Source organism: Pinus tabuliformis, chromosome 8, assembly GCF_031772625.1.
Source record: "Pinus tabuliformis cultivar Carrire ecotype Pingquan chromosome 8, CPIR1, whole genome shotgun sequence".
Lineage (NCBI taxonomy): Eukaryota > Viridiplantae > Streptophyta > Pinopsida > Pinales > Pinaceae > Pinus > Pinus tabuliformis.
In genome coordinates this window covers 1,714,884,855-1,714,956,943 of record NC_142294.1, presented here as the reverse complement: position 1 = coordinate 1,714,956,943, position 72,089 = coordinate 1,714,884,855, and the positions used below count along the sequence as shown (strand labels likewise).

At 35.9% G+C, this 72,089-nt stretch overlaps 2 pseudogenes; both read left to right on the top strand.

Annotated features, from left to right (window-relative positions):
- Window positions 1-21,652: 21,652 nt before the first annotated feature.
- Window positions 21,653-22,492, top strand: LOC149242887 (chaperone protein dnaJ 10 pseudogene; annotated as a pseudogene).
- Window positions 22,493-40,178: 17,686 nt separating this feature from the next.
- LOC149242886 (chaperone protein dnaJ 10 pseudogene) lies at window positions 40,179-41,348 on the top strand (annotated as a pseudogene).
- The last annotated feature ends 30,741 nt before the right edge of the window (window positions 41,349-72,089 follow it).

Here is a 72,089-nt window from a genome sequence, read left to right as displayed (position 1 = left end):
ATTAGTACATTTGCACATGAAAATCAAGGGAATGAATTTCGCATTAATAAATGCAATGAACCAACCGGTGATGGGACTACCACGTTCCACCCGACCATAAATTTTTTGAGCCAAGTTTCTCTTCAGCCAACCACCCTCCTGCCATATTCCAAGCATGAATGTGGGATCTCGTAGAACATGTCAATCAAAACTCATCCAGGGCTTCTAGAGGCCATCCACCTCAACCCATCAAACAATGATTCCACCTCATGGTCAGAAATCACCAAAACCATCATCAAATTGGTCTCCATCCGCCTTTCAAGGTTTTGAGAATGTTTGTCCAACCAAGGCTTTCAAAACTAGTAACTCAACCCACAACTTATACAAGGATTCCAAAGTGTTTTTCCAACCAAGGCTTCCAGGACTAGAAACTCAACCCAAGTAGTTACAGGGCTTCCAGAGCATTTGTTCAACCAAGGCTTCTAGGACTAGTAACTCAACCCAAGCTATTACAAGGATTCTAGAGCATTTGTTCAACCAGGGCTTCTAGGACTAATAGCTCAACCCAAGCTAAGCAATCATGAGAACCAACCAAAACAAAGCAATGAAAGTAAACCCGCACTCACCATGGCTATCCAGGAAATGGCAAGGCTAGGAAATCCATTTTCAATCCTGGCCATCCTCCATGTCAATGACATATCATAACCAAGAAACCACATGCATGTGTCATGCATGCCAAAACTAGTGAAGAAATCATACATGCAACTCGGTACCTACAAGAAAATCTGATGTAGCTACTGATGTCTATGCCCTCTAGTGCTTTCCTCCTCTTACTTTTCCTTCTTGCACCAAGAATCCAAGTATGCCACACCCTTTAAGAGTGATCAAAGAAAATTCTAAGTATCAAAGAGTATGAGAGAGAGACAGAGAGAATAATGAGAGAGCTCCAAAACTGAACTAATCAAGCCTTCACCATTGATCCTCAGAAGCATTTTTATTAATGATGCCTCTATTTTCTTCATTTTCCATTATTTTCTTTCAATTTCCTCCTCACATGCAACCTATGACCTTTTACCTCCCTTTTCTCCTAAATGCCTCATGCATTTTCAAAGCCTTAGCCATTGTCTTTTCCAATTTACTTAACCATAAACAACCAAATGAACACCCACTAGGATGTTTTCCCCACCATTCAGCTTGGAATACGTGTCCCATCATCTGTGGTATTTATATATTTTTACATGGAATTTTCACGAGGGTTTTTACAAAATTACTTGCCCTAGCATTAAGTTGGATAGTTGTCCAATGACATTAATGGTAGGGGTGTCTCTTTGTCGCCTCCCTGGATGTTTGAAACACTTATATTTAATCAGTTTGTTGTAAATAGGTACATCCTTAATGGCTTGGAGAAGTGGAATTTTGGCACATCGATTTTCCAGTTCTCCCAGAAGCTCATTCTCTTCTAGGGTTGGTTAGACTGGATGAGTTAATCTTTGAGGAACTGGTGGTGGATTCACTCTAGGTATACTTTACTTTCTTTCCTCCTCACTCTCCCTCAGTGGAGATGGAGGTCGGATGTCCAGGAGTACTCTCCCAGACCTCAGGTTGATTTCATGAATTTCCACAACATAAGTAGGGTAGGATGTCTCTCCATTGTATACTTGTTGTTCCTGTCTATTGTTTGTCTCTAGATTTGGGTGGGCAGGCATATGAGGTTGCTTAGGTGGAGCAAGGTGTAAAAGTTGTGGTTGAGTAGGAGGTGGAGGCAATAAATCTAGAGCATTGTTGTATGGGGGCTTCCACCCCTTGGGTTGTGCATTCCGCTAAGGTTGTGGAGGAGTATATCGCTGAAATGACTGGGTGGTCATATAGGAATGGTACCGAGGTGCAAAAGGCCAAGGAGAAGGTGTAGACCACGATGGCTGAGTAGGGGGAGCCTAAGAGGGAATGGAAATTTTTTGGTTAGGGTTGTAATATGCATAGGATGACCCTTGCATGCACTATTGGTATGGTCGAGGCCCATGCGGTCTCCTTTGATTTATGTAGCAGAGTTGTTCAGTCACCCCTTCAGTTCCCTGATACACAGCTTTTAGTCCAGGTAGAGAAGGGCACTTGTCTATGGAGTGGTTTTCTTCACAGACTGAGCATATTTCTATAAGGTTTAATGGACATTCATTCCTAGGGTGCCTCCTTGTGCATCTGGGGAAAAAGATGGCTAATGCTCTCTCTACATCCTCTTTCTTTCTCTTGATGTGCATAGTGTCCATTTGTAGAGCAAGGGTTTGCAACATTTCAATCTTGAAATCTTCCAGCAAATTTTCAAGTTCACCTTTTATGGATGTGTTGGAAGAGGATGAGCTAGCCATTGGTTGACTACCCCTACCCTTTTTCCTAGCTTCCCTAGAATAGTTCTTAAATATAGTCTTGATATCTTGATGACTTAGCTGGTAGATGTCCCCTCCTACTAGTAGGTTTTCCATATCGAGAAGATCTTCCCTGACCCCCGTGAGTAGGACTAGCTTCAGCGACTTGGGATCAAGTGTGCACCTGGAGATTTTGTAGCTAAGCTGGAATCTTTCCTCATAATATTCTAAGGACTCCTCATGCCCTAAGGTCATTCTAAAAATTTCCTCTTTAGTGTCTTTGGACCTACAGTTTTCCCGATACTTTTTTTTTAAGTCTTGCCACATCTGAGCCCAGGTGGTGATGATATCCCTAGGTAAACCCATGAACCAACGCAGAGTTACATCCTTGAGAGTGGATGGGAATAATTTAAACTTCTAATCATCAGTAGTGTAATCATAAGTTCTGCATATGACAGCAAACTAAAACAAGAAATTATCTGGATCTTCTGAGGTCAGGCCATGGAAGTGAGGAAGAGCAGAGGGGCTTATGTTTTTCATCTCGGCATCCCCATTGGTTTCTCTAATGGGAAATCACCCTCAATTCTTTCTCTATCTCCTCTATCATTTCTATTTTCCACCATTAGGTCAATTGGAATTGGTTCTCCTTCTTCTTCTCCCCCTGTAGGCTCTTCAAATATCTTTGGTTTCTCTTCTAAGGGGTCCTCCAATTCACAACCATCGAAGAAGTGGGAAGCTTGGTTATTTGAAGTGGTGGGGGTATTTGGCATAAATTCTCCTAAGTTATCCATATTCCTACGAGGCATGAAAGTAGTGTTTTTGTTTTGTTTTGTTTTCAAGCTTTAAGACTAATTGCAGAATTGAAATAACAAACTGGATGGAATTAACTGCTGAATGAAATCTTACTTGCAAAATGGAAAGAAAAGCAAACAACTTACAATTTCTTTTGCAAAAAATAAAGCTAATTGTAGAACATAAGAGATAAGAAATGGAAGAAAGAAAGCAGAAATCACATCTACTCAAACACCTCCCCCGCAATGGTGCCAAAAAGTGATGAGCACCAGTATTGCAAAAAGAATGCTGCAACTCCTGAGGCTACCAACTTTACTTTATCAACCTGGAGTTCGTACAACCCTTTAGGTGACAGTGTTGTATACACAAGTAGATGCAATGGCTCCACCCTTTGTCACTACTTAGCTGGAGATAGACCATTATGGTTTCTAAAACCAACCTTCTATTGATTTAGAAGAACTTTGATTACCAATGAAGAAAGGGGAATTTTACCCTAATTGAGAGAATTGAAATATTGTCTACTGCAGTAATGAAAGACTAAAATAAATGCTTTAAACACACCACTCATCTAACTATTTGTTAATAGATCTTGCTTCAAAATAATTCTAAGCTAACATGTGTGTAATCCTAACTATCCTAGGCATGCAATCTAAGATAATCAAACACTTTATTGTTGTGCATATGAATGAACACAATAACTCTTTTTTCATTTTTGTCCGTTTTGTGAAAATGTGAATGCTAAATCTTCTTGGTGGTATGGTAGGTGGGCTAGAGATGGCTGTGAAGCGTCAGATGACTTAGGAGGCAAACAAGGGTATTCTCCTAACTTTCTAGATGCATTTTCCTCAAAATAGGCCACTACAGGTCGTCCTACAAGATGTCCTAATGCACCTACAGGATGTCATAATGCTCCTATAGGATCCCCTATATTCCTACAAGATCTTCCGAAAGCATAAGGAGGGGTTTGGAAGGTGGTATAAGGCTTAAGGAAGGTGAATGATGGAAGAAATAAGGCAAGGGAGTGGCTAGGACTTCCTCAGAGCTCAAACCAAAGTTTGTGAGATGGTTGGATTTGCTCAACAAACCTGGAAAGTTGTTCTTAGGAAATGATTGAATTGGTTGATGGACATAGTGGCTATTGGTGATCATGGATGAATGAGGCTAGGTTGGGACTGCTGACATGAGATCTTCCTTCACTATTGAAACTCCTAAAATACATACATCACTAGAATTTACCCATGAATCATGTCAAACAAGAACGATTTCCAATCAACATAAGAAAACATAATTCCATTATTTAGTTGCCTAGTTCATGCATGGAAATACTTGCAAAATACTGTGAAACACCATGAGATATAATACAAAGTTGAAGATATTAGAAAGAAAAACTAAAACATATGCTCGAAAACTGAAAATATGCTGGTCTAATTAGCAGAAACCCTAAATTCCATAAGAAATCAGAATTCTGCCTTTTTTGGGTTGAATAGGAGTTTTTACTCAAACCAGAGTCCTTGAAGGGAGGAGTGAGGCCAAATCCACCTACTATCAACCTTTTTGGTGTTCCTTTATCTCTCTAAAGCTACTGCTAAAGCTATGCACAATGGAAGAAAACTAATCAAATTCACCACTACTTGCAATGAAACAATGCCAAAATCAATTCAATAATTAATATATGAAATAACCTAAGCGTACAAGTACAATAAGAGAAACCTCTACTGCTAGGTTTGGTCCCTAACCCAAGAGCTTCAGCCCTTTGAGTCAACTCAATGTTGAATCAAGGAAATGCTCATTCTCATTATCATATCAAAAATTACATAACAGTGTTTAGCCACAATCATTTAACTCAACAATGCTTAGTGCTCTTACATAAAAAATCTAAATCCTAATGAGGCTCTAGGCCTTCTTATTTATACAACTGAAGTCTCCAACAACTTTCTTAAATCTAGAAAGGCTTGGCTCCCAAACTCAAGATGAATTGGTTCTTAATTGTCATTGGATCGGCTTCCCATGATCTCCATGACTCAACTGCTTGCAACTCTGAGCTAGTGTGATTTGATTGAGGGATATTCGAATGAGTGAGAATTTAATGAGGAAGATCCATCTCCTATAATCTCTCCTTCTTGTCTCATTCGATTTCCTGCACCTTAATTAGCCAAAATTCCCATGATTTGCTCCCAAAAACCTACAATCAATGCACATTGGACCACTAGACATAACATCTTACTTTTACTCATCTCGTTAAGAAAAATATAATTAAAACATGTAAGGGATTATGAGAAGAGTTTATTTTAGTAATCTTGGAGGTGTATTAAGGTCCATATAGTTACCCAATGATGAGGCTCATCAACAAGTTATTTTATCCTAAGGTTTTTCTTGCCTCAATGTGATTTTGTGAGGGCAAGTTATTTTATCCTAAGGTTTTTAGAACAAAGATCGAGGAAGTTATTTTATGCAAAGTACGAGAAATTTATGTTATGCAAATTAATACGGTTCTAGGAAATTATTTTATGCAAAGTTTTTGTAACGTATCTATCTTATTTTATGCAAAGTAATATGGTTTTATTGTCTACTGACATGATTGTTTACAGTCGTCACCACCTCTCTTCTTATCTATCCATTCCACCGCCCTCCTGAACTCTCTTTCCCCTCTTCATTCCATTGCAAACAGATTGTTCATCCACTCTTAATTCATTGCAGACAGATTGTTCATCCATTGTTCATTCCAGTGCATGTTAGCAAAATATTAAGATGTTTCAGGATGGAACACAGTTATTTCAATTCATCCACGACCATAGTTATTGTAGTTCATCCACTCTTCATTCCCGTGTATGTTAGCAAAAAATTAAGGTCCTCCAGGAAGGACCACAGTTATTGCAGAAGCTTCTCGAGACAAATTTTTGGGGTTTAAGTGGGGTTGTTCACCTGCAGGATGGAGAAATTATGGGTTCCACTTATGAGATAGCGATTCTGGTGGGTAAAATCTACCATGTTATTAGGTATTGGAGCAATGAAACTCATCTTTCCAGACAAAATCCCTCTTTTGCAGCATCACTATTTGACCAGAATAATATTATCTAAAAACTTGGCACTATCATTTGGCCCAGTGGATCAACATAAGTGCCTTATGGTTGGGTACAAATTTTTGGGGTTTAAGTGGGGTTGTTCACCTGCAGGATGGAGAAATTATGGGTTCCACTTATGAGATAGCGATTATGGTGGGTAAAAGCTACAATATTATTAGGTATTGGAGCATGTTATTGGGTATTGGAATAAGAAACTCAGCTTTCTAGACAACATCCCTCTTTTGCAGCATAACTCTCTGACCAAAATAATACTATCTACGAACTTGGAACTGTCATTTCGCCCGTGGGATCAACAAAAGTGCCTTGTTGTTGGGTACAACCGACGGCTAGTAAGAGGTTGAAAATTGCACTTCCCATACAACATGAGTTTAACCAATTTGTCACAATAGCATTTGACAGAGTTTAATCAATTTATCACAATAGCATTTGACAGTAGTAGTGGCCAAAACAAAGTCACTGGTTTTTGTAGAGACGTTTGAAGGTATGTCTATAATACTTTAAATATTAATGTTGTATATCTTCATATCAAGCCCTTCCTAAAAAATAAAAATAAATTATCTTACTCTAGATTGTTACATATTGCTACAAATTAATAGGAAATTAAGAAGGGCGAACTATGCATCAAAATTTGATGTTCTTAAGAGCCAAAAATATAGATACTCTTTTCAATTTACACTATAATATCATAATATAGGAAATTCATCAAATTCACTCACAAAACCACCTACCTCTTATGGAAAATCCACCTAATTAACAAGTTTAAACCATTTAAACAGCATGAGAAGTTCCATACACACCAATAGATCCTATCTCTCCGGTATAGAGAAAGCACATCATCGGGTCTTTGAAACCTTGATGCACCCAGGTACTATAATCAAACTCGGCCAATAAGATATACCAATTAAAGTCCTTCCCCTCCTTGCCAGGAAAAAGAAAAGATGGTGGATAACCAGAAGTCGTTTCCATTTACCCAGGTGCATTGAAGAATAAGCATGCACGAATAAGCATGTAGATCTAGGAACATGTTGATATAGTACAATCCCAAATGCTTCAATGTACGACTTCATCCTCGCAGAGAAAAAACACCTAGACAAAGATCAATTCAAGAGTGTCAAATCCGAGCGAGGAAAATAGGGTAGTGTGTTTCAGAGTCGTTGGAAATCAACCATCCTACAAAAATGAAACAAACTATGGTGAAGAAGAAGATAATAATGTATGGTATCTATAGAAAATGCACTCTCTTTTTGTTAATGAAAAAGAATTTTTTTTTCATTTTTGTTAATGAAAAAGAAATATTTGTATTCGTTTTGAAAAAGAATGCCCTCGGGGCTTTGGGTCAGCCTGGAAAAATCCAACAAAGGGCATGTCCCGGATATTGGAATCGCAAAGGAAAGGAGACTTACTCCAGTTCCTTGGAGGGTGGGATATAGAACATAGAATTTATTTTTAGTGAGACTTTTGATGTTGTTGTCCTCCTTTCTGATTACATCTAGAAAAATAAAATTTCCTTATTAATACTAAATCTATTAAACCCTGGAATTCCTAGCCTGGAAAGCAAGAGGCATGTGAAAATGAAATTACATTATATTCAAAATACAATTACTTACATTTTTTCGACAATATAATTTTACAAAACTTAACCTTGTCCATGGAAATTTAGATAGGATATTGTCATCGACCACCATGATAAATCTAATTAAACAAAGACAACACGAACCTTGCAGGATATTTCAATCAAATTAAAACAGGTTCTTTCATTATTGTATCTCTCACCCAAAGTTAGGGGTGTTTAACTATGTTTGAATATCAACCATCTTAGTCCAGCCTATAGCCTGCAGTCACACGTATTGAAACTTATACATACCTCCTAATCTGCGAGCTAAAATAGTTTCGATTGAGATCAGAAGAATCTCTGAACATTCTATATTTCATTGAATTATGGAAAATATTGAATTAAAATATATTTAATCACGGTTAGACAAACCTCCAGATATTGTATATTTAATTGAACTATTTAATTAAACCGAGCAAGGTTGAAATTAGAGGAACGAGGGCTTAATTAAATAATTACCCTCACGTATCTAGTCACCCCGTTGTTGGGCAAGATTTTCATGACACATATGATAATACTCATCTTTCATTAGAGGGTGAGCAGAGACGTATTATCGTCAGCTCCAAACGTTCAAAAGTTACCAGGATGAGAAAATTATCACCTATATCATGCAAAGGCAGCCAATAATGGCACCTGGGGGGATATCTATATCAGGGGACGCGTTCAATAATAAATAGCCACCATCTGCATATACAAGACATATAATAATTATATATCTATGAAACCCTAATTTATGCCTATGCCATTAGTGGATCCATAATTTGCATCCATTGCTATATGGACAGGTCAGCTTAACCACCCCTGTAATTGTTAAACCTTCCTCCAGATCTGAAATCTACAAATTTTGTCACAATGCATATAAACACGGGATTATACAAGGAAAACAGTAGATTTTATTACTAGATCAAAATATATAGAATTACCAACACCTTCTAGTAATCAAATTTGTTATAAACCAGATATAAACTGAATGAGTTCACCCAAACACAGGATTATACAAGGAAAACAATAGATTTTATTACTAGATCAAAATATATAGAATTACCAACACCTTCTAGTAATCAAATTTGTTATAAACCAGATATAAACTGAATGAGTTCACCCATTAGAGAGTGATCTAGCTCGTAATGCATGTAAAGGGTAAAGGGTTGCAATGTTACTGCCATGTTGCATGAAAATTAATATTTAACTAAACTAAATAGACTGGGAATAATTAATTAATAGCATTTTTTTAATGCACAGGGAATAATAAATTAATAACATTTTTTTAATGGTTACCATTTAGACATGCATCGTGGCAAATGTGCCCCCCTTTCATGTAAGATGTGTTATTCAACATCTTGCTTCAAATTGGTCTGTATCTATTTTGAATAAAACAATACAGTTTATGAAATCCATTACTAAGTTGTTGTTTGTATTTGTATTAACATTTGAGTTGATCTCTAATCCCCTACAAATACGGAACTCATTTTCAATTTTTGGAAACTTTCCTTCTATTTTGTTTTACATAGCTTTTGCAATTTCTTTTTTGGGACAGTCACTTCCCCTAAAATGAATGAAAATTTCACCTTGTTTCAAAATTTGTTGCCGAGATTGATCCCAGGGAGTATCCAAACTCGGCCAATTGCAAACATTGTCAGCTCTTTCATTGTATGAGAATAGATTATTAGGTAAAGTGCCTGAAACCTTGGGAAATTGGTTTGCACTACGTTTGGTTCTAGGCCATAACTTTCCTTATGGCATTATCCTTTCTTAGCTTGGTTTTATCCCTTCCAGTTTTGTTGCATGTCTTTTCCACCTACTTCAAACAGTGTTTGAGGTGATGTTCACTTGGACCATTGTTCTATTTAAACCCGTAGAACAATCTTCTGTGATTTCATAACTAGAAAATCTGAAGTCCCGCCACCTTAAGAAGGCCAAATGTGGAAAAGTTGCCCTCGAATCAATTGCTCCAAAAGGGAAATGAATTTCTCCAAAAGGAAAATGAAGAGCACTCTATTTCTTCCTCTGCTGAGATGGAACTCAGACCAATGAGGAATGTGATTAAGAAATTAATACATTCTTCCCATGAAGATGCAATATTTCATAATACCAGCTATACTCGGAGGATAGAGTATTATTTTGATTGCAAACACCAAATTCTAGTATTGTTTGATTAAATTGGTTTTGATTGCAGTGTTATTATAAAATGTTGGTATCCAAGCATACCAGCACAATTTGAGTACCTTTTGGCCCTTCTAACCTCTCATAAGCACATGGATTACCTTGGTCATATATCAAAATACTATGCTTCTCTACTTCTCTCTATCATTTTTCTATATATTCAAGAATTAGGGTTTTAATTCCCATATTTTTCATAACTACATCATTTTTTCAAATTAAAATATGTTCTTCAAATTCTGCATCTTATTACTGTTGAGCATTATAGACACATCTATGACACTCCTTGTTCAAGTTTTTCTTCTAAAGTATGATCTACTTAAGTTGGACATTACTTTTCTAAAAGCAAAGTGAACATGAAAGGACTAAGGCATTTAAAGTTAAATGTTTTAATATGCTAGATGGACTTGCAACCAAACAAATTCTGGTCAAAATACTTGAGAGAATGTATTATGTCTTAAGTCGCCAACCTACCAGGAATTTCAAATTTGAGTTTCAGTTAATAAAGATTTTGAATTTTAACTTTTCTAGAGTCCATATTACTGGAAATGAAGTCAACATTCATTGATTTGTTTGTGCCATGTCAAAATGCTCTTAAAAAAAAAATTCCAATTTCAGCGATGTGAAGGTTACACATAATCTCTGTCTCAAATGTTGGAAAGAGATGTATTTGTTACAAATGTGATGGTTCCCAAAATTGCATGTTGCACCCATCTCATCCAGCTGGATCAAAGGGATCAACGGTAACTGAGGTGGTTTCAACACTTAAAAATATTGTAAGGGCCTTGAATTGTCAAACCGCAAGGAATTTCATATTTTAATTTTAGTTATTGCAGACTTTATCTTTTATTTTTGTTGGAGTCCATGTTACTGGAAATGAACTGCACATTCATTAATGTGTTTGTGGGGCGATCCTTAAAAAAATGATGCAAATTTCATCAGTGTGGAGGCTACACACAAGTTCTATGTCAAAATGTTGGGAATATGTGTTCTTTTATAGTATAATCTTTCTGGAGTGTAATACCTTGTTCCAATAGAAAATTAAATTTTCTAGGTAATTCTACCACGTATGACTAGAGGCTAACATCATGAATTCAAGATTTCCTTCCACTTGTTTACTAGGTACACTAGAGGAGGTTGAAGTTGGGTGAGCCATGGCCAGGAAAACAATAGAATCAATAGGGGGTGAGGAACCATTCTGACTGGCTGCTACTATGGAGAAGGGCTCTAATATGAACTCTGGAAGGAGAATACCAGCCATGGTGGCTAGATTGGAGCGGAGAGGAGTCTGTGACAATAGATAGAGTAGAAGGGTAGCCTCCACCATTTGGTTCTGTCGTACAATTTCCATTTCATTAACCTGCAACACCTCCATATGGAATTTTTTACTCATTCGTTTCTAAATTTTGTGATCTTTATCCCTGGTGACTAGGTATGTGTTCCAGCCATTCTAAACTTCACCAGTTTTGTGATCTTTATCCCTGGTGACTAGGTATGTGTTCCGACCATTCTAAAATTCATGAATCTGTCCATCTGGGAATCTACATTTCTCAAGTTTGCAAGCTTCAAAGTGCAATAAGGTCAAATATTAGAAATGCCTTCAGCATTTCTTTGTTTTCAAGTATCTCACTACAAGAAAGAGAGCGATTTATTGATTGTTGAAGGTCTTCAATCAACTGATAATCACTCGCTGACCATGTTAAGATTGCAGTTTCATTTAGAACATTTTGTGTGGCTTGTTAAATAATTAATTTAGCTCCAAAAACTACTAGTATTCCTATTCATCTTTAAAATTATGAAACATTCCACTATTCTAGTATGCTAAACAATTGTTTTACACATATCCAAATATTCTAAGTAATGACTATTATGCTTATTTTTTCTTAGACCCAGACCCGACAGGGAATACTGCTACTTGCAGCCCTTGTTATGTTAGTCATCCTTAAATATCATAAATGAAAATTCTATGGTAAAGGCTCTTGTCTTCAAAAAGCAGTTCATGCGATTAAAATTAGTGTAAAGCAATGAAGGTATAATAATGTATGACGTACCTTGATATTCACTAAACTTACATATTTATATCTTCTCACCCAAGTTGTATGATGGTAGTTTAATAAGATTTAGAGAACACCGTAAAATTTTTAAAATTAGTTAATAAAATATTGTATGGTTTCAGCGGAGTTTGGTCTCAGTGGACGTTAACCATCATCATCATCATCATCATAAAAAATTAGCAAATAATTATAATTAATATATATAAATATTTTTGTAATGATATTGATATAAATTAGTGCATAAATTAAATATGGTTGGTAAATTTTTCTCAAGAGAAATTTATGATAAATAACATAATACATCAAACATAGACAAAATTAAAAATCAATATAAATCCATCTTAACCATGGTTCTAGAAACCACCCAAAGAGATCAAACCTCATAGGTGCAAACCTTCTTTTAAAAGAAAAATTTTATACCCCAAGGATTTCCCCCATAATGTGTTAAAATCAAGGAGAGACAGAATATGAGATAAAATCAAGAGGCTCTCCAGGTGAGTCACCTGGAGAATGCCGAAGCACTCAACACACTACATTCATTCAAAGTCTCGTACATATAAAATCATACATTAGTTGGGTGGTTTGAACCACTCCCTAAATAATAGGATCTTAGACCTAAATAGAGGATCTCAATCCTCACATACAACAACAAACAACCAAATACATTAATATAGAAAAGACTAGATTTCTCCATTAATTTCAACACTCCCCCTTAATGGAGAAATTCACCCAAAGTCATATTTTTCCTTCCTTGGCTTAACATAGGCCACTTGATGTGGTTTGTCTTGATCATTGGTGATAGATAATGCTTCACGAAGTGCAAGCTTACTTGAAGCATTACTTCTAGTATCAATCATTTGAGCATGAGAATCTTTCCACCCACACATGGTTTTATCTGATTCCATGTGCTCCATTCTCCTTATTATTAAGGATGTATAATATGATTTATTTTGTCCCCTGTAGATTACTTTGGAGCTTTGAGATGGAAAATCTTGAGATGATGATTGGCTTTGATAAGAATTGTTAGTTACATTGAAGGCACCTTTGTTTCCTTTCTATCTCTATTGTGTTCTTAGTTTTGTGTTTCCCTCGTCATCATCTAGATCTTGAACAATAGGTTCATGATTCAATTGTTTATGCCCTTCTTCATGAACCACTGGTAGCTCTTCAATTGCAGAAACCTCTTCAATTATAGAAACCTATTGAGTAGATTGTGACTCATGATACTTCTGTTCATTAATAAAACCATATTGTTTGTCAAAAAATTCTTTTGACTCAAAAATACTAGCCAAGACATAAATACCTCCAAATGGCCACATGAAAAAACATCATCGAAAAGATCCATGTCAAAGACGTCTAAAAATATAGAAATATTGATAACACCACTTATTTCACTCCAAATTCCTTTATGAGACTCCACACAAACCTCCTGATACGACAACAATTCTGCGCAAATAAAACTGCCTCACAACGCCAACGACTAACCTTCTGTAGTACAACTCCTCACCTCTTTTACAAAAAAATAGTTGACCCAGTTCACTCTGGTCCCACACAACTCCCATTGCTCCATTCTCACAAAAGCTCAACCTTCGGCCACGAATTCACATGGCACCACTTTGACAGTCAATCCATACGGCACCCCTTGCTCGTGCTTTTCTTTTTTGATTCTTTTCTAGAGATCCGAACTATGCACAAAAGCCACTTCACCAACACAGCCCACAGTAGGGGACCACAGTTCAACCAGGCACAGGCCACAGTTCACCACTACGGTGGGGGATGCCACCATGACGGAGGATGCCACTTGCAAAGAGAAATGCTCAACGAAAGTGTAGATAGACACTGCTGAAATGATCCACGCTGAGAAATGCTCATGTTGATCAACTTCTGAAACGATCCACACTGAATTTGCTACACCACGGGAAATCTCAGCTTCAAGCAATCAGGAGATCCACGATCTACCTCATCACTAATCCCTGATCTGGCACTCTCCTCGAGCGATCAACGTCTACCAAAAAAATTGCTGATCTACCAGGATTTGTTTTGTTGTGCTCGAGGAGGGAGGATGAGAAAAACAATCACCCACACATCGAATCAAGCTAAGATCTGAAAATTAAAAGAAAAAATAACTCGCAAGCGGGCACCAGTCCTGCGCTGGATTTGTGGATCTCGACCACCAAGCAACAATTATCAAGTCAATACACAATCGAGCACATACAAGTGCCTAACCAAGAGAAGAGGAACGTAACGTGCACAACACGGCACACAACACACATAACCGAGAAATCTTGACCTGGAGGCACCGGTCTCGACCTTCACTGCTCCACTTTCGACCCATGAAAAACTAACGACCTCAACCCATTCAATCTCGACCTCTGCTACTCCACTACGATGGGCAGACTCCCCTTCAGCAGAAATAGCCTGATACTCCACAGACTCACCACCAGGCTGATCCATGACTCCACCAAAAGACTCACCACGAAACATTGCCTCTGCAAACACACTAGCAAATCAAATGTTTCCACTTTGAATTCGCTCCCGTGCCACTTCAAAAATTACCTACCACGACACTTCAATGCACAGCAACAAAAAATCGACCCCTAATTCAAATAGGTGTACATAAACCACCGGGTGCCAAGTCACCACGATGTTGCTAGCCCTCCTTAGAATCTCAGGCAGCAGCTCATGCTTTCCGACAGCTCCAAAGATGAACAAATACACTAGTGCTTTCAATATTGAACAACTTTCCTCATTATCTACACTCTCCTCATTGAATCAAAACAGACCACGGCCTCATCTTCACAACTCCAGTAAATTGTCCTAAACATGCAAGTCGATCTAGCCTCAAAACCATGTTAAAATCAAGGAGAGATATAATATGAGATAAAATCAAGAGGCTCTCTAGGTGAGTCACTTGGAGAATGCCAAAGCATTCAACACACTACATTTATTCAAATTCTTGTACATATAAAAGCATATATTAGTTGTGTGGTTTGAACCACTTCCCAAATAATAGGATCGTAGACCTAAATAGAGGATCTCAATCCTCACATACAACAACAAACAACCAAATACATTAATATAGACAAGACTATATTTCCCCATTAATTTCAACATAATGTTATACCATCAATGAGCCATGGATGCGACCTTCAAAAAACAATAAACAAAACTATCTTTCCATCAAATTGATTATTATTCAAATTGATCAATATTTGTGATCTTTCCTTTGATATGAAACGAAAATCCATGCATGGCTGATAAGACTAGCTTGAATGCTCTCATCCTAAAAATGTCCCATTGCATCCTAGGACTAGCATAGATCCATCTTAAATACACATCTAATATGAGCCGAGATGGATCCAATTTATTCACGTGAAATTTCTTTTGAGACGATATTATTTAAATTTTTTGTATAGTTATTTAATTTTTTTAATTTTTAGATTTTTTTAAAGTTTTATTTTGGTTGACAAAGGAAAATTTCAACTTTGATGACTGACAGACATACTTATACATCATATTGGGTCGTAGAATGAGCCTCTAGGCTCAATAAAGTTTCCTAATTTAGGAATTGAGTTTGAGATGGTGATAAAGTGGTTATATGTATTGATTTAAGTATAAGAGTAGTTGATTAAGACTAAAAAATACACTTAGAGTGTGAAAAAATACACTTAGAGTCACTCCAAAAGCCTCATAAGAAAAATGTTCCTCTTAAAATTTTAATGATTATGAAGTAGGTGTTAAGGGGTTTAGAGTAACCTAGATTTCCTTTGGATCAACCCAAATCTACTCATCAAGAGCCCCTAAAAGTTTATGGGTTGCAAACCCAAATTTATAGGTTGCAAACCATAGCTTCTAAGGATACCTAAATCCCATGATAATACAACAAACTCTTTGTTTGAGAAACATAAAAAATTTATAATAAATATTGTTATAAAAAATTATTTTTATTTTTATTATAGCCTATAGTTGATAACAAAAAATTCTTTCTTCATGGTAAATGAAAATGCAAAAATAAAGGCTAGTAGAATTTCAAAAGACTTCCCGAAATTAGAATTTTGATAAAGCAATGAAGATAAAACAGTATGTCTCATGCTCTTGCTATACAATTATTATATACTAAGAAATTTATGTATTTATATCTAATCCATGATAAACTAATTTTTGCAAAATAAAATAATAAAATATTATTTAATTATATAAACATTTTATAATAATATTTCGAAGAAAAAAATTCCAAAAAAATAACATAGTTTTTTACCAATAAGAAAATAAAGAGCCAAATGTTAGAAAACTGGAAAGAAATGAAATGAATTAAATTAACCAGCACCTCATGAATCAGCAAACTGCACCTAGAGACTACACAAACTGGAGCATACACTCTCATATTCAATTAATCAAAGATGAGACAATAAATACATCTCAAAAGAATAGGGAGGTGAGAACAAACTCCTACAACCTAAGAACTAATCCTAAATTAATGAGTTACGTTACAAACATGTAACCATTTCTCCATTAATACAACATAATATTAATTATTTTCAACTCTCCCCATTAATGGAGAAAGGATTATCTTGAAGTCCTAACATCCCCCTAAACAATTCAAACTTCACTTTCCCAAGAGGCTTTGTAAAAATATTAGACATATTGTCACAAGTTTTACAATATTCAATAAAAAATTCTTTTGACTGGACTTTTTCTCTTACAAAATGAAACTGAGTATTTATGTGTTTCGTGTTCTTATGAAACACTTGATTGTTCACCAGCTTAATGAAACTCTAGTTGTCACAATTGGTGATGGTCGCTTCTTTCTGCTCTTCTCCTACATCATGGAGAAGCCTCCTCAATCAGATAGCTTGACATGCTGTTGTGCATACTGCTTGGTACTTGTCTTTAGCTGAAGATAAGACACAGTGCTATGCTTTTTGTTGCTCGATTCTATGACCCCAGATCCAATAGTGAATGCATAACCTGTGATATATCATCAATCACCCAAGTTACCTGCCCAATCAAAGTTTGAAAAACCTGCTAAAGTAACATTAGATGTATCCATGTATAAAATACCATAATCACAAGTACCATGAAGATACCTCGGTACACTTTTTGCTACAACCCAATGAATTTCAAGAGGTTTAGACATAGACTGGCTCAGCACACTAACAGAGTATGTTAACTCTGGTGTAGTTGTAGTCATATATATCAGACTACCAACTAGTTGCCTATACAAAGTAGCATCCACCTCCTTAGAGCCATCGTCTCTACACAATTTTGCGTTCTACTGCAAAGGTACTAATCTTGTCTTACACTGTTCCATTCTGAACTTTTTGAGCAGTCCTCTGACATACTTCCCTTGAGTAAGGAAAGTCTGCCCAGAGTCTCTCCACACTTTGAGACCTAAATAGTAATGTAAACTTCTGAGGTCTTTCATCTCAAAAAAATATAACATCTGCAATTTGATTTCTTTGATTAATGCGTTTACATTACCTATTATAATCATGTCATCCACATACAAGGAAATCAAAATTATATGCCCCTATTCATCATACATGGTATATAGATTTGGGTCATTCTTACTCCTATGAAAACCATGCTTTAAGAAAAATGAATCAATCTTCTCGTAGTAAGACCTGGGTGCCTGTTTTAAAACATAAAGGGCCTTTTTCAATCTACAAACTAAATTCTCATACCCTTGTTTAACAAATGCTTCAGGCTGCATTAAATAAACCTCTTCCTTTAATTCACCATTTAAAAATGAAGACTTAACATCTCACTGGTGTAGGTTCCACTGATGTTTTGTAGCTACAACAATTAATATTCTAATAGTATTCATTTTGGCTACAGGAGCAAAGGTTTCTTCATAGTCAATTCCCTCTTTTTGTGAATAACCCTTTGCTACCAATCTAGCCTTAAACTTTTCTATACTCCCATCTGCATTAAATTTAGGTTTGTAAAGCCACTTGCAACCTATGTGTATTTTTCCTTCACGCAATTCAACTAGTTCCCAAGTATTATTTCTGATAATAGATTAAAATTCTTCCTTCAATGGGGCCCTCCACTCATGAGCTTGACTAGCTTCTTTATAATTTGTGGATTCTATAACATCTAAAATGTTTGACATTATCATGGTCTTTCAATATGGCTGGTAGTTGAGTTTGCCTACCTGATCTTCTCGGTAATGGAATCACCTCAAATCTATCTGCTTCAGACCTTAGCGGGCTCGACTTGCTGTTGTTGTTGTTGTTGCTGTTGTTGCTACATGTCCTCACAACTTTCTTCCATCAACAATGGAATGTGTCACTCTTCAAGGTTGTTCTCCTTATTTCCTTCCTCAGCCTACTCATGAAATAACACATCTCGACTCACAAAAACTTTAAGATTCAAAGGATTAAACAACTTATGATCTTTAAACTCAGTGGAGTATCCTACAAAGATGCATTCGTGGCCTTAGGATCTAACTTCTTCCTATCATCCTTGGGAACATGGGCAAAGGCTTTTGATCCAAAAACCCTTAAATGATTCACTGCAGGCTTATATCCATAAAGTGCTTCAAAAGGAGTTTTAAAATTGAGACATTTAGTTGGACTTCTATTTTTCAAGTATACTGCAGTGTTAATGGCTTTAGCCCAAAAACAATTAGATATACCCTTACCTTGAAGCATACTTCTTGCGCACTCCACAAGGGTTATGTTCTTTCGTACAGCCATTCTACTGCAAAGTGTAAGGTACTGTGTACTATTGAATAATCCCATGATTCCTTCAAAATTTCATGAACTCTCCCAACTTGTATTCTCCCCCTTGATTAGAGCGGAGAATCTTAATAAATTTCCCTATCTTCTTTTCCACCATATTCTTGAGTTCTTTAAAGAATTGAAATGTCTGACTCTTCTTTCTAATAAAATATACCCAAGATAATCTAGTGCAATCATCAGTAAAGAGTAGAAAATAATATGCACCACCTAGCGACCTAGTCTGCATAGGTCCACATATATCTATATGCACAAGCTCCAGAATATCTATTTTCTTCTTATCAGCATTCAAAGGAAACTCTTCTCTATGCGTTTTCCCTAATGCACATCCATTACAATCTAAATGAACATTCTGAAAAGAAGATAATCCATCAACCATACCTTTTCTTTGTAGCAGCATGAGATCTTCTAGGTTCAGAAGACCAAATCTTTGATGCCAGATATTCTCAGCTGTCAGTCCTATTGAAGCCAAAACTTGGTGTGGCATGCTCTCGACATTCAACCTATACAGGGCTCCCACACGCACACCTGATGCAATTGGTTCCTTTTTGTTGTCCTTTATGACACAATATGATCTGAAGAATTCAACTTGCAGGTCTTGATTTTCCATCATTGAAATAGAAATCAAGTTCTTCTTGATCCCAAGTACATACATCACATTTTTAATATATCTGTTATTACCATGAGGTAACATCACCGGAATATCACCATACCCCTTGATTTGATAAACTCTGTCATCACCTAGATATATGTTAGCTCCACAAGCAGTTTCTTGAAAATTTTCGAACTAATGTCTATTACCTATCATATGTGAAGACGCGCCTGAATCTACGAACCATATTTCGGACTCATCCTCCTCAATAGCTGAAAGAGCATAATCAACTACAAATAATCGAAGATCATGATTGTGACCTTCATCGGCAAAATGCCCTGTGTGTTTTCTCTATTTATTTCTAGCCTCATCTGTTTGTCTCTTAAAACAAAACTTAGCAAAGTGACTGGTTTTCCCACAGTAAAAACATTTAATGTCATATTTATTACCATTTTTACTTGGAGACATACCTCTAAATGGTCTCTTCTGAAAAACGCCACCGCCTTTCTATCCCTGTGGTGGTTTCCCTTTGTATGGCTTCTTCTTCACCATCAGAGCAAGATCGACACTCTATGGTCTCAAGTTTTGTCGCCGCGCTCTTCTTCTTGTACCAAGATTCTCATTAGCTCAAATGCAGGGGTTTCCTTCCTTGAAGACAAGCCTATGATGAACATCTGGTATTCATCTGTTATCCCATTCAATGTAATTGTGACAAGAACGGAAGCAGACACCTTCTCCCCAATGTCTCCCAATCTATCCTTCTGGTCCTTGACTTGTGCAATGAATCCAACAACAGATTCATTCTCCTCCATCCTCATGGAAAACAACTTGCCTTTGAGCGACAAGATGTGATTGGTGTTCTGTGTCTAGTAGAGGTTCTTGAGTGTAGTCCAAATGTCATTAGACGATTTATAGTCTCTGATATGTGGGATAATATTGTCTTTAACAGACATCTTCAATAAGACTTTCGCCTTATTCTCCCTTTTATCCAAATCCTGCATTAGCGTTGTCATTCCGCCTACTGCCATGGTCAGCTTCTACTCGTCACCACTAACAATCAGCTTGATCCCTCAAGCAACATTTGCAGCTTGAACTTCCAATCGGTATAATTGGTCCCAACGAGTTGTTAGACTCGTTGAGATAAGTTTCTATAAAATTATTTATTTTCGACTGATCGGAATCCCAATCCCTCAATCTATAGTGGATTCTCATAAAGTGAACAATTACAAGCTACAAAAAAAAATCTCAAAACATATAAGAACCTTTGAATCGATCACAGATCTACCATCAAACTACTCGATCTGCTTCTGATCTGGTCAATCTACCAAGAATCTACCACAATCTTTGTGTCTGCAACTCAAATCTGCCACCACACTACCTAGTATCAAGATCAGAACCATAAAAAAACATGCCATCACTCTTTTAGACTGAAAAACAACGATGATTTAAAATCCCTCTAAGGAGAGGTCAATCATCGTGGGTTTGGCCCTGAGATCTGCTTCTGTCAAGCCAAAAGAGCAATGACCACTTTGTGCTTAGCTAGAGAAATGCTGAGACCTATGAGAAAATGAATTTCTCTTGTGAGTAAGGTATGTCAGTCCAACCACCTAGACTCCGAAAATGTGACCACTAAGGCTCTTATTTTGCCAATGGGGCACTGTAGAGCTCTAATGTAGCCAATAAGGTTCTGTAGGTAAATCAGGCTTACTAGATCTGAGCTCTGATACCATGTTAGAAAACTGGAAAGAAAAGAAATGAATTAAATTAACCAACCGTTCACAGGTGAGCAAGCTGGCAAGCTGCCTGCACACACTAGAACATAAGGAGGTGAAAACAAACTCGTACAACCTAAAAACTAATCCCAACTTAAAGAATTAGATTACAACCATGTAACTATTTCTCCATTAATACAACATAATATTAATTATTTTCAACTCCAAAATTATAGTAAATAGCAAAACTTTATATATATATATATATATATATATATATATATATATATATATATATATATATATATATAATAACCACTATAACGAACCTAAGCCAAGCCATTGAGTTAATAGTTCTAAATTATCTTAGAAAACCGATCGACCTTTCTATGTTTCAATTCCATCACCAAGAAAATAATATAAATAGATCATTGGGTTCGATATAAACTAAAGATTGCCCGAGTACACCCATTGCTAGTGTCCTGAACAAGCAGTATCTAGCGAAAGACATTGATTTCCCATCTGATTCTGCCAGAATTCTGGAATCTGCTGCAGACTTTTAGCAATGGCTAAGGAAACCAGCTACTATGACGTTCTAAGAGTTAACCCGACGGCCACTAAAACAGAGATCAAGAAAGCTTATTACATGATGGCCAGGCAAGTTCATCCTGTTAAAAAACCGAACAATCTTCGCGCCGCAAAAAAATTTCAGATATTGGGAGAAGCTTACCAAGTTCTCAGTGATCCAGCACAGCGGGCCTTATATGACGCGCATGGAAAAGCAGGGGTATCAACGGAAATAATAATAGAGGCAGCAGCAGCCTTTGGGATGCTATTTGGAAGCGAGTTATTTGAAGAGTATATAGGCCACGTTGCAATTGCTTCTATGGCTTCTTTCGAGGCGATCTTTACTGAAGCTGAGCACACAGAAAACACGAGATTACAAGAGGAAAGAGAAGAGAACCTTGCACAGATTTTGAAAGATCGTCTTTATCCATACATACAAGGTGACAAGGAAGGGTTTATAAAAGACGCTAAATCTGAGGTTCAATTGCTGCGCGGTGCGGCTAATGGAAACAATATGCTGCAGACAATTGGTTACATGTATGAAAGATAAGCGGCTAAGGAACTTGGAAAGAACGGAGGCTTATATTTGGGTTTGCCATTCATAGCCAAATGGTTGAGAAACATAGGGCATTTTCTAAAATCTGAAGTTACTGCTACAACAAGTACTTTTGCACTGCTGCAGTTATTAGAAGATATCAAAGAGCAGCGTAATACGAAGGAGAATTATTGTGAAGCAGATTTGGAAGCATTTTTAGAGTCCAACAAAGAATTGATTGTCCAATCACTTTGGAAAGTAAATGTGCCTGACATTGACGTGAATCTTTGTTCTTGCAATTAAATCAAGAAAACAAATTCTTGTGGCTAGTTCTTCACTTTAAAATTGTCCTAAATTTAGTATGCACTTTCATTTCATCAAAATTTTATCACATTGCTTGGGTTTGGTTTCGGAATTCAGGAGTAAAAATGTATTAACTATTTGTGCATAGTAAACAGGGCCAAGTTTGATTCCTGACATAATTAAATTGCATGCACACAGCCTAAAAGTACATAGAGCTTGCCAACAATAAAACAAAAAGTTGGCTTTAACCAGCGTAGTGTTATTTGTAGATTTTGTTACATTTTTTGTTTTATTGAAAGAAATTTAATTGAGTTTCTAGTATGAGGGGATGTGTAAGTTTGTCTTACTATTTCTCTTTAAAATAAAAAAATTATTTTTTAAATAGAAAAATAATGTCAATTATAATTAAAATATGATGATGATGATGATGATGGTTAACGTCCGCTGAGACCAAATAATGGTCTATCGGACCTAAAGAAACAAATTATCTATTTTGATTTAAGATTTTATTCCTATGCTCAAAAAGCTTGGAGAGAAGCCTCCCGAGCTCACTATAATTTTGACATTGTAAAAGGCTAGGAAGGTCAGTATTGTAACAAAGATTGTGAAACTGAGATCTAATGTGGTTATACGTGGGGCACTCTAAGAGGAAGTGGTTTTCATCCTCGATGTTCCTATTCTCACATATATGGCAGATCCTTTCCGTCCATGGCGTTTTAGGAACTGCCCAACGACCTGTTTCACTATGGAGCTCATGAGAATTCGTTCTAATCTTTGTATATTAATTTTCTTCTTTGAGCTAGTTAAAATAGAGAGATACTTTTGATCTTCTAGGGTGGGGTTGATGACCTTTTTATAATAACTTAATTTTCTTTTAGCCGTTAAGTCTTTCTCACACCACATTTTTTCTTTGAACTTAGAAGTAACAATATCTTTAATGTTATTTATGTTTTGCAATGCATCATTTTCGTTGATCTCCCAATAGTTTAACCAGGCCCTTGTGTCTTTATGCCACCCTCGATTGAGCCTTAGGTGGTTTTGGCTAGAATTTAAAGCTAGCTTAGGAAGTCTATGATCGTCTATGTTACTGATTTTGTGCTTGTACAACAGAAACCTAAGCATAGCTAGGCTCTCAATAGGGGAAAGACCTGCTTCTACAAGGAGAATAGGATAGGGTGTATTACTTTTAATTTTCAGGTTATAAGTTATAAAATGCTTCTGGATTTGCTCAATCTTTCTCCATGATTCTCTGGAGATGCTGCAACCCCAAACCTCACAGCCATATAAGATAACAGGAGTGACTAAAGTTTCAAAGAGGAACTTCTTTTTATCCCACATTACAAGGTTTTCTATTTTACAATTATTTTCAAGACCAAAGTAAGCTTTCCACCTCCCATTAATCATTTTCTCAATGCTATGGTTCTAGTTGAGCTTGTGATGAATATCAATTCCTAGGTACTTGTAAGAATACACTTCCTCCAAGTTATTATTGTCATACATAAAATTAGCGTAAGTGTCCTTCTTGGATTTGATAATCATAACTTTTGTTTTGTCAGTGTTAACAGTCATACCCATGGTAGAGCAGAAATCCTTAAGAAGCCTGAGTTGCTTATTAAGATCAGATGGGCACCTTGCCAAAAGAACAATATCGTCAGCATAAAGAAGAAGGATGACGACTATCCCAGCTAAGATCGTGCCATCACATCCTGCTTTCTCTAAATAGCCTTCGAGCTTATCGATGTAAATGCCAAATAGGGTAGGGGAGAGGGGGCAACCTTGTTTAACTCCGATGTTACACTTAATATCTTTCAACCACCCTTCATTGCTCTTTAGCTTGGCAATTACATTCTCGTATAACCTTATAGCGGCAGCTCTCAACTCGAGAGGAACCTTTAGCTCTTCTAATCTATTCCAAAGGTTGTATCTAGGAACCATATCGAAAGCCTTTCTAAAGTCCACAAAGCAACAAAATAAATTGGATTTATTATTACGACATTCCTCCGCAATGATCCTAAGCGTAACAAGGTGGTCTGTTGTTGAGTGATGCCTTCTAAAACCTACTTGGCCTTTAGCCCACTTACCTTCACTTTCAAGCCATATGCTTAACTTCTTTTCCAAAATACTACCATATAACTTGGCTAGGAGAGGGTTGATCATAATTGTTCGATAATTAGAGGGGTTATTTGTATCCCCACTTTTAAAAATAGGGATAATGAGGCTCTCGGTCCAAGGTTTAGGGAACCCTTGCTTGACTGCTTGATTGAAAATCTTGTGGATGTGGGGGATGACGACATGACTTCCAATTTTTAAGATTTCCGCTTGGTAACCTTCAATGTCCTTAGCTTTCCCATTAGCGAGGCGATTAACCCCAAACTTAATGTCTTCTAAAGAGAAAACTTCTTTCATTGTGAGAAGGGTTTCCAAATTATCCATGACATTTGGAGATTCATAAAGCTTTTTAAGATAGGAATTCCAATCGTGAAGAGCAATTTTATTATTATCCTTAGTCTTCCTAGTTAGAATCTGCCTCCAAAATTTCTTAGGAGCTACCTTAGAGAGGTGTAAGAGATTCTCCTATCTTTGACAAATGTACTGCCTCTTTTTCTTTTTAGTTAGGGCTTTGTATATTTTTATCTTGTCCATTTTAAGAGATTCATCAACAGCTTCCTTAATCGCTCTCCTTGCACTTTTACAATCTTTGTCATACCATGGATTGGTTTTGCTATTTCTTTTATTATTTGAAACTTCAATTGAGAACTTGTTAATAGAATATGAGAGGGTTGTAGTAAAATTATGATAGAGGTCTTCTATGTTGTCTATATTAGATAAAGGAAGCAAATTAGTTTTTAATTCATTTAGAAAGAGATCATTTTTATTTCTATATTAAGTTCTTTTGGCTATAAGTATTATTTTATATGGGAACTCTATGCATGACAAAATTGAGAGTTATAAGTAAAGGCCTATGATCAGAGTCAGGTTCGTGGTCGTTTAAGATGTCAAAATTTATTATTTCGTTGTATAATGGGAGATCGGAAATAACGTAGTCTACCACGCTGCTACCAAGTCCATGGATGCAGGTCATCTTGCTAGAATTGGGCCACTTCTTTAGACCGTTGCAAATTATGAGATCCTGAGCACTACAAAGCTTAACTAGCTCCGACCCAAACAAATTTTCCCCGAGATCTTCAAAGTTCCTTTTGTACTTGCTAGCCAGAGTAGGGTCTTCGTCTAACCAAAGAGGATTAGGGTTGGAATGATTGCTTAGAATAATAGCTTGGTTGTTTGAAGTTCGAGCATTAAAGTCACCTATTAAAAGGATATTACCGTCATTCCTTAGGCTAGAAATATCATTCTCTAAACCATTGTAAGGGTTAGTTTTATCTAGATTCTTCTTCTTATAGAAGTTAGAATTAATGGGGGGGAAATAACATATTGCTATGTAGGACTTTTTATTATTAATATCTTTGATCTCTATCCAACTATATTGGTTGTGAGGGTCGTTTTTATAAATCCTAACATGGGGGGAGATGTTCTTCTTAATGTAACAAGCTATTCCCCCAATGCCTCTACGGGAGGATCGCTTGTTCCAGGTAGACCATAGCATAAAGCCATCTATGTTAGGGACCTTAGATTCTTCGTGCTCCCAAGTTTCAACAAGCAAAATAATATCAACATCATTTGAAATCCAACTTAGCTTGGGGCCTTTGTTCCATGGGAAGCCCCGACAATTCCAAGAAAGGATCCAGAGCATGTTTAATTGCTATTGATTACTATCTTTTTGGTTTCTATCTCAAATAAAGGCTTTTCTATTTCTGATTATTGCCCATTTTCCTTCCTTTCTAGCTTCTTTTACCTTTTGAACCTCCTTTCTTAATTCTTCTTGGTCTTCTGGAATGAGATCTTCATTTATGAATATTCCCGTTCCTTTTAGACTTGAGGTTTTACTAAGTATGTCGTGCTTATGATCAGTGGAGCTCAACTTTATGCGGATTAGTCTTCCTTTATTCTCGGTTAATTTCCCCAACCTTGTTGCTTCTGTGAGACACAATGTTTCAATTTGTAATCTATTATGTAGTTTTGTCTGGGCTAAGGCTAAAGTATCCTCATCTACTTCCTCTTTTAAACCGAATATTATAAGGTTTAAGGCCCTTTTGTTACGTTCGTGGTCTAATTCTATTAATTTTTTCATTTCATCTTTAATTGGTTTGATATCTAACTTATCTACCACATTATTTAGGGTGAGGCGGCTATTAACTTTTTCTTCTAGTTCTTTAATCATGTCTTTCATTTTAAGACTCTCTAAAGTATCAACATCTCCTTGCTGGGATGGTTGGTTAGTATCTTGGTTATGTTTTTCTATAACCTGCAGTCTAGTCTCCATTGCCTCCATTTTATTCTCTAGTAGTTCTATTTTATTTTCTATTTGTTTTTGGATCGTGTCTTCAAGAGATGCAAATTTATTTTCTAGCATGGCTTCTAACTCTTTTTGTAGCTTGGCTTCTCTTTCTTCTCTACGTTTCTCTAAAGACTCTATATACTCATAAAGGCCTTGTAGAGTAACTGTGCTAGGTCTTCCCTTGGTAATCTTTGGTAGCTGTGGTGAAATATTCATACTTGAAATTGTATGAGAAAATATGTATTAGAAAAAGAAAAAGATAAAGAATGTGTGCACCTGATATCAGAAAACCTGACTGCAGATCGCCCGTCTGCCCTTGGTAATCTTTGGTAACTGACTGCAGATCGCCCGTGCCCACCACAACCCGCAGACTCTTTCACCGAGCCTCAGAACACTTTCACCGAAGAATATATAGAGTATGTTTTTAACTCTTTCACCGAGCCTCAGAACTCTTTCACCGAAGTATATATAGAGTACGTGTTTAACTTTTTCACTGAGCCTCAGAACACTTTCACCGAAGAATATATGCGAAGAATATATAGAGTAAGAATATATGCCAAGAATATATAGAGTATGTTTTTAACTCTTTGCAATATATATATATATATATATATATATATATATATATATATATATATATATTGCAAAGTAATTAGAAATAATAATAAAAAAAGTGTGAATTAATGTTTATATTTTATATTTTTCAAAAATATTTGAAGATCTATGTTAACTAATTTGTCTGGATGTCAACTCCATATATATCTATATTAAAAAAAAAAATGTTATGGTTAAAATTTTTATTTCGTTCTATATGTATTTTATTTGGGATTCAAAAATACAATTTAAAAAATGAAAAATAACACATTGTATTTTGCATAAAAAAAATTGGGAGTGCAGAAATTTAATCCCTTTAAGCTAATATTAGTTTTGTAATTAAGATGGATCTATGATGTTGTAATGTACAACTCTACTTTAAAAAAATAATTTCAGATAAATTGAATATTATTATGTTATAAATAATTATCTAAAATAAAGTATCAAATGCTTTCATAAATAATATTTATATTTATATACAATCATAACGTGAATTTATTATGAAATAAATAAAAGTGAATATATTTGAAAATCTAAAACTAATTTCTTGATAGGTTAGATATGTAATGAATAAATTTTTAATTATCTATTTATAATTACTTTTAAAAGATGATTTTATTTTATATTTTATTTTTAAAAACCAAGTAAAATAACAAAATCGGATATTAACCATATATATAATAATAATAATGAAAATTATTATTAAAAAATGTTTTTAAAAAATTATAAAATATTATTAAAAACAATGTTATTAAAAAATTAATACAAATAAAAATAAATATATTAAACAATATTTTTTATATAATAGAAGTTTAGGCATCATCAAGATTTTTTATATTAATTATGAAACTTTTTAAGAAGTGTAGTTGAAAATTTTCAATATAGAAATATACATATTATGTAATATTTTTTATATTAATTATGAAAGCTTTTAAAAGTTGCAGTTGAAAATTTTCCGTTGTGCAAATATGGTAGAATGGGAAGGGGAGATGTGCAATACACGGAGGCCTGAGGAAACCCCCCACTTGCAATTACGAATGAATCTGAAAATGGACATAGTCCTTGCTTACGAAAATGCCATATCCGCTGTCTGGAAGGATCACTCTCTCATTTTTCTGCCCGGGTCAAGGCAAGGACAAAAGTTCACTTTCACTGCAATATTAGCAACCATAATTAAAAGTAATAAATAATTATTATTGTTTTAAGTCCAAAAAATAGAAAATATAATTAAAAATAAATTAATAAAATTAAATAACATATTTTTAAGTTAAAAATAAGATAAAATTATAATATTAAATACTATGAATAATTAAATTAAAAGTAATAGTTATTAAAATAATTTTAGTAAAATTTAATATTAAAAGTATAAAATAAAAACACAAAAATTTTGAGTTTGAGTGTTTTTCCATCATAGTGTTTTAGTTTCTTAGATAATAGAAGCTTGTGGAAAAAATCTTCCACAATTTTATGAGTAATATTGTTGATATTCTTAGGCACCATGGAACCATTTCAAAGGACTTTGTGATCGAAAGGAAGAACTGGAAAAATAAAAATAATTTTTTATTAATTTGTTTTTCTCACATGCACCATTATGGAACCGTGGTTCTTGGTTCTTCAGCCTCATATCTCTCACAATGACCCAGCCATGATTATTTAAAGCAGAATTATGATATTTCTAATTAGATTTTATTCAAATTAGCTCACAGTCTCTATGCAATACATCTCAGAGTAATTAATATTTCCAATGCTCTTCCTTAATTATGATCGTATGACTTAAACTTTGTTCTAACATAACTTAAACATGAATCAACAATGTTTGGTCTAAGTTCCAGCTAAGTTCACAGTAAAAAAAACTACTATTTTTCATTTTCTTTTTTATTTCTTCAAAATTATTTCTTTTTTATTTCTTCAAAATTATATACCCTCGAAATTGTTTTATTTTGAGTTGAATTTTCTTGTTTTAGACTCCATATTTCTTGACTTGTTGTTTTTGTAATTTTTCATTGACTTTTCTTGTATTTATTTTAAGTCTATCTTCTACAGCTTCCTCTTCACTCATGGATTGTTTCCATTTATGCACTCTATCATCAACCTTATAACGAAAATTCAATTTGTCATTATCATACACTTGATCATTCAATTGCTTCCATAATATTAGTTCATAGTAGAATTTAATTTCTTCATAAGATCAAAATTAAGATTTTTTTCATTATTTTCTTCTTTTTTCTCCACAAAGTTTCATGTCTTTCTCTTCATTTTCATGATCAGGTATTGTTTTTTTTACCTATAATCTACACTCAAGATCATCATTAGACTTACATGTAAAATCATAATCACGGTGTTTTTTCTTGTTCACCATTTCATTTACTTGTTTTATTCCAGTTGTTGTTTTAAGACTCTCAACAATTTTTTCAGTTGGCTTCTCAATCCATTCTTCAATGAGCTTCAAATCCACATAAAACTTTTAAACAACATTGTTTTCAACTTACGCTCCCATGCTATTTTAAACACCTACATATTCAAAAGCAATGTTAAAAATATCTTCATTATCCTATGTAGTGAGAGCTTCCTTCTCTTCCTTCTCTTCCTCTGCCTTGTATTCAAATACATTAAGACTATCTTCCACTATTATGTGGTCAATGGATATTCTCATTGAAAACTCTTGAATCATGTTATCATCTTCTTGCTCATCATCTACTGTTAGATCACGCATTGCTTCATGAGAAATTCCAACTGCTTCATAACTTGCTTCTATAGTGTCAGCTTCAACTTTGAATCCTTCATCAAACATGGCACTTTACATATTGCCACAATTAGTTCCTATTTAAAAAAATAAACCACAAGAACCATCAATGTAATGTTCATCAACCCTATGGTGGGATATCTGAGCATGTATGTGCTCATTAACAATTTCAACTTCACCAAATTCATCAGTTACAACTGGATTAACCACCAATTCACATGTCACTTTGTAGTAATCACCCGCATGTGTCTCATCAAAGTGGAATTCACCATCATCTTCACCATCCATGTTACCATGGATTTCTTGAGCATATATATGCTCTTTCTCTGTTTCATACATAGAGGCTCCAACTTCTCTCTCTACAATCTTTGTTGTGTCTTCTTCTTCTTCCACCTGTGGAGCTACACAGTGGGATCTATCAATGTCTTCACTCTCTTCTGCTACTATTGCAGACTTCTTAGCATGTGACATAATTTTTGTTGCATGTCACTTTCCTTTGTACAAAATTCTACTTCTAGGATCTTCCATGCTTCCTAGGAAGATGTATCTTTCGTTACCTTTCACAAAAATTTCTCCTCCAATGCATGTTTTATAAAATCCAATACTAAAGCATCACATACTACATATGATATAGGGTGTTAGATTGGTACTCAATCAACTCTTTACCTTGAAGAAAATTTTTCATTTTGACAACCCAAAAATCAAAATTTTTACCAGTAAACATAGGAGGTGGTTGCGTATCCATGATAAGCCAATCCCCCTCGATCTCTCATTCATCTTCTCATAGACTTCTTATTGCCTTGGCTATGGCCTAAACCCCTCTAAACATGGCAATGATCTCTGCCTCTTCCTTTTTATTTTTTTTCTTAATCTGTTTTAGTCTTGTTTTGCAACCCATGCTTATTGTCCTTCTTTTGCTTTATAGTTACTTCCCTTATTCCATAAGGCTTCTTTCTAGATCGCCACAGGAAAAAATACATTTTTCAATATATATCTCGCCCCTATAAGACACAATCTTCACTAGATTCACATGCACCGAAGAAATTTTCCGAACCTAAAACATTATCATACTTAACAAATTAGAAAAAAATTGTGTAAACCCTCTCACTTTTTCAAGACCCTAAACTCTATGGCTAATAAAAACCTTTTTTAATAATATTTCTTCACCTTACGAATATCTCCCAAAATTGTATTCAAACACGTTTTCTAAATCACCAAAAAAACACTTTTTTAATCTCACAAACTCTAATATCTATCAACCTTCTAAGAAAAGCTTTTGTAAGCTCTTTAAAAAACCTTTTTATAAAACTCCTTAGAACGTTGTAAAACCTTTGAAAAACCTTTCTTATAAGTATTGAAAAACAAAACCTTTAAACTTGGCGCATGCAACCATGTTTTTTAAGCTTTGACAAAACTCTCTTGGAAATCATACCGAACCAATAAACTTTCCTTTTAAAATGTTTTACTTTGACCTTTTTAAAAAAATGTTTTCGACTTGGTTGATGGGGTTGCAATGTAAAAAAGGGCCGAACCTTTGCTAATGTGACTCGAGAGATGGTGCAGTTGTGTTAGCATGTCATGCAATAAGTTTGAGGTGGGTAGCGCGACACTCTCTTTTGCACAGTCTCTACCGATTTAGCGATGGTGGTTAATGGTATCTACCACTGCATCTTAATCTTCTGGAAGCTTCTTTAAATAGATGGGTTTTCAAACCCCTATCGATTTTCAGACTTGGTGACAACGGCTCTCAGCGAAGTCAGTGGAAGATTTTTTTTTTGGTTCTTGGTCTTTCCCTTCGGTTGTATTTTATCACTCACACAATGCGGCTTTGCAAGTTGTAGTAGCACACTATCGGCCCTTTAGATCCTCTAGATTTGATACCAATTTGATGGATATGCAGAGAGGAAACACACATTAACATAAACAAATAAATTCCTATTAATCAATTTTACTCACAGGGACAACTATGAGCTTTGGCTCTTGGTTCTTCTGGTCTCATACTTTTCACAATTACACAATCATGGGTATATAAATGATCCAATTGACATTGAATCCATGGGTATATAAATAACACAATAATTTATATGGGACAAAATTTGTTATCACATCTTCTGTTATGATTGCTTCATGATTATTTGCTTCTTATTTATGTTAATGGATTGGTGAAGTATTCTTAAGAGAATGTATTTATCATGTTTCACATGCAAATATAAGTGTTATTAAAAGATCATGCAATGAAGATTTTTGTTTAAGAAAGTATTTAAAACAAAATTGGATCACTTTTCTAAATATTCTTCCCAAGATGTGAATTGTAAAGGACTAAAGGAATCAATGGGAGAATGGGGAGGAGAGGAATCTATTATTATGTCTATCAAGATTTTTTTTTTATTTGTGATGACATTCCATAAGAGAGTCCTACTGATCAATACCCAAATTTTCTATTGTGGTCCGAACCTAGAGTACCTTTCGTTTGGGTGATGTTTAGAGGGATGGTAAGGCTATTTTTCCTATCTTGAGGGTGTATACTCTTTAAAAGAGGTGGGGGATTTTTCACCCATGTCTTTCTAGTGAAATGGAGCACACATTCCTTGATTAGGTGTCCATATTCATGGCACTTTCACATGTAGAATAAATTCCTTCGAACTCGAGAAGTCAATGAGAAAAAAGACGACATTTCTTGATAATAATCAAATTTTCCATTGCATCGAATAGGTAAAGACCTACAAGAATTCACACCATCCTCATATCCCTTACATTCTAAAATGTATGGCCCACTGAACATAGTAGAGGCCTGAGGATTACGAATTTCATTGAAAACATTAAATTAAAGAATAAATGGGAGGCCATTCATTCTAATCCAAATGGGCGTAACTTATATCTATGTTGAGCATGCATCAAAGGCTATATGTCACCTTTTATGAAATGGGAATTGAGAGCCCCATTTCTAGAAAATTTGCAAGAATTTGTCAACATCTTCAAATCCCTAAAAGGACCAAGTTAACCATCCTTTAATAGGAACAATACTTCTCAAAATGAATCCTAATATCATATCAAAATTATGCTTAATCCATTTTTTGATAGAGGCGACTTACATCCTTTGGTTCAAAAATATTCTAGCCTGTTGTAACCCTAGGGACAATGTTATGAAACCAACTCACAAAAAGATACAAAACATAGATCAGCGCCTTAGAAATAAGCCTCTTCGATGGGGCAACCTCCTTTACATTACACAAATGAATAATTCTTCAATGATACAAATGACTAGACCTCCTTTCTATATATAGGAGTCTAAGGGGTCATAATATAATCAGAGCGGACTTAACAATAATAATGTAAGGGCACAATAATAACAATAGTAGGCTTCTATGGGGCACAATAATAACAATATGGGGACTACATGGGCACAACAATATAATAAGGGGGTTATACTAATGACAATAAGGGGTTACACTGGTAGTATAGGGACCTAACAGACAACCTCCGACTAAAGGATGGCCAGTGTTTAGGACAGTTACTCCAAATAAATGAAAATACTTACTTTTGAAAATTTATAAATAAGATTGCCCATAGATATTTTCTTCAAGTGTAATGTAATTTCATTTCTTGGAGAAATGAAAAACCATCCAAAATGGCAAATTTTTCTATGGCTATACTTTAGTGAGGTTGTAGTATGGGAGGAAGAAAGTTGAACACGAAGATTTGGTATAAAGGGATAATATAAAATTCTTTATCCAAAAAAATTGCAAAAACCATGGAATGAGAGAAATGAATTTATGAAAATGTGGAGCGCTTATTAAGGTTTCTTTGAATAAATATTTTATAGGTACTCTTTGCGTTTGTTTACAACATTAGTAAATATGTTTAAGAAATGAACCAGTAGCTTCATTACACATTTTCAATGGAGGAAAAATGCAAATACTTCTAGAGAGAAAATACACAACCCATAGCCAACACACAAGTGGAATCACTTGAAAAAGTTATTAATTGTCTAAGAAAGGTTTATCTCATTATAGAACAAAATATCTGATCTCGAGGCCAAAATTTGAAACCTGTCTCTTGGTTCATTTATCATCTTTGAAAGGAAAATTACATTGGAGTGATAGGTCTGAAAATTGTTAACTTCTTTAACTATCGGTTAACTATTAAACTTCCTTTAAAGAACTTAAAAACTATTACAAATTACAAAATGAGATGATTTTGATTTTTCAAAATAAAATCACTTAGATTTTCTAGACTCTTTTTATTTTAATGTATTTGCTTCCTTTGATGTAGTCTCTTGCTCAACAACTTGAACATTGCCTTTGCTTGTGTTTTAGTTGTTTTTAGGTGTTGTTTTGATCTTTTTGTAGCTTCTTCAACTCATCTTCTGATATCTTCAATTCTATCATGACCCTAGTTAATTTGGTTGTTGGGTCCTCTAAATTGGTTGGCACTACTACTGTGCAAACATGTTTATCCATCTTCTACAACAATTCTACATTTTATTGTTTAAGGGTTGCAATTTCTTCATTTCTTTCTAACAATTCTTTGGTTAAAATTTATTTTTATTTCTTCACCTCTCATAATTCAGGTCTCTGTACATGTTTTGATACAAACATTTTTAGTTATTTCCTTAAATTTTGAATTTTTGATTCTGCGCTTTGAATGAAAGCTTGTATGGTTGCTCGATCTTCAACCTTTATTCCAAGTTTAATACTTGACACATGTTATATTCCTCATTCTTAGTATGTAGGGCCCTATAATTTTCTTTCTCCTACTTGAGTTGATATATTACCTTCTCCAGAAGTGCCTCTGCTTTATGGTTTCCAAAGAATTTTTACTGAGATCATTGTAAATTAATTCTCCTATTTGCTTGTATAGGTTTGTTTTGTCTAGGAGAGGAATATTTTTGGTATTGAAAGATAGATTTATTGTCTTAAAATCTACACCAAAGGAAATAGATTAGGACACTGGATGAGTAAATGATAATTTCAATTGATTTGTATGTAGATCCATAGTTGAAAGGATCTAGTTTGATCATTTGATGCTACTTGGGCTTCCAATTGTGTCATAAAATTACTCCTCATATTAACATTTTTCTATTCAATGAATTGAAATTTTTATTTCAAAGTATTCTGGGAAGACAACTCTTCTTCATTAGGAATTGGAGATGAGGGTGCACAACTTATAGCTCCCAATTGCATCTAGAATCAAATATCACTTGAAGGCTTCTCTATCAACTATGAAAAAATTGTTTCTTCTCCTTAAGGTTTTTCATTTTTACTGGATTAAGGGTTTTCCACATCAATGTCCATATTTTCTGCAACATTTATTTTTAATTTGTTCTCTCTAGGAAGGGCGGTTTCCACATTTAAACCTTGTTGTCAGTCCTCTATACCATAATTTGCTAACTTTTCCAATTTTGGTCTTGCTTCATGACTGTATGTAGCACATGATCTTTACATCCTTCTTTTACAGAGTATTTGATGTGGATCATAATTCCATATTTCCCCTTGTTCAAAATTTAATTATTGCATCATCCTTTCAATATCCTTTGCAAATTTCCTATTATTTATAATGAATGGACATACTATTATAGGAAACTGAACAAAAACCCCTTCCTAGCGAGGAAAAAGTGGACTTGATCAGCATTCAAACTTTGTCTAATTAACTCTAGAGTGAAAATCCTCATCATTATAAATGTAGGGAGCTTGTATGGTGGAATTTTTGTACCATACAACCTTATCTCCAAATGATCCTAGAATATATACCAATCGCCAAATTTAAGGTATTTACTTAGCTCCAATAAGGATTTATCTTGTGGTAAAATTTTGGGGGCAAATAGGTTGTTTATGATTTTGTACACCATTAACATGGAAGAAGCTATATAGTAGGAAAAGCCATCATTATTCTCTTTCCATCTGACAACATCAGTCCAATTTACAATAGTTTTCTTCTACTTATTAAATTCAAAAATGTGCATCCTGAAATCCATAAATTGATCTGCATGTGTATATAAAAAGAGATAGACTAGTATAGATAGGAACCTGAAACATCTAAAAATATTAAAATTAAGTTGAAAGTTAATGGAATGCTTCCAATAAGTAGGAATGTCTAACACAATATTGGGTTGCAACATCAAATGAAAAAAAACCCTAGAGCTTGGCAATTGATGACTCTAGTATCATATTTTTCCAATACACCCATAATAACAGACAAAATTACTTTGATATCCTCAAAAAAGGAAGTTATGGGAAACTTAGTAGCCTCTGGATAGAGCACAAAATTATAATTTAAAATGAGACTAAACAACTTATTCTTATATTTTTTGGAAAGGATTTGATATACCGATAAAAGGGAATCATCATAGAATGCCATATAACTGTCAGATTCTAGGAAACCTAAAGCTTGCTGAATTAACAGAGTAGAACCTTGAAAAATGTTTTCCCCCATTGAGTTCATGACAAAATTTCATCAAGGATATAAGTATTAAGAAACCCATATAATAAATTATAGGAAAGGCTATGTATGGGGAATAATAACAGTGCCAAGATCGGATTTTACTACTCGAAGGGAGACTCTTGACTCAATTTGGTTAATAAGCAAGTCTTGACGAATTTCCATGACATTCAGAGGAAAAACAGAGTGAGAGATATCTCTTTCCATATCCAGTAGTGGTATATGAGTGGTCAACCTGGATAAGGAATCTTTCTTAGCCATTTTTCTTTAATTCTTGTAATTCTTAAAATTGGGAGAAAAAGGAAGGTGGTTACCCAGACTTTGAAAATAGTTGGTGCTAAGAGCTGGAACTGAGAGAAGGAGAGATTTTATACGAGAACGAAGTGAATAATGAGCTAAATGGGGTTTATTTTACAAAATGGAGGGAAAGTAAAATCATGATTACGAGCAGTGATAACGTGGAGGATAGGATGACAATGATGGTAGAAAAGGGGGAAAGTGAGGATGATGTGTAGATGATGTGGAGGAATTATGTGGAGAGGGAGGTAGGGTGGAATATGATATGGAAGAAGTGACATGGAAATATGATTCGTCTAGCTTGTACATGTTCACTTAATGTCGTCGATGGCTTCAATTAAACCCATTTACCTCCCCCAAGGTCTCTTAAGATCGTAAACAGTTTTGGTTGGAGTGGTTGCAAGGTAGATCAAGACCATCAATCTCCCCAACAACTATTTTTCTAAACTTCCCCTCGACAGTCCCCAACATATCTCCCAATTTTTTTATGTTGTTAGTTTTGTTCTGAGCACGATTTGGTTTGAAAATGTGCGATGTGCCTATAGATTATGCTATTTTTAACTTTTTCATCATCACGTGTTTTTTGTGGGCTGGCCCACCTTATATATATATATATAACTAACTACAACATAGCTAATGAATATTTTCAAACTCCATTATTTCATTTAACTTCACACTATCTCTTAAGAGAATATTGATCATCTTAGACTTATATTTAATCACTTCCTTCTTTTGCTAGGATTCCCTAGTTCTCTTGATCATATGTCTTTACTTGTAGAATCTTCAGAATTGTGAAAGGAGAGATCACTCATTAGTTCATCTATAAGGATCTCCCCGATGAAGCTATAACCTTGTGATCCATTAATGCAACCTTTAGAAAAACCCGAACCAAAACCTCTTTCCATCAAATGGATGAATATTTTACCTTCAATGTCTTCCCTGATGAGATCTCTTCATTGAGATGAGATTAAAATCCATGCATAATTCATGATACTACTTTGAATATCATCATTTGACAACTATCTCATTGCATCCTAGTATAGAATTTACTTATGTAGCCACTGTGTTCCAAATTGATGCTAATCTGGTTACAAATATTGATTTATATGCATGAATAGTTGAATATGGTGTGATTTCAACCTTCGCTTCCATTTTGAATTGGGACTAGGAATGATTCATAGCACACAAATTGGGTTGATCATTTTCTGGTTCTTTCTTAAATTCCCACTCTAGTTCTTCCCCATCTAATGATTTCCCCTCTAAATCTGACCTCCACATTGGAACCTCCATCTCCTTTGAGTAGCCCAAGGCTATTGGTCAGGGCCTCCATGAAGAGGCTCACATTATGATGTATATCTATGAATTGTGCTTCCAACCATGCAAATATCTGCCTTCTGCAATCTTGAAGGTTATTAACTAATTCATCAGTCATCACTTGGGTTTCATGACTTTTGGCTTAACCAATTTAGACACCCTACAAATCCCCACAATATACCTAAAGCATCCTTGCTCTAGTACTAATATGATCCATAAATTGTTGTGGATATTCCATTGGATAGTTTGTCACAATAAATCTACTAAAATACATTAGAAAATCTAAAATTTACTCTGAGGATTAATTTCTCCTTATATTTATGGATTTATTAAGTATTACTTGTTACATATGCATGCAAATTATAACTATATATAAAATTGAAAAAATATATAAAAATCATTCACAAAGCACAATACACAAAATATGATCTGGGAAGACTTTTTGGGAGAAAACCAAGCTAGAAGGTGAGGCTATTATGCTCTCTCATTCTTGGAATGGAAATGTATGCAAGTAAATATAAGTGAGGCTTATGGCCCATGGGCTATGATAGTGCACAGTTGTGTTCTCTTCGTATCCAATCTTAACTACTTTTCTCATCTATGAAACAAAATGTTCTTGAATAGAATGCAACCCATTTTCATCCTAGTGGCCTATTTATAACAAATCTCGATATCCTACTAGTGGCTAAGTTTGACTCCCTCAACTCTTAGCAAGAGTTACAATATTGAGTCTTTTAGGCTCTTCTTTCATCATGATCATGTAGCAATACCCTTTTCAATGAATAATTGGGTTTGATGTGGCATCCTCTCAAATCATGCTATCATGGTGGTAAAAATAAGGTCAACTTTTGGATGGCATAACATCTACATATGGATTCTGATTGAGGAAATTCTTGTGCCATTGAAAAGGTATGTGTGTGTGGAATAGTGCTAGGGGATGTAGGGATTAGGTGAAAAAATGTTACCTCTAAAAAAACACTATTTGATTTCTCAAATTACTTTTAGAAATTTACATATTATTGTAACCCACTAGTAAAAAATGAACATATTCCTCCACTTTTTCCTCTTTGGAAGCATAATATTAATAACAAATAATACAACAACATCCTAATAGAGATCACTATTCTATAATAGGACAATGTTAATCTTAGATTTATGCTTAATTCACTTCCTAATTTTCGAATCAAGGAGAGATCTCATTAGTTCATCTATAAGGATTTCCCCAATGATGCTATACCTCCATGAGCCATGGATGTGACCTTCATAAGTCCGCAAACCAAACCCTCTTTTCGTGAAATTGATCGAGATTTGGGACCTTCCTTTCGAATGAGATTAGAATCCATGCATGGTACATGAGGTATGAGGCTACCTTGAATGCTCTCCTCCTGCAATTGTCGCATTGCATTCCAGAATAAAGTTTCCTAATCTAGGAATTAAGTTTGAGATAGTGGTAAGGTGGTTATAGTTATTGATTTAGGTGTATGAGTTGTTGAGTAGGGTGAAAAAATACACTAAGAGTCACTCCAAAAAGCTCCCAAAGAAAAAGGCTTTTTATGATTTTATTCTAAAGGAGTGGTTGTCAAGGGGTTCAAAGTAACCTATTGTCTTTGGGTCAACTTGAATTTAACGATGAACCAACGGATCATCTATCTATTGTACTAATTCATACAATGGAGCTAATAGTTCTAAATTATCAATTATCTTATAATACCACCAGCCCACCATTTTGCATTTAATTCCCATCTCCAAGAAAATAATATAAATAGATCATTAGGTTTGATATAAACTAACGATTGCCCCAGAAAACCGGTTGCTAGTGGTCTGAGCAAGCAACATCTCGCGAAGGACATCGATCAACCATCTGATTCTGCAAGAACTCTGCACTCTGCCGCAGAATTTTAGAAATGGCTAAGGAAACTGGTTACTACGATGTCCTCGGAGTCAACCCAACGGCCACTGAAGCAGAGATCAAGAAAGCTTATCACACGAAGGCCAGGCAAGTTCATCCTGATAAAAACCCAAATGATCCTCAGGCGGCAGAAAATTTTCAGGTATTAGGAGAAGCTTACCAAGTTCTCGCTGATCCAGCACAGCGGGCAGCATACGACGCGTATGGAAAACCAGGTGTATCAATGGAAACAATAATAGAGCCAGCAGCAGTCTTTGCTATGCTGTTTGGAAGCGAGTTATTCGAGGACTATATAGGCCACCTTGCAATGGCTTCAATGTTTTCTTTGGAGATGTTTAGTGAAGGCGAGCAGACGGATTCCAGGAAACTGCAAGAGAATATGAGGGCTGTCCAAAAGGAAAGAGAAGAAAAACTTGCACAGATCTTGAAAGATCGTCTTAATCGGTACGTACAAGGTGACAAGGTAGGGTTTATACAAGAAGCTAAATCTGAGGTTCAACTGCTGGGCGGTGCAGCTTATGCAAGTAATATGTTGCAAACAATTGGTTACATGTATGAAAGGCAAGCGGCAAAAAAACTTGGAAAGAGAGGCATATATTTGGGTTTGCCATTTATAGTAGAATGGTTCAGAGGCAAAGGGCATTTTATAAAATCTCAATTCACAGCAGCAACAGGTGCTTTTGCACTACTGCAGTTACTAAAAGACATCAAACAGCAGCCCAGTGCAGAGGAGAATTATTTTCAAGATGATTTGGAAGCATTTTTACAGTCGAAGAAAGAATTGATTGTCCACTCACTTTGGAAAGTAAATGTGCCTGACATTGAAGGCACCCTCTCAAATGTGTGCCACATGGTGTTGCAAGATAAGAGTGCCAAGAAAGAAGAACTTCGAGCTCGTGCCAAAGGTTTGAAGATTCTGGGAAAGATTTTCCGTGCGGCGAAACTAGAAAATGAAGATCGAATTCCGGAAAAAGAGACTTCTCGTAGACTGGGGAAAAAAGAATCGAGAAATGATGGAAGCTCTCCAGATACATCACCAAAAAATCATGGCTGCGCGACTCCATTTTTCTGTGAGGGCTGTGGAATTGAGTCGTGGTTCCGTCGGTCAGTGGAAACCGTTTTGCGGTTTTGGAACGGTGTATCAAGAAAGGTTTTTCCAGCCTGATTTAAGTTCCAATAAAATGATTTTAATTTTGGCTATTTGCTACAGGCAAATTAGATTGATGATGTATACAAAATAAGGATTTTATGGTTCATAATTTATTAGAAAATTATCATACTCAATGTTATTTTTATAAATAATTATTCAATCAAATGGTATACTGCCCAGTTTGATACGCTACTATAATTTATTTATATACTGTTGAAAGGCATATCAAAAAATTATTATTAATATAAAAATTTACCAAAAAATAATGTATGTAAATAAAATGATTCATATGAAATAATTTTTAATATAGTTATTATTAAATTTCCTAAAATGTGTAGTTAAAGAAGAAAATTCTGTTAAATATGTTAAAATGGGGAGATTTGTAATTCATTCCTAGATTCACGGAGGCCTGAACCAAAAACCATTTGTTAACTAACTAGGAATTAATTCACTCATAGATCATAGTTATTACGTTCAGCTGAATTGGCCAAAACAATACGATAATTTGGTAATATGATTCAATTGCCGGATTAATAAGCATTTTTAGATACGGTAACATAACATTGGGATGCATGTGAGTGCATGACGTGCTCGTGGGGTGGTAGGCTTTTGCACCCCCAGCCAGGATCGATTCCTGCCGGTGCCGCGCGCTGCTGCTGCAACGTGTCATTCAATGATGACACATTGACGTATGTGTTCTGATATGTTCCGATGTTGACGTATTCTGCACGTATTCTGCTCGCTTCGATGATATTGTATGATGAAATCTGCTCGCTTCGACGATATATGATGTATTATGATTGTTCAACGGGGATTCACTCCCCCACTGAAAAACATAACATTGGGAAACCAAATTTGAAAGAGGAATAACTTGTTTACTATAACTCATTTGGCTTTGTCTCATTTGGCTTTGTCGCCCAACATTCTTTTGAACAATAGCCATATGTAGCGTCTTTCCACTGTGAAATAGGAAGCACTATAAATTGTGATTGTGATTACCAAGACCATGTGCACTGAAATTATGAGCATTGGTGTTGATTATAGAAAATTAAAATCTATTTTTAATGGATCATAATTAAAAATACATTATTTTGTTAATATTATTGTTAAATAAATTTATATCATATAATTAAATGTTTTTAAAGTTTGTATATAGTTTGTTTTATATGAATTTATTTAATATTTGGGAGATAAATTTATAGATATATTCTCGTTAAAACAAGTTATTCATTGCGAGAGCTTTCCTATTTAGAAACAGATGGGGTAGTTATACCTCATAGGTAAATATGTGGTCGAATGGGAATATTATATACATTCACTTAGACTTGTTGGGCTATGCAAAACAGAGGGGGACATCATCACCTGGGTCGGGAAGTTGTGGTTTAATTTGGTGGATGTGGCGGAAAACTACAAGTATCTCTTTCTCATCTCTCGTGCTCTACATCACACTAGTTGCTTCTACATGGTTTGGAAACTAGACATCCCTATCAAGATCATACTATTTATTTGGCTTGTTTGGAGAAACAAGAACCTCACTTGGGAAAACCTATGTAAGAGGGGATTCAATGGGCCATGGAGATGCCCTCTGTGTAGGAACTCTTCCAAAAATAATACTCACATGTTCTTCGAATGCTCGACTACTATCATAGCTTGGAATGACATTTTCTCTTCTTTAAATCTAACTTGTAGAAGTTTCAGAGACATAGATGATTGTCTCAAATGGTGGTTGGTGTGAGGAGGTAAGGTTAAGGTGGCTCCTTTTCTTACTATTTCAGAATTATGGCATGCCAAAAATGGCCACATATTTGAGGGACATCTGATCATTTCTCACCACATCATCCAAAAGACTTTACTTTGGCCAGAAAATATTAGGACTCCCATTCGAACAATTTAGGATCGATCTCACCGGACTCTTCACATCCCTTGCACTTCCCGACGAGGTTCTTGGACGGTGTTGCACAAGAATCTCTATGTGGTTGTGGTATATGGGTTCGAGTGAACCAACATTTCAATACAAGATTCAATGGAATGGAGGACCAGGAACAAACATGAGCGCTGAAGACTTGGCTCTCTGGGGACTTCTTTGGTTTTCCAGACAACTATACATTAACATCTTATTTGTATATGGGGACTCACAGGTACTTATTGAAGACTTGTCATCAAAGATTGAGTTCTCCCCTCCTTATCTTACTGCTTGGATTTCTCAGTTTAACATCCTCAGATGAACATTCTCTTCGATCTCTCTCCAACACATTTTCCATGAGAAAAATTAGGTTGCAAACTCAATGTCAAAGAAGGCAATCTCTAATCATTTTTTATATATGTGTTACGCGCTTCTAGAGGTTGATTTCATCAGTGCTGAGGGCACTATCCCCCTCCCATGTAAACATTTTGCTTCTTTACATCTTTTGATTTGGGATTTGTCTAATGTTTATGCTCCACTTTATGTCTGGCCTTCAGATTGGGAAATATATATTCTTCCCTTGTTTTATACTGTTAACATTGGTAAATCATTCTAAAAAAATGACAGATATGTATCTTTTTGTTACTTCTTAGCCTATTGGAAGGCCTATGTAAGTTTTTGTACAAAGACACATTTTGAACTTATGCACTAGTACATAATATAAACCAACGTTTTTTTTGTTTGAAAAAATTATGGATTTGTGGAAATCACTTCAAACATATTTTTATATCTAGATATTTGAGGATTTGTTATTAGGGTTAGTTGGTCAGTTTCATAGACCCACAAGTTTTGCGCTCAGGTCAAACTTTTTTTTCCCGATTCTTCTTTCATTAATTTCTTAGCATTCTTCACAATAAATGGAAAATATTGATGTCGATAATAAATTTCACATCTTTTTTGTTAAATCAACTTTATTCTCTTGGAGCATATCCCAAAGGTGAATTCAACTCACAAATCAGAAGTAAATCGAGGGCCTCCAAGCTTTTCGAAATGTTAAACTTAGGTTGTATTTAGTTCAAAAATAGTTGCATGAATCACCAATTCAGGGTGCAATAGATAAGACTTGAGGCACTTTGTTTCTAGTGACAATGAATGTTGAATGTGAATTCACTTCCATCTGGGTCAATCTCTAAATTGTTATAGGTGTTTTTCATGTGTCTGTCTAATAGAGTTCTCAAACTCACATAATTCTTTCACGAAGGAAACCAGAAAAATGTCAAATTAATAGCCCCTCTCTCTGAATTGATGGAACAAATTGGAGAAAGGTCAATCTTATAAGGATCTTGCTCTGGAAAAGAGGTCAGGGACCAAAATATCCCTCTACTGCAAAGAAAGAGAGTTGTCCAAGGTAAATCCAAGTTGAGGCTCAATTGCATCTTTCTCCAGCATAAGGATTCTTCTACCAATAAAGCTAAGGAAACTAAACATGTTTGTATGGAGAAAGCACTCGAAGTCAATGATACTACAACAAAGAAAACACGAGAAACTAAGGATACTATTGTAGGAAAAAATGCAAGAAGCAAAGGATTATTCAATTGAGAAAGCCAAGGAGACCAAGGATCATGATGGTCAAAAGGCCCAAGAGACTTTAGAGGGAACCAAGGTGATTCAATTATAGCAATAGTAATAATTAGTTTATTGTCGTGAATAGTTCAATGTTCAAATATTTTTCAATAAAATAATTTGAATATTTTTTTCTAGTTGTACAATGGATTAATTATAAATGCTTTCATCTTGATTTTATGTAAGTATCTTCGATTATAATCAGGGTAAGCTGGGGAAACAACAAAATGGATGCACAAGAAGAGGAACAATTGAAGGTTGTAGGTGAAGAGGTTGTGGAGAGTGCTCAACAATCTCAAGAGAAGGCCCAAGAGTCCATGGACATGGCCATAGGTGGAAAAGAAAAGAAAAATCACTTAGAAGTGGGGAAAGTCACATAGAAGTGGTGAGAGGCAAGCCAACTATATATAAGTATATATTAGCTTCTATCCATATATGTAGATATGATTTATTTTTCATTACTCAAAATCTATGCAAGGATCAATATTTATTAATAACTAATAAGTGTTACATTGATGGAATGACTTACTAGAGTTGAATATCACAATGGCATGTCCTCTAGATTTTCTTTCTTTTGTGATGAATGATTACATGATCAATGGTTGTAATGATTTTCTTTTCTTCTATGTTCAATGATTGTAGAATTTGGTCATTTATTGCACCACACATTTTAGATTTTATCTTCTCTTCCTCTATCTTGAATACAATGAAAGATAAATACTAGTCAATTCATTTTGAAAGTATCTAGCTTGAAATTGTTAGGTCCCTATAATACTAGTGATTACCCCATTATTATTGTAGTTGTATTGCTTATTAATATTGTTGTGCCCCTATTGTCCCCATATTGTTATTACTGTGCCCCATAGAATCCCTCTATTGTTATTTTTGTGGCTTTATATTATTATTGTTAGGTCAGTTGGGTTATATTGTGACTCCTTAGACTCCTATATATAGAAAGGAGGTTTTGTCATTTGAATCATCCAAGAATTGTTCATTTGTGTAATTTAAAGGAGGTTGCCCCCTCAAAGAGGCTGAATTCTAAGGCGTTCAACTATCTTTTCTATCTTTTTGTGAGCTAGTTTAATAACATTTGGTATCAGAGCTTTGGATTCTAGGGTTTCGCTACTCCAAACAGGTCATCGTGGAATTTTCGCTATAACTTTTTTCTGTGATGTTTCAGAAGCTAAAAAAAACCCCATTTGAGAAAAAATTGCAGTGAACCTTGGGTCCAAATTTCAGGGATTTTTGCACTACATTTGTGGAGATATGATCTGAGGAAGTTGGTCTTTTTGCAGACTTCTGAATTACATTCCAAACAGGTGACCTGAGGAAAATCGTCATAACTTTCTCTCTGAGCATCGGATTGAAATTTCGTAAGAAGGTACAGAAAGAGGATGGACTGTAGTTTCTTGTATATATTTTTTAGAGACAAAGGTCAAAACAATGACTTGTGGAACGTTGTACAAGTTCGCTCTACTGAACTAGTCTATAATCAGGTCACTATGGGAGATTTGGCATAACACTTCCCTAGAGAATCCAATTTGGATCAGACTAGTGGCATTGGAAAGAGGACACAGAGGGCTACTGCAGGTCACAATTTCAGAACTGGAAGATCTGAAATTACAGAGATACATCAGATTCAATATCAAGCTCCTACAAAGTGAAAAAAGGTGTGTAGTTTTTTTTAAATTTTTGCATAAGCTTGGTTTGAAAAATTAGTTTGAAAGAATTCAAAGGGCATAGTAAAGAATTATTATTGGTAATTGATGCTCCGAGGAAAGAAAATGCGAACACCTAGTAAGCAACCTAAAAGCTCTAGCATGTCTCATGAAGAAGAGGAAGAAATGCAACATGATATATCAAAATTACGAGACCAAGTGCAACAAGTGTCACTTGTACAAAAAGGAACAGAATCTAAGATGGATGATTTAAAGAAAGATGTAGAAGCTAAGATGGATGGTTTAAAGAAAGGCGTAGAAGCTAAGATTGATTGTTTAAAGAAAGGCGTAGAAGTTAAAATGAATGACGTGGAAGTTAAGATGAATGACATGGAAGCTAAGATGGATGATTTGAAGACAGGCATGGAAGATTTGAAGACAGATTTAACAAAGTTTCTACAAGAAATGCTTACTAATGGTGAAAGGGTAGTAAAGGAAACTCATGATGAGAACAAAAGAAATGTTAATCATGATTTCATAGACTCTAATGTTGGATCGAAGACCCACCATATTCCAAAAATCGATATGAGGAAGTTTGATGGCAAGGATCCCGCAACATGGATATTACAGATGGAGCATTTTTTCGATCTCAATAATGTGCAAAACACACAAAAGGTACGTATTGCAACTTTATATTTGGAACCAAATCAGTTTGTATTGTATCAATGGCTTTGCTCTCCTAAACAAATTATCACTTGGGCATTTTTTCCGGAAGAATTGACAACACATTATGAGGATACAAAAAGCAACACTTTTTTTAGCCAATTGATAAGTCTCAAACAAAAGGATTTAGTAATGGAGCACATTGAGGAGTTCCAAAAATTGAACATAAGGGTAAAAAATATTCCATAGGAGCATAGGATTGATGTGTTCATAGGGACTTTAAAGGATAATATCCAACATGATGTTCGCCTTTGGGAACCTGATTCATTAGAGAAGGCAGTCAGGTTAGCAAGAAAAATGGAAAGCAAAATTATGGCAACCAGGAAGCATACCACTCACAACTATAAAGATGTAAGTGTTGTTGCCCTTATTCTTCCACAACCTATAAGGTTGACACCACAACAATTGGAACAAAAAATAGCAAAAGGGCATTGTTACAGTTGTGATAGCAAATACACTAAATGTCATAAGTGTGCTGAGAAGAAATTATCTACATAGATTGTGAAGAGGAAGAAGAAAAGGAGCAAGAAATGTCAAAAGAAGAGGATATACTCCAAGAACAAAGCCTAGATAAAGAAGAAATGAATCCAACCATATCTTGTAATGCATTGGCTAGAATTACCACTCCTCAAACCATCAAGATAGAAGGGCAAATCAAGAAGAAAAGGTAATAGTGTTGATTGATTCAAAAAGTACCCACAATTTTATTTATTGTAAGATAGCAAAAGAATTGAATTGCTTCTTATATCCAGCACTAGAGTGTCAAGTGATGATTGCAAATGGAGGAACGATAAATTGCTCTGGAAAGTGCCATAATATCAAGCTATCCATGGGAGAATATGTATTGACTAGCCCAATGCTTTCCATTCCAGTGGGAGGTGCTGATGTTGTACTAGGAGTCCAATGGCTACAATCCTTGGGTACAATAGCTTTTAATTTTTAAAAACTTTTCATGAAATTTTCTGTGGAAGGAGAGGAAGTTGAATTAAGGGGTATTGCAGGGAAACCGGGAAAGATAATCAACTCTAACGGTATGACAAAGCTTCTAAAAAAGCAACAAAGAGGTGTAATTGCACAATTAAGTTCGCTAGATGTTTCCACATTGGAATCATATATTTCTCCAGATCTCCAAAAAGTCTTGGACAATCATTCCAAGGTATTTGAGACTCCCAAAGGTCTCCCACATATTTGTGATCATGATCATGCTATTCATCTGATTCCAGGAAGTGTTCCTCCAAACATCAGGCCGTACAGATATCCCTATGCCCAAAAGAGTGAAATTGAACGTATGGTTGCAGAAATGCTAGAGGCTAGTATAATTCAACCTAGTCAAAGTTCTTTCTTTGCTCCAGTAGTATTGGTGCACAAGAAGGATGGATTATGGTGCATGTGTCTAGATTATAGGGAGCTCAACAAGCTCACTATTAAAGATAAGTTTCCCATTCTTGTCATTGATGAATTGCATGGATCAATTTAATTCACCAAGTTGGATCTTCGTTCAGGATATCATCAAATCAGAATGAAGACTAAAGACATTCTGAAAACAACATTTAGAACTCATGAGGGTCATTATGAATTTTTGGTCATGCCTTTTGGCCTTACCATTGCACCTTCTACATTTCAAGGTTTGATGAATTCCATTTTCAAACCTTCCTTAGAAAATTTGTGTTAGTATTTTTTGATGATATACTAATCTACAGCAACTCTTGGAAGGATCATGTTGAACATGTTGACATGGTGCTACAACTATTGGAGGAGAAACAATTATATGTAAAAAGATCCAAATGTTTCTTTGGAGTACAAGAGGTGGAATATCTGGGTCATATTGTATCTCATGAAGGAGTTAAGGTAGACCCTAGCAAAATTAAAGCCATTAAGGAATGGAAAATCCCCACATACATAAAGCATCTGTGAGGATTTCTCGGGTTGACAGGGTATTATCACAAGTTTGTTAAGAATTATGGGAGAATAGCAGCACCTCTAACAACATTATTGAAGAAAGATGCATTTTCATGGACTCCAGAAGCAACAAAGGCCTTCGAACATCTTAAAGAGGCAATGTGCCAAGCACTGGTCTTAGCCACACCGGACTCCACAAAAACCTTTATTGTGGAATGTGATGCTTCAGGAAATGGAATTGGTGTTGTTTTAATGCAAGATGAAAGACCCATTGCTTTTGAAAGTCATCCAATCAAGGGAAATTTTTTACACAAAGCTATTTATGAGAAGGAAATGTTGGCAATACTACATGCACTTAAGAAATGGCGACCCTACCTAATGGGAAGACACTTCAAGGTAAAAACAGATCATGATAGCCTTAAATACTTTTTATAAAAGAGATTATCCTCTAAAGAGCAACAAAAGTGGGTCACAAAGATGTTGGGTTATGACTTTGAAATCATCTACAAAAAAGGGAAGAAAAATGTGGTGACAGATGCACTCTCAAGAAAGGATGAGGATGTGGAAGCATTGTTGTGCGACATTTCTATTATCCAACCAGATTGGATAAATGAAGAAAGGGAGGAATGGAAGAATGATGAAGAAGTGTGGGAACTTATTCGAAAGTTACAACAATATTCCAGTACATCTGATACATTTAGCTGGTAAAATGATTCATTATGGTACAAAGATCACTTATACCTTTGTAAGAATTCCCAACTCAAACAAAAGATTCTTATGGAATTGCACACTTCTCCCTTAGGAGGGCGCTCAGGATTTTGAAAAACTTACCACAGGGTTAAGAAGGAATTTTCTTGGGATGGCCTTAAATCAGATATTCAAAAGTTTGTGGCGGAATGTTTGGTTTGCCAACAAAATAAAGTGGAAACAATTAAGACCCCGGGTCTATTACAACCTTTATCCATTCCAAGCCAACGTTGGGAGGAGGTTTCAATGGATTTTATCACAAGTTTACCGAAGTCTGAGGGAAAGAGTGTTATCATGGTGGTAGTTGACAGACTTACCAAGTATGCACACTTTTGTGCATTATCACATCCATTTAAAGCCAGTACAGTTTCTACTGCATTTATGGAAACAATTCAAAAGCTACATGGAAATCCAAAGATTATTGTAAGTGACAGAGATCCCATTTTCACTGGAAATTTTTGGACAGAATTATTTTCTTGCCTTGGTACTCAGTTAGCTCATAGCTCATCTTATCATACTCAATCTGATGGGCAAACTGAGATAGTAAACAAATGTTTGGAAGGATATCTTCGTTGCTTTGTATCTGATAAACAGACACAATGGGTCAAATGGTTGCCTCTGGCTGAATGGTGGTATAACACTTCCTTCCATACAACAACAAAAATGACCCCATTTACGGCACTTTATGGATATCAGCCACCATCCATCACATCATATTTAAGAGAAAATTCTAAGGTTCAAGCAGTGGAACATCACATCGAACATCAACAACAAGTTCTCCAACTCTTAAAGGATAACCTCATGTTGGCACAAAATAGAATGAAACAACAGGCAAATCAACATCGCAGCGAAAGAAGTTTTGATGTAGGTGATTGGGTATTCCTACGGTTACAGCCATATAAACAAATGTCCCTCAAGCAAGCTAAGAAGGATAATAAATTATCACCAAAGTATTATGGTCCGTACAAGGTGTTGCAAAAGATTGTTACGATGGCATACAAATTGGAGCTTCCTACAACTTCTCGAGTGCACCCAGTTTTCCATGTTTCATGTTTAAAGAATGTTATAGGCAACAAGCTCCCAGTTCAAACAATATTGCCAAAACTTGACGATGAAGGAAAAATTATATTGAAATTGGAAGCAGTCACAGAAACAAGAACTCGACAGCTACAAAATCGATCAATTTTGGAGTATCTCATCAAGTGGAAGAACTTATCCGTTGAAGATTCCACATGGGAGGATGAGAATTTTATACAGAAGCATCCAGAACTACTCAAGCGTTGAGGACAACACTTTTTTGAAGGAGAGGGGCATGTTAGGTCCCTATAATACTAGTGATTACCCCATTACTATTATAGTTGTATCCCTTATTAATATTGTTGTGCCCCTATTGTCCCCATCTTTTTATTACTGTGCCCCATAGAATCCCTCTATTGTTATTTTTGTGGCTTTATATTATTATTGTTAGGTCGACTGGGTTATATTGTGACTCCTTAGACTCCTATATATAGAAAGGAGGTTTTGTCATTTGAATCTGTTGTGGCCACCAACAACCCCCCTCTTTGTTTGGTATTAGCAATAATACCAAGCAAATGGGGACCCTTAATAAAAAATCCAAAAAAACATTTTATGAAAATTTTTGTATTCAACTCCTTAAAACTGTATTGCATCGCAAGAAGAGAATAAAACATTTTCTTATGAGCATAATAAACTGCGAAGAAGCGACGCGAAATTCATCACATCGCATACATTATGAAGTGCTCTTAAATGAAAAATCTTAAGAAATCTCCGACGGCCGATATGCAACGTCGCATATCGCAACATCGCGTAAGCAGCACACAATGATTGAATGACTAAGCGCGATCTGCGATCTACGATGCTGCGATCTGTGATGAATGCGATTTGCAATAAATGCGATCATGAATTTCTGCGATGACACATCTTGATGACGCGATCCGCGATGCTGCGATGCGAGTCACAGAAATCACCCATCGCAAATTTTCCTCGGTGCAGTATTCAAGGAAAGTTGTCCGTAAACCAAAATTGGGCGCGTGCCTTAAAAGAAATTAATGAATGTACGCCAAAGTATTCAAGAAGGACAGTTTTGTGTTTTTCGAAGAGTCAGTTCGCTATGGGTGTCATGATTTTATACATTCATAAGAGCTTAAAGCTTTCATGTCAATCTTTATTATCATTACTCTTTTCCTTTGCGTAAACTATAAGACAGGAAATAACATGAAGCAATGTGCAGGAAACATCTAAGGAAAAGGGGAAAGCGTCAATGCTCGGAGAACAAAGAAGAGATGTCTTCATAAATGGATGCCGCATGCAACACGACCACAGATTCTAGAGTATCACTCAACAGATGCTGATGTCAATAGGCCATCCAACGCTCAGAGTCAAAAGCACACAAAAGCAGCATGTTTACAAAAGATCCTGAAGCTTATGCCCGGTAAAGGAAAAAAGGCGCTAAAGAAGGAAAACGCACCAGAAAAGCCCGGAACAAAGAACGGAGGCAGTTTTTGATGCAGAAAATTGTTCAAAGAGCAAAGTCCCTAACTTTTTCAGTCATTCGCAAGGCCAGAAACCGAAATAGCAAATGCAGAATCAGTTTGAGAGAAATTTGGGTTATTACCAAGTATACACGTAGTGAATACACCTAGCCAGAGGAAGATTCTCGAAAATATCTTCTATTTTACCAGAAAGTGGTGCCAGCGCTTGTTATTTCTATTTTCATAGCTCAAACGAAAGCAGAAGGCGACCAGCCAACTCTTCCCAGGCGAATGTTGCATGCTTGCAGCACTAAGGAGCAAATACAGAAATGGTTAGGAATTAGATTCAATTTTTAGAAATAGTTTTGCTTTAGCAGAAGGGCGGTCATTTAAAACCGTATCCTAAATTTATGTAATTAAGTTAATTAGTTAGTAGTATTTAAACCCTTCTCAGGCATTAGGAGAAGGGTCCAGAAATTTGTCAAAAAACTTGTCCTCAGAACATGCACTTTTGCACCCTCAGAGGGGGTTTTGATGAATGGATGGATCAAGGTTTATTAATGTTTGCATTTGATATCTGCTACTGATGTTGCACTTCTGTACTCTTAGTAGATGTTAGAGCAAGGAAAGATAAATCATTATTGCTTGAAGCTTATGAGTGGAACCAGTCATAAATGGTACTTTTATCTCTTGACCGTTTCTGTTTATATTCTTAAAGTGATATACAGTTTTTAGTTGTTTATATGTTACTGCATGAATGTGTGAGTTACCATTTGGCACTTTTGTATGGTGGAGCCATTTATTTATGTCTGATATATGAATAACTTATTATGCGATATGATGTTCACAACTGTTTTGCCTAACTTTTTATGCAAAGTGGTTTATCTTAATTGATTTCTATTCTTATGATAGTTGAATGATCTTTATTACCAGTTATTGTTTGAAATCTCTTTAGATCACATAATAGAAGAAATACACCCCAGCTTAGCGTAGATTAGATGTGTTGTTTCTCATTAGATTACAATAGCATAGAGTTAGTTTAAAAGTTTGAATTAAATTAGTTTTAAGTACTCTTAGATCAGCATCATCCAACTCTGCACACACACACACCCTTAAATTGGGAAACTGGTCCCCTTATCCCCAGTCGGACCCGCTATACCAAACGGATAAGGAGCTACCAACCAAGGTCCGGACCGGGTGGGTATCCCCCTTGTTGTCGACCCGATTTTCGGGGCTTCAACATATTTGGCACTAGAAGGAGGGCCGAACTATGAATGGCACCTAAATCAAAATCTAAATACCATTCTGAGAGTAAATCGCCCTCATCAACTCCCCCGACTTCCCCAGTACGTCTAAATCCATAGTCAGAAGTCGCTCGAGTATTAACCGCTGCTACATAGCTTAATATTTCAGACCAATCTACCATTGAACCCCCTGAAGTTCAAACTCTGATTCGCAAACTCCAGGGATTTTCTATTTTCTACACAGAGGTCTGATAAATCTCAAAGCAGCGTGACTTCGCAGTACAATCCTGCTCATCCCCTGACCAGATTAAAAAGTGAAAAATTTGGCATCCAGCCAACTAAATTTCCTCTCCCCACCAGGAAAAGAGCAAGGAAAGCACCACAAGAGTCTGACAGTGAGACTCTTTCATCTACATCGTCCATTTCAACTCCCTCACCGCGAAGTCAGCCACCCACATCTTCATTCCAAACCACCCATCCATCTTCCACAACCCCTCTTCTTCAATCATCTAAGATCATAATATCTTCATCTTCCCAGCCTCAGGGATCATCCTCTGCACTTTCATTTACTAGCAGCTCAACGATGGCCCAGTCTCCATGGAACAATCCTGGGGCAGTTTTAATGCCTCCACCCCTGAGCCAAATACCGACCCATCCTGAGAAATGGCTACCCAAATTCAATCCAGAAGCAGGCGTGCTAGCTGAAGAGCACATTAACAATTTCATGCTTTCTATCAATCTCAACAGAGTTACCAACGAGGATGCTGTTGTTCGGCTTTTTCCCTATACAATGCAAGGAACAGCCGGGTCATGGTACTTTTCATTACCCTCCGGGTCTATCACAAGTTGGGACATTTTTCAAAGTCAATTCCTTACCAATTTTGGTGATGACAGATCAACGGCAACGTTAATCAATGACCTATCCAATCTTAAAGCCGAGGCTAGAGAACCCATCAAAGATTTCAATTTACAGTTCAATAAAATCCTCAACAAAATTCCCACTACTTCCCAACCCAGCGAAGAAGTACGATGTGAATGGTATATTACGGCCTTACCATCAAATTTAGCAATCTTCATGGATAGGACAAATAAAACAACCTTAGTTGAAAACCTGACAGAGGCAATAGCAGTCGAGAAACGCGTAGTAGCCCTGGAAAAGAGATCTGCGATAGACGAACGCAAATCTAAAAAAGTCACCTTCAAGGAAGACTCTAAGAAGAAACAAACGAAAGACCCTTTCGATTTGGAAGGATTGCAAAAAGTATTAAAGACCATGTCCAATGAGATGATTGACATAAAAAAACAAGTAGCAGAAACTTCTTCAAAAAAGCCCTACAGAGCTTTTAAAAGAGGCCCTTTAATGGATGTGAAACCACCCAACGCTATCTCAAATTTCGAATCCGAAGAAGAGGAAGAAGAAGAGAGTACCACTGAAGGGCAGACCGATGACGAAGAAGTTGTGGAACTACAAGGAATGTGGGATTTCATCCTCCCACAAGAAGAAGATCAAGAAGCATTTCCGGTTAGCACACGAAGCAAAAATCAACTTGATCCTCCCCAAACTACCCCTAAGCAGAAGGGCGCAAGCCCTGCAACAAAAGATAAAGTCGCAACAAAGAAAATGACCACTAAAGCGACTCAATCTAGCCCAGTCCAACCAGATCAAACACCTCCATCAAGAACACTGATAGTGTCGGATGAAATGGAATACAATATTATTGATGACATGAAAAAGACTAGGGCTAATATCACTCTTTATGAATTGAGCAAATTGAAACATCAACAGAAGATAATGATGAAAGAATTACATGTCGTGCCTACTACATCTTTGCCTACAGTTGTAGCTTCCCACAACATGGGAAGACCTCCAACCAACACGATCAATAAGATTGATCCAAATGACATCGCCTTGATTGGAGGAAGATCAAGGTCTCACACTCCCCCTTTTCTTCTCACTTATGAAATTTTCAATAAAAATGTGCACAATTGTTTGGTAGATTCTGGTGCTTCAACGAATATTTTACCCAGATCAATATGTGCCAAGTTGAATGTTCAACCACAAAAATCCGCAGTGCGCATAGTTCAGCTTGATCGATCTCAAGTCGAAGTGATTGGTGAACTTAATCAAGTAACCATAAGATTTTCGTCCAACCCGAAGGTATGTCAGGTTATTGACATTCTAGTAGTTGATATCCCAGAATTCTATGGCTTGATTCTTAGCAGGGATTGGTCTGAAAAACTCCATGGATACTTCTCAACCAACTGGTCGCACATGTGGTTACCCTACAATGGTAAACCGAATCAAATAAAGGTTGAACGAGAGTTACACCAGAAGTACATAGTAACGGAATTGGAGGGAGAAAATGAAGCAATAGCATATAATAGCAGTATCATAGGCAATTACTCGGTAGATTCTTTCCTCAGAAATTTCAATGCTCATACATCACCTTACTTAGAAAATTCAGTTTTGTCCCAAGTCGAAAATTTTTCCCAAACTGATAATTCAAAGTGTGTTAATTTTGTAGATAAACCTGTAAATACATCTTTGTTTTGGAAATTATATTTTGATGGCTCTAAATCTAACGAAGGAGCAGGAGCAGGATGCGTTCTGATTAGTCCAGAAGGAAATAAGACCATGCTTACGTGCAGACTTGAATTCGATTGCACAAACAATACAGCGGAATATGAGGCCTTGGTGCAAGGCCTATACAAAGCAATCGGGTTGAACGTCAAGTATCTTCAAGTCTTCGGAGACTCTGAGATTGTCGTCAAACAGGTACGTGACACCATACATTGCCTATCAGGTCATTTGAAACACTATCAATCTTTAGTACAAGATCTGACTGAGCATTTCTAGCATTCAATATTTCGTCAATCCCAAGACTCCAAAACGCGAGCACAGACCTTTTAGCTAACGTAGCCTCTAGACTTATTCCCTCCGAAGATTTTAGTCCAGATAGACTCTCAATAGAATTAATCTTTAGACCGTCCATCCCTGACAACATTACAAATTGCAGAGTATTCAATGACGATCCTGATATTGTAAATTTCCTCACTTCTGAAGGATCCTACTCCAAGCAAATAATTGACGAAGACCATCACGATCGACAAATACAACAAGATAGCACTGATAATGTTATACCTAAATCGGTGGTTAAGTTGGAAGACTTATACAATTTGAAAAGTTGGTTTAAAAGGTCTACCAATTCTAAGCTCTATAGTTCAACTCTGAACTACGAATTAGTAAACCTAGGAACCGATGATAAACCACAAAACGTTAATCTAGGCCACGGCCTAGCCCCTGAAGAAAAACTAGCGTATATTCGTCTTTTGAGACAATACAAAAATGTTTTTGCCTGGAATTACGATGAGCTGAAGACATACGACACTTCTATCATTCAACATACTATCCCTATGATTGACAACGAAAAACCTGTCCAACAAAAACTCAGAAAAATCCACCCCAATTTAGAAAATCAGATAAAAACTGAGCTAAATAAGTTATTAAAAGCCAGAATAATTTTCCCCGTCAGACATTCCAAATGGGTCTCCAATATGGTACCCATTAGAAAGAAAAACGGAGATATTAGAATCTGCATTGATTTTCGGAATCTCAACAAAGCCTGTCAAAAAGACAATTTTCCCCTCCCACCTATGGAGCAGATATTACAGGCAGTAGTAGACTCAGAACTAATGTCTTTTTTGGATGGATTTTTAGGATACAATCAAGTGCTGGTACATCCCGATGATCAGTTAAAAACCACATTCCGAACTAAATGGGGCACATACGCATATCGGAAGATGCCATTTGGTTTGATCAATGCCGGCGCTACATTTCAAAGAGCCATGGACATCGCATTCAAGGGTTTAGTCAATAAATCTGTAGTAATTTATTTGGATGATATAACAGTGTACTCCAAGAAGCGAATCGACCATCTCAAAGACTTGAAACAAATCTTTCAACGATGTTTAAGGTATGGAATTTCACTTAACCCAAATAAATCTTTTTTCGCATTAAGTGAAGGAAAACTTCTAGGATTCATAGTGTCAAAATCTGGTATTCACATTGAGCCTGACATAATCAAAGAAATTTCTGAAATATCCCTACCTCATAATAAAAAAGCCATGCAATCTTTCCTTGGTCAAATCAATTTTGTGAAGAGATTTGTCCCAGATTTTTCACGAATTGTTTCTCCTTTGCAAACCATAATTAAAAAGAATTCAAATTTTAAATGGGGTCAAGATGAGCATGAAGCATTCAACCTGATCAAACAAGCTATCATTAATGCTCCATCTTTAGCAACCCCGAGTTTTTCAAAATCTTTTATCTTATACACATTTGCCTAAGAGAAATCATATGCTGCGATTCTAACTCAAGCAAATCAAGAGAAAGCGGAAGCTCCAATCGCATTTTTTAGCTCGAATTTACAAGGTGATGAACTCAACTATTCAGACGTGGAGAAATAGGCATATGCTGTTTTCAAAGCGGTCAAATATTTCAGACCTTTCTTACTTAAAACCCATACTAAGGTCATAGTACCGTTTCCAGCGGTAAGAAATCTTCTAGTACAGAAGGATGTGGGTGAAAAAAGAGCAAATTGGATCACTACTTTACAAGAATACGACCTTGAGATCAAACCAGCAAGCATTGTAAGAGGTCAAGGCTTCTACAAAATGTTGGCTGGAGCATCGCAAATTCCTGAAAATTCATCTGAAGAGGTACAAATGTATGAGGTAAGCCTAAACGATGCAGAATCATTATATGCTGACACCATTTATTATCTTAAGAACGGGTATGCTCCATCACACCTGGATCACACCAAGAAAAGAGCTCTGAGATTGAAAGCTAAACAATATCAGCTCATAAATAATGTTCTGTTTAAAAGGAATTACGATTCTGTTCTTCTTAGGTGTCTTGAGAAGACTGAAGCCGAAAAGGTTTTGCAGGAACTCCACGATGGACCAGCAGGTGGACACTATGCTGGAGATGCTACTGCACATAAAATCTTACGTGCAGGATATTATTGGCCCACGCTGCTCAAAGACTCACACAATTACGTGAGGAAATGCCAAGTCTGCCAAACTATTGCAGGGAGAAAAAAGAAACTGTCCATGCCACTACAGTCGGTAAACATCGAGCAACCATTCAGTCAATGGGGCTTGGACATAATAGGTGAGATCGTTCCTCACTCTTCTAAGCAGCATAGATATATCTTCACAGCAACAGATTATTTTACTAAATGGGTAGAAGTGGTTCCTCTCAAGACAGCTAATTCTGAAAACATCATTGAATTCATAGATCAATTTATAATCACTAGGTTTGGATTGCCAACGGCTTTAATGTTTGATAATGCCTCATACTTTTCTGGGAATGCAATGACTGAGTTTGCACTTAAAAGAGGGTTCAAACTGAAATATTCGGCCAACTACTATCCGCAAGGTAATGGATTAGCTGAGTCAACAAATAAAAACCTAATCAGGATTATTAAAAGAACAGTTGACTAGAACCAAAAGAATTGGCACAAAACTTTGGTAAACGCTTTATGGGCAGATAGAATAATGAAGAAAGCTTCAATCGGCACTTCTCCCTTTAATTTAGTTTATGGGAAGGAAGTGGTTCTCCCAACTCACTTAGTGATCCCCTCCTTGTCTTTAGTACAATACATCGATGAAGTATCTACTTCCTCCTTACAATTAAGACAAATGGAAATAATTAAATTAGAAGAACGACGAGAACAAGCTAAGAAAACCCATGCTCATCACCAAGTGCTAATAAAATCCTCTTTTGATTCAGGCATAATGACCATAAAAAATTTTCAGATGGGAGATCTAGTTCTGAAATGGGATAAGGCTCATGAAGAAAAGGGAAAACATACAAAATTTCAGAAGATGTGGCTTGGTCCTTTTCAGATTGTAGAAGTCATAGGCCCATCAATGTTTGTGTTGCAGGATTTAGCAGGTAGAAGGGATTTTTTGCCTGTTAATGGACAGATCCTTAAAATATATTTTCCATAGAAGATTATTCTTCTATTTTGTAGGATAGTTTTAGTTTTTTCTTTTCTTTCTTATAAATAAAACTAGTTGTAGATGGTTACTACAGGGGTTCACAAAAAAGACACCAATTCTCTATCAGATTTTGATTTTTTTTTGCTTGTACAAATAGTAAAATTTTTCGAAAAATCTGATCTTTTTATTGACAAATAGAGTTAAAAAAAAAAAACTTTAGCCTAGATATGATACTAGTTTCAACTTCAAAAAATTTGATGAAAGCAACCTTTGGCAAAAGATTGTTTTATATCAGCACAATGAAAGGTATCAATAATAAAATAAAGATTCTCTGTAAAACTACTGTTTTCAAACTCTATTATTGTCGTCTAGAGCTTTCTTAAGGAAAAACAATGATTTCCTCCCTGCTAAAGAAAATTGCAGCATTCAGAGGAACAATCCGAGAAAACACTATATCTCAAAGAATAAGAGGTCTCATCACGAGCCGGCTTATCATGATCACAGATATTATAACTTGCTGACTTTGCCAATACTGTCCACCAAAACAGGGCAACGACTCAAGATTGTTGCAATCAAAAGACAAGGGGTCTCATCACGAGCCAGCTTGTTCAGCAAAAGTGTAAATCAAGTGAATGACTGTGTCATAATTTGGCCACCAAACCAAGACATTGTTCTTTAGAGAATAAAAAAGGAAAAAAGTGTCAAAATGGGTTTTTCTTTGAAAAGTTGTAAATAGCCTTAAGCAGGATAAAGGATCATTGTTGGGTAACAGGTAACCCTGTCGAGGCTATGGACGCCTGCTGGCAGCAAAAGCTCTACCTACGACAAATGAACATATTTTAAAAGCCAGCACACATAGAAGACCTTATTTTATCTTTAAAAGACCAAGTAATGGCTGATGTAAATACAAGGACAAAGCCTGAGGAAGCAAACAATTGGAATAGGAAAAGGTTGAAACAAAATATCATTGATAGGATAAGGCATAATGTACTCTATCTGTCCATAACAAAATTTAGACTTATGAAAATTTTTCTGCTTTGGAAGTTAAAATTCAATAGAAAAGCAGAGATAATTGGTTCTTCCCAGTGAATCGCCATTGTTGTGGCCACCAACAACCCCCCTCTTTGTTTGGTATTAGCAATAACACCAAGCAAATGGGGACCCTTAATAAAAAATCCAAAAAAACATTTTATGAAAATTTTTGTATTCAACTCCTTAAAATTGTATCGCATCGCGAGAAGAGAATAAAACATTTTCTTATGAGCATAATAAACTGCGAAGAAGTGACGCGAAATTCATTGCATCGCATACATTATGAAGCGCTCTTAAATGAAAAATCTTAAGAGATCTCCGATGGCCGATATGCGACGTCGCATATTGCAACATCGCGTAAGCAGCACACAATGATTGAATGACTAAGCGCGATCTGCGATGCTGTGATCTGCGATGCTGCGATCTGCGATGAATGCAATTTGTGATAAATGCAATCATGAATTTCTACGATGACACATCTTGACGACGCGATCTGCGATGCGAGTCGCAGAAATCACCCATCGCAAATTTTCCTTGGCACAGTATTCAAGGAAAGCTGTCCGTAAACCAAAATTGGGCGTGCGCCTTAAAAGAAATTAATGAATGTACGCCGAAGTATTCAAGAAGGACAATTTTGTGTTTTTCGAAGAGTCAGTTCGCTATGGGTGTCATGATTTTATACATTCATAAGAGCTTAAAGCTTTCATGTCAATCTTTATTATCATTACTCTTTTCCTTTGCGTAAACTATAAGACAGGAAATAACATGAAGCAATGTGCAGGAAACATCTAAGGAAAAGGGGAAAGCGTCAATGCTCGGAGAACAGAGAAGAGATGCCTTCATAAACGGATGTCGCATGCAACAGGACCACAGATTCCAGAGTATCACTCAACAGATGCTGATGTCAATAGGCCATCCAACGCTCAGAGTCAAAAGCACACAAAAGCAGCATGTTTACAAAAGATCCTGAAGCTTATGCCCGGTAAAGGAAAAAAGGCGCTAAAGAAGGAAAACGCACCAGAAAAGCTCGGAACAAAGAATGGAGGCAGTTTTCGATGCAGAAAATTGTTCAGAGAGCAAAGTCCCTAACTTGTTCAGTCATTCGCAAGGCCAAAAACCGAAATAGCAAAAGCAGAATCAGTTTGAGAGAAATTTGGGTTATTACCAAGTATACACACAGTGAATACACCCAGCCAGAGGAAGATTCTCGAAAATATCTTCTAGTTTACCAGAAAGTGGTGCCAACGCTTGTTATTTCTATTTTCATAGCTCAAACGAAAGCAGAAGGCGACCAGCCGACTCTTCCCAGGCGAATGTTGCATGCTTGCAGCACTAAGGAGCAAATACAGAAATGGTTAGGAATTAGATTCAATTTTTAGAAATAGTTTTGCTTTAGCAGAAGGGCGGTCATTTAAAACCGTATCCTAAATTTATGTAATTAAGTTAATTAGTTAGCAGTATTTAAACCCTTCTCATGCATTAGGAGAAGGGTCCAGAAATTTGTCAAAAAACTTGTCCTCAGAACATGCACTTTTGCACCCTCGGAGGGGGTTTTGATGAATGGATGGATCAAGGTTTATTAATGTTTGCATTTGATATCTGCTACTGATGTTGCACTTCTGTACTCTTAGTAGATGTTAGAGCAAGGAAAGATAAATCATTATTGCTTGAAGCTTATGAGTGGAACCAGTCATAAATGGTACTTTTATCTCTTGACCGTTTCTGTTTATATTCTTAAAGTGATATACAGTTTTTAGTTGTTTATATGTTACTGCATGAATGTGTGAGTTACCATTTGGCACTTTTGTACGGCGGAGCCATTTATTTATGTCTGATATATGAATAACTTATTATGCGATATGTTGTTCACAACTGTTTTGCCTAACTTTTTATGCAAAGTGGTTTATCTTAATTGATTTCTATTCTTATGATAGCTGAATGATCTTTATTACCAGTTATTGTTTGAAATTTATTTAGATCGCATAATAAAAGAAATACACCCTGGGTTAGCATAGATTAGATGTGTTGTTTCTCATTATATTACAATAGCATAGAGTTAGTTTAAAAGTTTGAATTAAATTAGCTTTAAGTACTCTTAGATCAGCATCATCCAACTCTGCACACACACACACCCTTAAATTGGGAAACTAGTCCCATTATCCCCAGTCGGACCCGCTATACCAAACGGATAAGGAGCTGCCAACCAAGGTCCAGACCGGGTGGGTATCCCCCTTGTTGTCGACCCGATTTTCGAGGCTTCAACAGAATCATCCAAGAATTATTCATTTGTGTAATGTAAAGGAGGTTGCCCCCTTGAAGAGGCTGAATTCTAAGGCGTTCAACTATCTTTTCTATCTTTTTGTGAGCTGGTTTCATAACATAAATGGTGGATTAATGATCTATTTTTGCAATTTACAGATAAGATAGAACAAAGGGAGGTTGATGAAAGGGTCTGGCTTGGCTTGTGCTTTGCTTGGAAGAAATAGGTGGCAACTCAAGAACAAACATAGAAAATTTTATTGTTACTGTTATGAAGGGTAGTAAGTGTGTTGAGAGACCCTCTATAATCTTGTATGGGGTAGATGTTCTAATATTAGTAAATGGGTGTAAACATTTAATTCTAGGCTCAATATGAGAAAGATGTTAGTACTTTCAAATCATAATTATAAAATATAATATTAGCTAAATTATAAAATTAATAAGAATAATAAATTAATTGAATTTTATTTGTTATATTGTTATATTGTAATTTTGGTTTTATTAATAAAATTACAAACAATTTGTAACTACATCCCTTCCATCCCCTTAAATATTCTTGGGTTGAGGAAGGTGTTACCTATTTGACTCAATCTCTAAGGTTTTTTATGAATACAAGATTGCCAAAAACATCATTTTGAAAGTCTATAGATTTTAATTATGATACATCCATTGTGATCAACTCGTCAAGATATATCCAATGATATAGCATTTATTTTAATGTAAGTGTGAGATCAAAAGTTATCCTAGTAAGAAATTTGGCTTGTTAAAAGAGGTTGTGTCATTACATTACCCATGTGGCCTCCACGAGGTTAATGTGATCATGTCACATCATTCCAATGAGGTCCATAATACTTAACCAGTTGACAACTAGGTCCATTTCACGCTAAATTGATCACTCATTAATGTAATTCTTCACTGCAAAATAATGATTTACAATTTCTAGCAATGGGTAATCTCTTAGTGGGAAAGGTTCCAACACTAAAGCCACAAAAGTGATGGCGTGTAAAACCACTTTAAGTACAATATATATAGTGTAGATCCCTCCGCGGCAAATTTAAGTCTAGGGTAGGGGGCTTAGCAATCATTTCTAGCCATCGATCAAGAGTGGTGGATCGATGCTAATCCCAACTGAAGTGCACACCCCCTATTAAACATCAACAATGAGAAGGGGTCCTCAATTGACCATGGTCATTTATTTAACACCCAAAAATTATTCATTGCTCTACCAAGTAACCCACTCAACTAAACTCGTAACTTGATGGTAGGGTTCCCTTCTACATGGTTACATCATCGAATCAAAATTCTCCAGTCACTACCATGCTTCCATTCTAGAATGTGCCTACAACAGATGACCCAAATCTAGTGGGGTCTACCCTTGAGACATGTCATGTTGGATTTGTTGAAGTATCTAGGGCATCTGAGTTATGATGAGATTCTTCTAACAATGATAACAATTTGTGAAGTACTTTTACTTTTCTTGTTAACATGATCTTATTATTATTATTATTATTATTATTATTATTATTGTATGTTCTCTTACGTCATCAAATAGTTACCAAAAACATATGATGTTGGCTCTCAGCTAGGGCAAAACCTCTCTCTCCTAGATAGGAAAACCCTTCTTCAAATTTCTCTTATTGAAGCTTCAATTGAAAAATTCCAAACCCTAGACCCTTGACAATAAGATCCTCCAAGCACAATTAAAGCCTTTTTCCTTTCATCTGGGATCACTTCTTTTTGTAGCACTTTGTCTTCCTTCTTCTCGCACTTCATCCTCTCACCATGTTCTTCTTCCGGAAAACTGATAGCAGCCCTAGTTATGCTTGCCCTATAAGTGATATTTTCTTTGTTTATTTGTTTGAGATGTAGACTTCCTCACTTAGGAAGTGAACCTTAATCTTTACCCAATCGAGCTCTTCCTTTCGATATAGATGCAGATCTGATGTAGCAGGAGTGTGGCCTTGATTCTTCGCACGTGTGAGGGGATATCTTCACGAAAATGGTGCTTGATCCTTCTCTTTCCTTCACTTGACTAGTCTCCTTCTTTGCTTGAGTAAGAGGCCTAACAGGCACTCTTTTCTAGCCCAACCACTTCCCTTTTTATGAATGCAATAGGAGGGTTGTTATGACAGTAGAAAGAGTCTCCCTCTCTTTTCACATGTGACTATAATAGGCCTTAAGGCGACCTTATAAAAATCAGTTTTCTTCCTTCCTTCTTCATTGTATTAGAGACACATTTCTTCATCCTTCTTGTACCCTTTACTCGTCCTCCTTCTTCGTTGGTTTCAGAGATGATATCATGGTTCTTTTTTGAGGTCATGTGGCCCTTTATATAGGAGTCTTCTCCTCCTACTAGGCCGACTTGAGGCTGACTTGATCTTCATAATTTGAATTTCTTCCTTTTATGATGCTGACATATGGAGGAGGCCTGGGACTTTGCTTGGAGGTCTTCTTTTTACTATAATAAATATTTTACATGGTGTAACAAGCCCATAAGGGTCTTCAACAAATATGTTGATTCTTTAGCTTCCTAGAAGCACTCAAACATGTACTTGACCTATTCAATGAGCAAGAAAATCATTGTTATAAATGAAAAAAATAATATTTCTTTTCTTTTACAGGTACAAAGATCAAAATTACATTTATGAAGACCGAACCTAGTTACACTTTCTTCAATACTCCCTCTTAATGAGGGAGGTATTCATCAATCATTACAAGATGTTTTGCCATTTTCAATCTGAAGAATTCACATAAGAGAAATCGAATTGTTAATCCATCATAGCATCATAATAACCAACATTGTTTCCATAGCAAGGCCTTGACTGACAACTCTATCTCTCATTAGATCAAAGCACAATGTTGGAGAGACCAATGACTATAGACACCTTCATCATTATCTCTTAAGGTACATACCCACCCAGGTGTTCACTGAGTATGACCTTCTAGGACTATTCTTATTTTGGGTTTCTAACCCTCAAATAATATTGGTCCTCTTGCCTACTCTTATCTTGGATGCCCTACACATCCTAAATGAGCATCAGATTCTAGATGATTACCCAATCCTTTCATTCTTCCTTCTGAAGTGAAGAGAAGAATATTCTGTCTATCTCTCCCTCTCAGTTAGGGAAGATATACCCATTCTATAAATGAACGTACCTAATATCCTTTTGATCAAGAACTTTCCCAAGCTCCCTTTTAATTAGGGACTTGTCAGATCTCCCTCTTAACTAGGGACTCTCCATTTTATCAGTGACTTCTTCTTTGTGGATCCTTCAGCTGCTTTATCACTTTATTTCCTAGATTTCATGAAATTCAGTTGAGCTTCTTCCTTATAGATCATCAACCATCGATCAATTTACTTCTTAGTTTGTTATGTCATTCCTTTCTTCATGGGAAGTGGCATTCTTGATACATGTATGGAACTTTCGTCATATAGCTACTTCTTTTTAATCATGCTTCTTTCCGGAATTTCCATTCATCACATGAATGCTAGTTGTACTTTCACTTACAATTCTTTGTTCTAGTAACCTTGCATGACTTCATCCAAATATTACTCAACGATTCAAAATGTAAATCAAATAGTACCTTATGAGATGGCTTTCCACCATGACATCTTGTTGGCTTGAATCGTCAGCATCCTATATTTTTAACATCTTCAAGGCCTTTCTAGGTGTCAAGGGTCCTTTGAACTTTTTCCATCTTTGTCAGAATTCTCGTGCCTTCTTCCAGGAGATGCCTTAACAAATATGTCAGATGATGATTCCTAGTGTTCATGGTGTCCTTTCATCTCTGACCTATTTTCCCATATGCTTTTCCACAGGTTGCTTAGTCATCCACCTCATACTCCTTATGAGGACATTTCTCATGTTGACTTTTATTTGTGTGAGAATCATGCCTTTGAGCATATTATTAATAAAATAGATATTCCCTATTCTTAACCATGATTTTATAGCCATTCCCCTTGCTCGTTAATATATATGATGACATGAATTTTAAACTGAAAAAATAGATGCATTCATACATCATCTCGGTTCTTTTCTTGATCATCTCATCTTCCTTTGATAGCTTCCAAGAAAAATTTTGATGTTTTGATGAAGTCATGTTTGGGGTTTTCATATGGTTATGGAAACCCTAACTTGTTAGGGTTAAATGGTGATGTACGAATTCCCAAACCTTTGAAATATTGATAATTTATGGGTTTATATGTTTCTTATTTAGACCCTAGATCATTAGGGTTTGGTAGGGTGAATGAGCAAGACCCTTATAATGTCCTAGAAATGAAATCCTTGGCATGTATGTGTCTGTCTGATCAAACCCTAGTCTAATCAAGTTTATTATATGTCTAAATCTTATTGATATTTCTATAGTTGCGTTTGACTAACATATGTTATGATATTTTTGTGCATGATGACAAAATCCTAGATATATGAGTTGACCTAATTATTGATCGTCATGAGTCCTAGGGTTTGGAACTAAGCGCTAGTTGAAGTTTGATTCTCTAGGATGATAGTATTTGTGAATTTTGTGGTTTTGTAAACATGTCTTAGTAGAAGTCCAAATCTTTGTTATATGATGACTATGTGATAATTTTAGATTTGTGTAAGATTATTGAAATCTAAGTTTTAGTTATGATTGATTGAGAAAATATAGGGTTTGCAACAAACCCTAGTGGAAGTTAGTCATGTTGTTACTTTGAATTGAGTTGTGATTGGTTTTGGTTGTTAAAGCTCATGTATGAAATCTAGGATCTCATGCTAAATCCTAGTGAGTATTCTAACATATGAATTCTAAAGTTGTTAGATACATTGTAGATCTATATTTGTCAGAATTGTTTCTAGGGTTTGTAATATGATGTAGTAGGATATGTCATACCTATGAAAGAAACATTGAAACCCTAGGTGTAATGAAAGTTGTTTTGAAATTTTCAAAGTCTTAATGAGGTACTCTAGGGTTTATGATAAAAACCCTAGTAAGAAGTTGGAGTGTATGTGTCTCTTGTGTGTAATTAAGTTTGAGTATTTTGATGTGTAAAGTTGAATTCTTCCATGGTTAACTTCATGCTTCTATAGATTTGGTTGTACCGTATATCTAAGTTGTGAGGTACATAATATTAAAGAGGGTGAAGATGTTCGTAAAGTAAGAATTATGTGAATGATGATGGTCATGATAACTTTGATAAAAAGGATGGAAGTTGTGAAAGATTCTTAGATGTCGTAGAAAACAAGTAGAACTCCCTAAGTTAAGAGGGAGCATGGATGAAATCTTCCTAGGTTAAGAAGGAGCTTGAATGAAATAAATCTGCCTAAGTTGAGAGGGAAATCATATCTTAGTCATGATGGACACCTTCATAAAAGAAATTGTAGAATGTATTTTGAAGGGCTATAGAGATAAGAAGAGTCAGATATATTCGTAGAATATGTTGTTGTATGAAAAATAGGAAGGGAAGTTGTATGGTTGAGTAATATTCCATCAAGATTCATTTGGAAATCTCTAAGTCCTACTGTGAAAAGATGAGATGCAACATCAAGTTGTTTGGAAGACACTAGAGGTTTATATCTATTTATATTTGAAATTTTTTTACTGATTGGGGTTGTGTTTGTACAGGTAAATCTCTCGAAGGTTTGATGGCATGTTTTTACATTGCTTAGGGTTTTTTATCAGTTTCATTAGGAGAGATTTGTGGCTGATCTATTTGATCGGGGAGGATTTGTTACTGATTGGAATAATCAAGGAGTTGAGGCTTTGTATGAGACATTACCTGGGTAGACATCTGCCTCACACTTTGTGTTGATGTCTAGTTCCCAAAGTTGGGAGGGTAGCGTTGGTTATATAGCTCTGACCTCATATATGCACCTAGATCCCTGGGTTGATGGTTAGTAAGTAGGCCTGATGGTACCTAGATAGGTTGAAAGCTTTAGTCCATATTAGTGATCAGAATCAGGAATAGGTGCAAAAATTTGCTGAAAAATAAAACTGTTCGGAATCACTCAAAACCTAAACAACCGCATCCATTTCAGTAATATGATCCCAACGCAAGTTGTTTCACTCAAAACGGAGCTCGTATGAGGAATATATCGTGTTTTGGTCGTTTGGTCAAACAGGCAAAATGTTGTGACTGGGATGTTGACTAGGCATCTGTACAGTCTAGTAAGCAAAAAGAATATTCTAGGTAATATTTCCACAGGTGGACCACCTGGATCGTGACAAGTGGTGACACGTAATTGATTAAAGTGCATTTGGTGGACCAATGAGAGGCTAACATGTGGCAAGCCCGGAGGCTGCCACGTGCCCTCTCAAAGGTCATGTAAAATTTTATTGGTAGGTCAGGGCGTCGAGCCCATGACCTCACCTGCACAAGCACCAAGCATTACCCCTACACCACAATAATCAAACTTAACATATGGACACACATTTTATTTAAATGTTAATGCGTTGAGGTTTGGGAGTTGGGAGCTAAAGGTAACCCTAGCCTTAACCTCAGCATGTGAATGTGATAAAACTAACCGCTAGCAGTTATGTAACTGCCAGGTAACCTTAACCTTGACCGTTACCATGTGAACAGCATTGCAAACCCTATTCGCTAGCATTTTATGCTAACCATGCAAGATTAATGCGCTAATGGAGGTTTAACAATAATTAAGCCATGATTAAATCCTAATTAATTTTGGATTACTTTTGCAGTAGATTTGGAAGGTCCGCTAAATCTGGAACTAACTCCAAATTTGGCAGAGTTAACTGGAGTTTCTCCAAATTTAGTGGAGATTTCCTGGGAGAAACTGAAGAAGCCATAACTTTGGCAGTTTTTGACCAATTTTGGCTCAAAAAGAGTCATTCCTAGATGATTTGGATGCTCTGAACACAATGGAGTGGGTTGCAAAGGAAAAAGGGCACTTATATACCTGATTTTTCTACGTTGAAGTTTAAGGAAGCCTAGGGCCACTAGGAGAGGAGGTCAAGCCTAGATTAGTTGAAGTCCATTTACAAAGCTTGGAAAGTCATTTTGGGGTTTTTGGGTCTTATGAATCCAATGGAGTAGGTTGCAAAGCCATTGGAGGACTGTAGGTGCATGTAATTAGAGAATTTACCATTAATCCAAAGAGGTCCTAGCCATTGAAGCAGGTTCAAGGAGATGTAGCTCAAGAGGGGTGAACTCCTTTATCAGCTTTGTGTTATGAGTTTGTTGTGTTTTACTTCTCTGCATTTTACTTTTTTTATATGTGTTTTTAAAACATCTAATTAACCTCGTACATTCCTCATGAAATACACTCAATACTTGACACATAAATCCTTCACAATTTGGTTAATTTGAGATGATCCTAAACACACATTTTTAATACTGATGAGGGAGCTTTCATAGCATTAACAAGTTTTCCCAACATTTCAAATCATGTTGGTATCAGAGTACTGTTAGCTCATTTTAACCTTGAGATGGTTTTCCAAGGTTAGCTAGAAAATTAGCTATTGGTTTTGTACTTGTGTAGGGAGAATTTAACATTGTGCAAGTTTATGTGATGGAATCTTCAACAAGTGATGTTTCTAATCCATCTTCCTTAGCAAGAATCTTTGATGAAGAGATGTTGCAAGAGCTTATCATCATGAGAGATAGGATGCAATATATGTATGAAGATATGAAGGAGAACACTATACTTCAAGAGGAGTTGATGGCCATGAAGGAGGAGAAGCAATAGCTCCTTGAAAAGATGCATGAGATGGAGATTCAACTCCATGATGCCAAGTAAACCCTAGCCAAGTATGTGCATGAAAATGAGGTGTGAAATTAAAGTTTATCTTCAATTTCCTCTCAAAATTAATGTTTTGGTGCTTTTGAAATACAGACTAGAGGAATAGAGTCCAAATTATTGATGAAGATGGGCTATGAAGGTAAAGGGTTAGGCACAAGGCATAGTTGAGCCAATTGTTGTTGAGGAAAGGCCTAGGTATTTGGGTCTTGGTTATGGAAAATATGATGGAGAATGCTCCAAATCCAAGGAGGCACATGAAGGTGTTCCAAGGACTTTCATTACATGTTCATTACCTCAAGCTTGTGAATTTTGTGTTCATGAGGAATGCAAAAGTCTTATACCCACATTGCAAAAATATGCTCATAAGCATGCAACTAGTGGAAATGGAAAACAAGAGGATGTTGAAAGCTCTAAGGTCATTGAAACCAATGTTGATATTCTAAAGAGAGCCACTACCTAATCAAATTCACCTCCTCAAGAAGGTGACAAAGGTGAATGTGCAAGGTATAATTTTTCCTTTAATCAAGTTCCTTTTGGTTATGATAAATATGGTAAATCTTCACATAAGATTTGGAGAAAATTTACATGTTCTTTTGTGGTTTGAATAACCATATTGTTTCAAGGTGTTGGAAGAGGATAGCCATACACAGGAAACGTTCAAAACAAAAGAGACAGAAATCCAAAGGTCCATTGGATAATGGAGACCATGTTGAAAAGAAGATGCAAATATTTTTCACTTATTGCCATAAGCAGGGTCATCTTGTAGACAAGGGTACGACATTTGAAGAAGGTGGAGAGAGATTTTGGCAAGAATGGAAAAGAGGATTCCATAATTGATGTGGGTCATGATGATACACATGATGAAGTGCAGCTGAAAGAAGTGCCATTGAAATGGTTTGGAAAGAGATGGTTAGATTTATTAACCAATTAAGGCCTTGCATTTCTTTTGATAATTGATGCAAATCTTGCCTTATTGATGCATTTCCTTGTTATTTGGATGCATTTCTTTTCTCCTAAAAGTATGTTTCATATTGCATGAAGCAAGATGTTGGAAAAGTGGAGTATGTCGACTCACTTAGATGCAACAAAGATGGCAATTTGCAACTACAAATTTGCATGCACGTTGCATTCTTGTACTTGCTCGTTTACGCCGGGAAGGTGTTCGAAAGTGGAGTATGTTGGCTCACTTTATTGCAGCAAATTTGGTCATTTTATCTCTTTAAGTACTCGTACATACCAATGGGATTATCATAGTTGTGATTGTACTTGTGAGAGAGTTGAGAATTTTTATACATGCATGAGAGTTTGTGTGTGTGAACATTGAAATTTTTAATAGTTTCATTGTGCTTAAGCATGCATGAGTGATTGACTTGTGTTGGTTGATTTCTTTGTTAACATGTATGTTGTCAACTTGAGAATGTTGATCAT